Source organism: Lissotriton helveticus, chromosome 4_1 (assembly GCF_964261635.1).
Source record: "Lissotriton helveticus chromosome 4_1, aLisHel1.1, whole genome shotgun sequence".
Classification (NCBI taxonomy): Eukaryota; Metazoa; Chordata; class Amphibia; order Caudata; family Salamandridae; genus Lissotriton; species Lissotriton helveticus.
In genome coordinates this window covers 623,962,004-624,034,092 of record NC_136063.1, presented here as the reverse complement: position 1 = coordinate 624,034,092, position 72,089 = coordinate 623,962,004, and the positions used below count along the sequence as shown (strand labels likewise).

The window sequence follows — 72,089 nt, the reverse complement described above, 5'->3', positions numbered from 1 at the left end:
TTTACAATACTTTTTTTTGCCCTGGGGATCACAGGCCAGGGGGTTTCTACCCTAGCCCCTCTTCTTCTTTTAACCTTTTGCTTGTGACTCGGTTCAACCGAGTCAGAAGATGGCATCCTGGTTTGAAGTGTTAGCATCCAATCAGATCTCAGGCACGAGAGCGGGAGAGTTCGCGGAACCACCACGTGAACTGTTGTATATCTGAGAAATCTTTACATTTCTCAGAAACTACTGAACGGATTTACACCATTTAACAAAAGGAGTGTTTTTTGGACCACAACATTTTTCCCAAATTTGATGCAATTCTGACTAGCAGTCCTGGCTCTAGCAGTGTCTAAAGTTTCCTAAGGAAGTTAACATGGAGAAAAAGTGTCCCCCCCCCCCCCCCCTTTTCTCGGCCCCGCTTGATTGATCACCCCAAAACTTTCAACGCAACAGCTGAAGTGAGCGGCCCATTAGTTTAGAAAATTTCACAAAGATTCGTCAACCTGCGCCAAAGTTATTGGCAAATCAAAAAACGCTTTTCCTATGGAAACTAGGTCCTAACTATAATTACCTACTGGCGGCAGCCAATAGGTAATACATACATATATATATATATATCAAGCATGGATAAAGTCTGTAGGTCTCGTCTTGAAGACCTACTCACTATGCCAATGCTTTTAGTCAGTGATGTACAGCATGTGCAAAAAAAATAATAAATGAGGCGCAACTATATGGCCGCAGAGGTGGACTGCTTTATTCTGTAGGCACATGCAAGCAATATGGCTTATGTGCATGCAGGCCTTACAACACATGCACTTGCATACAGAATGATGATGGCAACATTTTCTTTTTATTGACCAATCCAAGGAAGCAGGCACCACTTAGATCGGTAAATAAAATAATTATATTTTATGGGTGTAAAAGCGATGGTCTTGTAGCAGAATGTCCAACAGCAAGTGGCAGCTGCTCGGCTGGCCCAAAAAAATTTAAACTAAACAAAAATGCAATTGCCCACGAGGACAATCTTCAACTTATGTCCTAGAACTTTCGCATGAACAGACATGTATGAGAGATTATTGGGCCCCTTTTACCAATGCCAGTGATATAAGTAGGCTGGTGTGTGGAACAGGAGATTGAGCCCATATCTGACTCAACTATGGAGGAGGTGATTTTTTTAGTATTCCTTTTTGTTTCTGGTTAGGCTGACAGAACAGTGAACGCATACAAAATAGCAATTTCAGCGGGCCACGTTCTGGTCAAAGGAAAACAATGGGGGAAAACTTCTTAGTCTGCACAGCCTTATAGTCAATCTGGTTAAAAGTTTCACCCAAAACAAGGTTTTCAGCTTTGTAGGATTTTTTTTTGTATTTGTTTGTATTGACAGCAAAACTCCAAAAATAACAACGGTGACAATGTAATGTACATTCAGCATAGGTACAGAAAAGTGAATGACCATCAATAATAAGCCATGTATACCCAACACCACCCAATAATGGGTGGGTGCAACTAATTCCACCGATTGGGAACAATGAGGGGGGGAGACATGGCGGGAAAGAGAACAGCCCCAAGAGGGTGAGAGAGAGGGAATAGGGAGGAAGAAAAGAAACGAAACGCAAAAAGTGCACGAGCAATAAAGAAAGGAAGTTGGGGGACAAGTTACGGGTGAGCCATGGAAGCACGAAGCATATGCAGTGGGCCAGGTGACGTGAGAGGACCAGGAAGGGAGAAGAGGAAACGCAGACCAATCCAGGGAAGAACAGGTATACGGTCAGTCCTCCCGCAGGAATGGTGACCATATTAGGAGAAACAGGTCAGCTTTCTCCATCAAATTGTAGATTATTTTCTCAAAGGAGGCAGTTTTACACATGGCCCAGGATTGGTATCTCAAATGCCACCAAAACACTGGCGAGCATGATGTGCCATTGGGGGGGGGTATGCCATATCATGAAGATGGCCCAGGAGGAGCGAGGGCACTTCCATGGTTTCCTGCAGTATGACACCCACTGCAGACCATAAGGGACAGATGGCAGGGCATTCCAATAAAATGTGTACTATTTTACGGGGTGCAAGGTGACACAAAGTGGGGTAATAATCTCGCAGAATGGAGCTGTGCCGGTGTCCAGTGCCAGCCCTGGAGGATCTTAGATGCTAAACAGCATCCGGGCTTCCTGTACCCCATGACCCCAATTCTCCCGGAGCTTCGCCCATTACTCCTCTTCATACTCCACTTGAAGACAGGTCTGCCGGTCGTCCAGAGGCTCACAGTAGCGGCAGGGAGTAGAGACGGCGAACCAGAAGGCTGTAGAGTTCAGACATCACACCCTTGAACTAACCCCAAGTATTGAAGTACACGAGCACCGGAGAGTGGGAGGACCAGTGCTAACGGCCAAGTTTACTTTTCAGGCTGTTGCGTGAAGCGCACAACGCAAAAGTTTCACGTTTGCTACAGGACAGCAGGTGAGCAAGGGTGTGGATACACACCGCCCACCAGGTGCCCCAGTTGAGTATGCCCCCCCTGATGCAATGGCATGATTGTTCCAGATGGGCACCTTGTCATACAGGCATGCATCCATCAAGAGAAGCTTCTGGGCCCGCTTACAAGTTTTGTACATGGCCTACAACATGGGATTCAGAGTTCTGGAGCTGGGCAGTGAGGGTATAGATGGTAAGGAGTCCCGGTAGGCCACCCACAAGCCGGCTCTCAATTGCCATGCACAATGAGGCATCTTGGATCCAGGGGGACATGTATGCCAGTTGCACTAGATGGTGGGCCATGCAATAATGTTCACCAATGGCAGGCTTAGGCCCCCCCAACAGGCCTATGGGCATGAAGCTTCCTGACAGCCAGACGAGGTCTCATTGTCCCCCATATGAAGTTTGTGACAGCCCTATCCACTTGATTGAGTGCAGAGAGAGGTGTCAGCAAAGGGAGCAGGGTCACCATCTTTACCGCCCAAGTCCGAACCCACATGGATAGGTCCAAGTGGGACCACTTCGCAAAGTTCAGTCGCATGCACTCAATGAGTGTGTCCAGATTGTCTGCCACCATGCGCTCAAGACCCCTGTTACCAAGAATGCCCAAGAATTTAAGCCACTACGGTTTCCACTGAAATGGATACCCCTCAATGGCATGCACATGGTAACCCTTAGCAGTGGGAGTGGCTCGCTCTGACCCCAATTGACTTTGTGGCAAGATAGGGCCGGGAAAGGCGCTGATTACCCTCAGTACCGCTGGAAGAGGGCAAGGCTGAGAGAGTGGGCACAATATTGTCCGCGTACAGGTACAACATTGAGGGGCCCCTCCCCCACTTTGAGGAATGTTAAAGTAATATTGTATTTGCTTCTATGTTGACCAAACAATGTGTTTCTCTCCTTAAAACAGTAGTCTGGAAAACGAATCATTTTTTTACATTTAATATCATTGAAAAAAGGATCAGACATAAAAGCTTTAGAATTAGATAATATATGTTTTTCTCAACAGTGTTACCTGCTATATACTGGACCACGGTACTCATAGTACAGCCCGCGGGATGCCAGCGGCCCGGCAAGCCTTCCTGGGCGGCCCGCGGACCTTGCAGACAATTTACCCGTGTTTAAAAATAAATAAAAATTAAGGAGTGTCTGCAAACACTGGGCGCCGAGACTCTGCTGCTCTGTGGGGGCCGGGGCATTCCAGTGATAGTCAGAGTGGATCTGTAGGGGCACTAAGAGGTGAAATACAAAAGCCTCATGAAAAGAAGAGCACTGATCCAGAAAGTAAGTCAGGAGCTCGTTTATTCCGATCCAATCTGAGGAACTCCCCGGCAGCAACTGCCGAGCAAAGAATCTCCATGTACGTTCCACGCAGGGAACACTCACATAGAGAACACGGAGAACGTGCACAAAGGAGAACAACAAGCATATGCAAATCCGAACACACCTCCCCTCCTTCGAACAGAAACAAAAGAAGACAGGAATAAAAGGAGAAAAATGAAGACAAGAACAAGAAGAAAGGGAAGAGATGAAAACTAGGAACGTAGAGGAAAACAAAAAACAAGAAAAAGAAAAAAAAACATCCTGAAATTTCAAAGGAACAGATCTAACTCTGGTGGAGGCACTGCATTACCCCATCATATAATCCTGAAATTTCACAGGAACAGATCTAACTCTGGTGGAGGCTTCCCTCTGATGATTGGAAACAAAAACACCAGAATGAACAAGAGGGTTGGGAAACAGAAGCACTCGAATGCCTAACACCCACTTCCCGATCACCTGGACAAGCGGAAGAACTGTCGACCCCAAACCGCTTACTGACACTCTCAGACATGGAATCAGGCACAACTGAAACCATACTCTTACTCCAAACCTTACCATCATCTAAAACCACAACACAATCCTTCACCACAGACACCCTCTGGGGAGGAGAAAACCGCGACTCACCCTTGCGGAGAAAACCAGTTTTTTATATCCTCACCCAGTCACCAACTTTCACCTTAGAAGCAGACGAAACATCCAAAAGTGTGTCATATTTTTCTTGAACTGAAGCTCTAACAGCAGCTACAACAGCTAAACGTGCAGCATCCACGACCTTCCTAGCCATCCATTCTTTATTCAATTTGGTACCAGCAACCCTTCCCCGTAACAATGTAAAAGGAGCAACACCCGTAGAAACGTGTGGAGTGGTCCTAACAGCCCATAACATATCACTGACTGCCTGCCGCCAATGCAGACCATTCACCAAGGCTAACTGAAGATGTTCCTTGACCATACGGTTGAAACGCTCAACCAAACCATTGCTACGAGGATGATAGAGAGACGTAGAAATATGTTTGATCCCAACTTCCTTGAAAAATGAAGACATCTCAGCTGAAACCAACTGCGTACCGTTATCAGACACTATCTCCTCAGGAAATCCCTCCCTGGAAAAAATATCCTGTAAAAATGTTATCACCACAGAAGAACTAATTGAGTCCACAAACCTGACCTCAGGCCACTTGGTCATATAGTCAATCAGCACCAGGACATACTTGGGAGTGGACCCAATGACACCAAATGGTCCAGCAATGTCCAAAGCCAACTTGGACCAGGGAATATTCCTCACCACAACGGGCTCAACAGGCAAAGGATGAGTGACTTGTGATTTGTCGCTAACTACACACTCAAAGCAATTGCGAACAAAATGTTTGACATCTTTGTCTACTGACGGCCACCAAAAATCCTGCCTCACCCTACGCTTCATGGAACGAATCCCAGGATGACCTTCATGGGCCTAACTTAAAATTTTACAACGAATAGAAACAGGAACAACCAACAAACTCCCCCTTCTCAATATTCCATCCACAAGGGATAATTCATCCTTAACTCTCGTATAAGGAACAATTGCAGGAGAACAATCCTTTTTGCAGGGCCAAACCGTGGACAGAAGGTCGATGACTACCTACATATCAGCATCCGAGGCAATCCCTACCAACCATTCCTGCTTAGAAAGGGCATACCCGACAGGGTCACACAAAGACCCAACAGCACAAACCACCTCCACGTCATCGCACTCAAAATTGTCATCACTATCAGGAAGGGGAAGTCTCGAACAAGCAATCGGCCACCAGGTTCTTTGCACCGGCTACGTATTCCAGATGATACTGGAACTCCTGCAACCTGAACTGCCATTTAGAGATGCGCGGGGTTGCCCTCCCACCCCCTTTAGTCGTGAACAAGTCAACCAAAGGCTTATGGTCAGTTCTCAAGACAAATCTGTTGCCCCAGAGAAAATTCTTGAAATGTAAAACGCCCCACCACAATGCCAAAGCCTCCTTCTCTATGGTAGAGTAGGTCCCCTCAGCACCCCTCAACGTTCTGGACGCAAAAGCAATGGTTTCTTCACGTGCATCACACCTTCTCTGCATGAGAACAGCCCCCAAACCCACATTGCTGGCATCAGTGGAGAGAACACATAAATCATTGATGTTAAACAGTTTCAGTGGGCGAGCTCCAACAATTTCTTGCTTAATAACATTAAAATTTCTATTGCAATCATCATCCCAAACGAACTTGACATTCTTTTTGAGTAAACCATGCATAGCAGCAGTCTTGGATGAGAAGTTCTTAACAAATTTGGAGTAATACTCCACCAACCCAAGGTATGAGCGCAGCTGATCTTTGTTGACAGGAACAGGAGCATTTTGAATAGCATCAATGATCTTGACCTTTGGATCAACACCGTTGTGAGAAATGTGGTGACCAAGATAGTCTACCCCATCCTGAAGGAATTTGCACTTGTCCTCCCTCAAAGTTAGCCCACTGGACCTTAGAATACTCAGAATTAGCTTAACACGTCCGTCATGTTCAAGTTCGGTTTTTCCGTGGACCAATATGTCGTCCTGGAAAAAGACAACACCAGGAATGTCTTTAAACAGGTTATTCATCAATCTCTGAAAAACAGCAGAGGCTGAGGCTAAACCAAATGGCATGCGGATGTAACGATACGCACCCTCTGGGGTTACGAAAGAAGTACGGTGCCTAGAATTGGGACACAGCTCGATCTGATGGTATGCAGAAGAGATGTCGAGAGAAGTGAAAAATTCAGCACCTTCAAGGGTAGCTAACATCTCGTTGATATTTGGAAGTGGTTGACGGTCGATCCAGATGTTTGCATTAACATCGCGCAAATCAACACACATCCTCAAACACTTATCCGATCTGCGTGCCAAAACTATGGGGGCGAGCCACTCAGACCCCTCAATTGGCTCGATCACCCCTGCAGCACACAAGTGTTCCAATTCTTTCTGCAACTCTAAACGTAAACTTAGGGGCACCTTGCGCACCTTGTGGGCAACGGGCTTGGCATTTTCCTTTAAAATTATGCGATGCTGAAAACCCTTGAGTTTGCCTAACTCCCCGCTAAATACTTCAGGAAACATTAGCATCCACTTGGTGTTTGATACTTATGACACAGTTTGTGCACTTGGAATGGCAGAAGAAGAATAAAACTCCCCAAGTGCACTGCGGGAAAGCACCATGTCAGGGTGGTTGGGATCTAAAATGATGTTCAGATCGCCCTGCTCGTCCCACCCCAACAAATTGGCACCATCCTTAACTACAAATACCCCAGCAGTGGTATGGTCAGCATGAAAACTTAGATTTGCAGAACACTTTCCCAAAACGTCCACCCTTTTTCCACCATAGGCAAAAATCTTAATGTTGGAGGGTTCTAACAGCACACTTGAAAGTTTACTAAAAACAGCAAAATTCAACAAAGTGAATGGAGAACCCGAATCTGCTAAAAACTTGCAGACTACCCCATTCACTGTTATCAAACACGAAGGGGATTTCCTTTTCCGGAGACCAGACAAGGAAAACAGTTCAACCACCCCGGGTTCCTGGGAAGAAGACAGCATCAATAATTCGTAACACTCTTCATCAGAATCCCCAGAAATGTTTTTTACAGAGTGAATGGGCCTTTTGGAAGAAGTAGCTTTGCACATTCGGGAATAATGACCTTTGTTCCCACACTTGTAGCAGGTCTGGTTGAGGGCAAAACAAAACTTTGCAGAACCCAGATGCGATTTACTACCACAACGAAAACATATCAACTTATTTTGCACAGGTTTAGATCTATAAGAAACATTAACTGGAACAGGACGTGTAACACTAGCCATGGGTACACTATTTTTGGGCTTGGGAAGAGGTTTAGAGTTTAAGAGTTTAACCTCCACCATGGCAGAAGACGTGGATGAAGAGGATGAACTCATTTCTTTAACACAGAACGGAGAATGCTCAATACTTTTGGCCAGAGTAAGAGCAGTCTCCAAGTCAGGATCACCAGAAGCAAGTAGTTTTTCTGAATTTCCTTATTGGAAGTTCTTTCAATGAGTTGATCCCTTATGATTTCGTCCCTAAATTCTCTGTAATTACAATTAATGGCAAGTATGCGAAGAGCTGCTACAAAATCATCAATGGATTCACCAAGAATTTGCTCATCACGTTGAAGAAACTTATGACGTTCAAGCACAACGTTCCTCTTGGGAGAAAATCTTTTGTCAAGAGTTTTTATCAACGAGGCATATTCATCAATCAGGAGTGAATCACCAGCATCGCCACCACTGACAGTAGTGCTGACTACTTCAAGAGTCAACGTTTTCAATATGTTTCTACCCTCTGCGCCAAGAGTGTAAGTCAATAAAGCTTTTTTCTTTTTGGAGGTAAAAGTGTCACCATCAATTGCCTCTAGATACGCTTCAAAAGAGTATTTCCACTGTTCCCACTGCATGGGTGGAGTACCTGCAATTTGCAAAAAGGGAGGAGGGGCCAAAATGCGATCCATTGCGTGGGTGAGTTGCTGCCACACACTACGAAAATGGAAATAAAATTGACCAAAGAAAAAACAAGATGCCTACACAATAGACATGGTTTGAACAAAATATGTGTCCAGGAATCAACTAAACCAAAATGCAATATTGAAGAAAGATTTAAATAACTGATCAAGCTGTGTGCATCAGCGAAGAAATAGACACAGAGCACAAATCCAGCTGTGCGCATCAGCGAAGAGATTGACACTGAGCACAAATCCAGCTGTGCGCATCAGCGAAGGAATTGACATTAAAACTCACAATCAGAACTGCTGTGCTGCTGTGCACATCCATTGCCAACACGTTAAAATGGAGCTGTGCGCATCAGCGCGTTGATTCAGTGTGTAGCGTAACCATGGCAACGAGAACAGTTGAACACGATGGCCGCATGTCCTCACGTTGCGTGTAAAAGGACAGGCAGAGATAGGCCAATTGACGTGACGCTGTGACGTCACAGGAGACAGCTGTCCAACAAGAATAGAAGGCGTCACTGGAGGTGCGCGCACCTTCGCCACACAACACGATGTCGCCAACAGCGCGTGGCGCGCGCACCTTCGCCACACAACAGGGTGTCCCCAACAGCTTGTGGCGCAGCACCCCCAAGAGTACCTTGAAGAGCCAAGACAGCTCTAGCAGCGTAGCGGAAAGCTGGGCGAAGACACCACAACGCAGCACATCGAGGAACCGTGGACAGCCAGCAGATCTAACGGCGGCTGGGGAACCTCGGACACCGAGTTACTTCACAGCAGGAAACCAAGCAGGAAACACGGGAACAACAACGATGGGGAGACCGAGACTGGAGCAATCATCGCCACTGAAAAGAGCACTGATCCAGAAGGTAAGTTAGGAGCTCGTTTAATCCGATCCAATCTCAGGAACTCCCCGGCAGCAACTGCCGAGCAAAGAATCTCCATGTACATTCCACGCAGGGAACACTCACATAGAGAACACGGAGAACGTGCACAAAGGAGAACAACAAGCATATGCAAATCCCAACACCTCATTAACATACAATTGGTCTTTTAAAGACCTGTGAAGTGCTTGGTGCGGCTGTATGTGTGTGTCCAGAAGCTGTCTCAGCTCGGGCACACACAGGCAGGGTGAGATGAAGAGGGTAACAGAAGGAGGTAGACAGAGGGAGGGAGGGAGGGAGGGAGACGGAGGGAGGGAGGGAGTGAAAGGGAGAGCGAGGGAGGGAGGAAAAGGGAGGGAGAACGAGGGAGGGAGGGAAAGGGAGGCAGACAGAGGGAAAGGGAGGGAGGGAAAGGGGGGCAGACAGGGCGAGGGAGGGAAGGAAAGGGAGGCAGACAGAGGGAGAGCGAGGGAGGGAGGGAAAAGAAGGCAGACCGAAGGAGGGCGAGGGAGAAAAAAGGAGGCAGACACAGACAGAGGAAGAGGGAAGGAGGGAAAGGGATGGAGAGCGAGGAAAGGGAGGCAGACAGAGGGAGAGCAAGGGAGGGAAAGGGAGGGAGAGGGAGTGAAAGCGAGGGAGAGCGAAGGAGGGAGGGAAAGGGAGGCAGCCAGAGGGAGAGCGAGGGAGGGAAAGGGAGGCAGACAGAGGGCAAGGGAGGGAGGGAAAGGGAGGGAGAGGGAGGGAGGGAAAGGGAGGGAGGAAGAGGGAGGGAAAGGGAGGCAGACAGAGGGAGGGAGAGCGATGGAGGGAAAGGGAGGCAGAGAGAGGGAGAGCGAGGGAGGGAAAGGGAGGCAGAGAGAGGGAGAGCGAGGGAGGGAAAGGGAGGCAGGGAGGGAAAGGGAGGAGGAAAAGGGAGGCAGACAGAGGGAGAGCGAGGTAGGGAGTGTAAGGGAGGCAGACAGAGAGCGAGGGAGGGAGTGTAAGGGAGACAGAGGGAGAGCGAGGGAGGGAGGGAAAGGGAGAGAGAGGGAGAGCGAGGTGGAGGGAGACAGGGAGGGAGGGAAAGGGAGGGAGAGCGAGGTAGGGAAAGGGAGGCAGACAGAGGGGGAGGGGGGGAAAGGGAGAGCGAGGGGGGGAAAGGGAGAGCGAGGGAGGGAAAGGGAGGGGGAGGGAGAGGGAGAGCGAGGGAGGGAAAGTGAGGCAGACAGAGGGAGAGGGGGAGGGAAAGTGAGGCGGACAGAGGGAGAGGGGGAGGGAAAGGGAGGTAGACAGAGGGAGGGGGAGGGAGGGAAGGAAAGGAGGGAATAGGAGGCAGACAGAGGGAGAGCGAGAGGGAGGGAGGGTAGGGGAGGGAGAGCGAGGGAGGGAAAGGGAGGCAGACAGAGGGAGAGCGAGGGAGGGAAGGAAAGGAGGGAAGGAAAGGAGGGGGGAAAGGGAGGCAGACAGAGGGAGAACGAGGGAGGAAGGGAAAGGGAGGCAGACAGAGGGAGGGAAAGGGAGGCAGACAGAGGGAGAGCGAGGGAGGGGAGGGAGTGGAGGGAGGGAAAGGGAGGCAGACAGAGGGAGAGGGAGGGAAAGGGATAGGGAGATGAGACAGAGAAAGGGAGAGGGAGAGGGAGGGAGGGAGACAGACAGAGGGAGGGAGGGAGACAGACGGAGACAGAGAGGGAGGGAGACAGAGAGGGAAGGAGACAGGCAGAGGGAGGGAGACAGGCGGAGGGAGGGAGCGAGAAGGAGGGAAAGGGTGACAGGGCGGGAGACAGACAGAGGGAGACAAACAGAGGGAGGGAGACAGGCAGATGGAGACAGAGGGCGACAGAGGGAGTAGGGAGACAGACAGAGAGAGCGAGGGAGGGAAAGGGAGGCAGACAGAGGGAGAGGGAGGGAGGGAAAGGGGGGGAGAGGAGACAGAGAAAGGGAGAGGGAGGGAGACAGACGGAGACAGAGAGGGAGGGAGACAGACGGAGACAGGCAGAGGGGAGACAGGCAGAGGGAGGGAGACAGGCAGAGGGAGGGAGTGAGAAGGAGGGAGAGGGTGACAGGGAGGGAGACAGACAGAGGGAGACAAACAGAGTGAGGGAGACAGATGGAGACAGAGAGAGGGCGACAGAGGGAGTAGGGAGACAGAGGAAGGGAGACAAAGAGAGAGAGAGAGGGACAGAGAGGCAGCGGGAGAGACAGAGAAAGGGAGAGGGAGGGAGAAAGAGAAAGGAGAGAGACAGAAAGGGAGAGGGAGAGAGACAGGGTGACAGAGGGAGGGTGGAGGGTGACAGAGGGAGGGTGGAGGGTGACAGATAGAGGGAGGAGGGTGACAGAGGTAGGGAGGGAGGGTGACAGAGGGAGGGAGGGAGACAGAGGGAGGGAGGAAGGTGACAGAGGGAGGGAGGGGGAGGGCAACAGAGTGAGGAGGGCGATAGAGTGAGGGAGAGGAAGAGGGAAGGAGAGAGAGGGAGACAGAGAGAGAGAGAGAGAGAGAGAGGAAGTGAGCCAGTCAGAGTGAGTGAGACAGGAGTCAGAGAGAGAGGGAGTGAGACAGTCTGAATGAGACAGAGGGAGAAATAGGGAGAGATGGAGGGAGGTTGAGAGAGAGGGAGATAGAGGGAGGGAGAGATAGAGATGTGTGTATGCTGGGTCTGGTGGCTCAGTGGACGAAGGCGTCCGCTGCAGGGACTTGTGTTCAACCTCATGGTCAGTTTTTTTTGTTGCTCTAGCCCCCCCCCCCTCCACAACTGATCCCGCCCCACCGGTGCGGCCCTCGGACACAAACCACACTGTAAATTTGGCCCGCGAGAGAAAGTTTGAGTACCCATGTACTAGACATACTAAGACTATGTCTATTTTACTACTTTTCAAGCTGATTTTTTTAAACTGTGATGAGCTGTATGTGGATTAGTGTATTTGGAACTACATGTCCCAAAATTCTGAGTTTCATCCTCCTGCCAGTTCCTAACTTTTGATTTCTTTCAAAAAGTCATTAATTTCCTCAACCCTGACCACATTGTTCATGGTTGAAGTTAGCATTGAAATGTCCCTTTTTTGACTGTATTGATTTAGATCTCTTACGAGATCAACAATTATGCTAAATACATAATCCATCTCTTTAGATAAAAATCTTCTACACAGATTTTAAAAACTCATTTTAACACATGAATAAAAAGGATTTCATAACTGTAAATACTTTTTAAGAAACTAATTTATTTGGGGGGCTTTTAAGTGATCAAGTCGTGGTGGAGGAGAGGTTATATCTAAAAACAATAGGTTTTATAAAAATTATTTCTAGCCTCTACTACCTCCTTATTAAATAAAACAAGAACTTTTTTTTTTTAAACAAACTTTTTGGGAAACCACAATTTGTATTCTATATATCATAGAAATAAAACAATAACTTAAAACATGTATTAAATCCTGGGTTCCATGGTTGTATTTGTCGCAGACCTCACTATCTTTGTCTGGATTACTCAATCTACTTGTATAAGCTTTTAGAGGGAGTATTCCCAGTCTCAGCATAATGATACATCTCCTGATTCTATTCTCCAGAGTAAATTTGACATATTGTTGGGAGAATCTTAAACTCAATAGTAGAGGTGAAAGATTTATAGTGAGCTATATGAAGGCAGTGTGCCTTATCGAGCTTCTGGCTTAATCGGGGAGTCACATTTTTCAAGAAACACTTCAAATGCGCTGGGGACCAGGATTGGAGGATGGTTTCTGTACACTGAAAGTATTCTAAAACGGTTTTAAGATTTATTTGAAAAGTATCATGTTTATTCCCTGGATTAAAGGTCTCGTATTTCAATATGGCCCTTAAGGAGCCTCTTTAAGCGTGTAATAGTTTAAAGGCCCATCTAATTGAATTGAATGTATTGAATTGGTGCCCATTCTGCGTGTGGAGCTACGGTGTCTCTTCAGAACACCTGAGGAACATTCTTAATTCAGATTTTCCTAGAAAATATACTTTCAAAACATTTTATTACAAACCATCTGAACATATATCTTGAAATGTTATTGTATAGTTTTAAATGTGTAGAGAAACAAGGGTTGTCCCATAAGCAAGCAAATTAGCTATTCTATCCGTTAGAACAATTGTTCAAACACACCACTGTACATGAGATAGTCACACTAAAACAAACTAATGTTGAGTTACTATTATTGAGAGAGGCAAAGTAGAGGTAGATGTAGTTAACAAACATGTTAATAGGCTTAGTATGTTAGCTTCAAAACAAACAAACGGGCTGTTGTCAACAGAGTAAAAGTTTGTCAATATTTATTACAGCTGTTTGGAGACAGTTTGGAATTTATAATGTGTTTAAAAACATATTTATGAACATAGATATATACAAATCACACAATTTAATAATCAATAGCATCATACATGTTACACATTTTACAACAAAATTTAAAATTGATAAAAAAACAAGAATCAGGAACAAACAAATGTCGACGCGGCGTTTCGGTTATTTTTGAGAATACGGACACCTTCTTCAGGACAGATTCTTTATGTTAAAACTCTATCCGACTCAGTTATATGCTGAAGTCGTTGCGCTACTTCCAGATCTCTGTCTAGATAGATCAGTCTGTAAGCATATGTATCCTTATTATTAAGGAACTTTAAAGGGGGTTATTCCCAGAGAGGCCGACTGTCCGGAGGAGCCACCGATAAACTAGAAGTTATTCACAGTTTTGGCTTTCATTGGTGCTATGTAGAAAATCACTGCAGCAGAGAGCCTTCTTATATTATGGCACTGCGGACTTGGGGGTTGACCTCCCTGTTTGCCGTCTTTGATCTTTTTTGATAAATACGACCTCCCTGCTCTTCTCCGGACAGCAATCTCTTCCTCCTACTTCAAAAAGCGTGGCATTATTGACCCTCTCCTACTAACATCACACAAGAGCTAGGTTCAACTAAAGACAAAGAGGCAAGGATTATCCATCACTGCTCTCTCTTCCTTTATTGTCTTTTGGTTTATCCCTCAGTTTAAGAGGGAAGTCTATGTCTTCAATGGAGAAGAACACCTCCCTCCACACTTCATGGAATTGCTGAGTTTCTCTTTTGGATCCAATACTAACTCTACAGAGGTTCCGAAGTCTTGCAGAGACATCTGGCCATCATACAGTTTAAACGTATGTTATGTTGGATATTGGTTCTTGCTGCAAAGAAGATATGTTTGCTGCTCTGCAGGAGGGGGTGGAAGTGGGTTGAGCTAGAGTTAGTATTTATTTATTTCGTGTTTTTTATAGCGCGAACATGACCCTGTAGGGGGTATCAGAGCGCTTTACAGAGATGTCTCAATAATAGAACCATTAATAACCATAGATTGCAGAAAACAAACAAACTCTTTACAATAGTACATTTCGGGAAAGCGTATAACAGATATATCCGAAGCGCAATTAAATCACCCCACCATGTATGTTACGAATGTGCCCTCTCCAATGAGTGAAAAGAGAAGCTGGCGTGTGAATGGAACAAATATGGAGAGATTATATCCAGAGTTACTGATGTCAGGACTCATTGTAGAAATTTTCCCATATAGAACAATTTCGCTTCTTTTTTTAATGCTGCGGTGGATGGAATTCTTCTAATGCTAGGGGGTAGAGCGTTCCAAATTTGTGGTGCTGCCCCAGAGAACGCTCGGTCATAAGTTTTTTCTTACAAAAACGAGCTGGTTGCAGAAGATTGTCTTTGCTCCTGGTGCCTCTGTTTCCTCCTGACAGCGTGAGTTTTTATGCAAGGTAGACCGGAGTTTTATGGTGCAATGCATTATGGGTGATGCACGCTAACTTGAAGTGAATTCTTGCCTCGAAGGGTAGCCAGTTTAGTACTTTCAGATGGGGGGAGATGTGGTCGTACTTTTTTGATCCTGATATCAGTCTTGCGGCTGCATTAAGACATGCTTTCAAAGGGGCTGTTATCTTAGGAAGCCCTGCCAGGGTAGTGCACCCGTATTCTATCCTTGAGATGACCAGTGACTGGACTGCTGTTTTCAGATCTGTTATATTTAGGAATGGTTTTAGTTTCCGCAGGTAGCTTAGGTGGAAACGGGCGTTCTTTGCCATTGTGTTAATGTGTGCAGTCATGTTCAGATTTTTGTCAAGAGTAATTCCCAAGGATTTAGTTGAGTCGACAATCTTCGGGGTGCATTTTAGAGCTGTGATAAAGTTGGACCACTCTGCTGACTTAAGTTACTTTTCTGAGGTGTAATCAGTAAGAATTCAAGTCACAGCACTAGTAGAGTGCAAACTTTTATAATGTTGCACTGCTTTTCTTTTCTTCCAAATCGAATTTTAATGTATTTTAATTACACTTTGCACCTAGAGGCCTCAGTTTAGTCATCATAATCTTCACCTCCATGTCTTTAAAAGAATTGAAACCTCCTGTCACTTTAGTGGGGGAGACTGAAGTGACTGCTAACTAAACAGGGAAAAGTTCCCCTTCAATAGTGTTTTCTGTGTCCTTTGTGAACATAATCTGTCTCAACCATCATGACCCACAGAATCAGTTTGCTGGTAACTGCCAGAAATGGTTTCTCTATGGAATACCATCCTAAATTAAAGTAAGTAATCCAGTAGTCAAACTGCATAAAAAATTTAAAATAAAGAGTATAGGAACTGTAATCCTCAGGACAACGCGGGCGTAATCAGAGACATAGCTACATAAAGAAAATACTCTGTAAATATTTTCTTAGCCTTTGATATCTAGGTAACTGCATTTAAAATCTAAGACATCCACGTCACCAACCTGTGGGACATGCATTTTTCTGGTAACACAGTTTGATTAGTCAATACTATCACTTCAGATACCTGTGTATCTCTCTGCAGACGCAGAGGGTAGGTGAATTACTGTGGCCCCGCGATGGACATGACACCATCCTACGAGGTGTCTTTCTGACTCGCCGCACTGGCTGAGGAGATACTCCAACTATAGGGAGGTCCTCAAACAACACTACTGGAGATTCTCGAGGTAGTGTTCTTCCATAGTGGTAGTTAGCAATTAGCAGCACAAAGTGCAGATAGATTTCCACTTTCTAGGACCTGATGAATTGCCACAGTATTTTATAACCACGAGCAAGAAACATGTTGACCATAGAGAGATGAGCATAGCTTCAACTGAACCCTCACGTCAGGGGAGCTGGCACTCTTCACACATTTTTAATAAGGCGGATAACCAACCTGAATAAAATTATCCTTTGGAATATCCAACATTTTTTAACAACGCATTCACTACACTTCACTGTACCTACACTTTCACGGGCCACACACCCCCACTTCACCAAACGGCAAAGGAACAAAGCTCTCTAACAAAGAGTCCCTTCGCGGGTGCCCGTTGGGTATTTCAGCACCGACCCAAAGAGGAGCAGGTCCAGATGATGAAACATGACACCTAGCTTGCTGGGTGTGTGAGGACCCTAGTTCCGCTAAAGCGGGATCCCCTGCGATTCCCGACCACTCCTAGTATCACTCCATTACCACCATCTTTCTTTGATGGATGGTGCAAACCTACTGCTCAGGCTCCACCAATAGAGGAACATCACCCACTTTTGATATTATTGATCTACTAGGGCTTGGTTGTTGGACCTCTTTAAACAGCCCTCTAGTCTCCCCTCTTTGAGAGATGTACTTGGACGTTCACGGATTTGAGGCCTGATCAGTGCCCTGGGGAAACAGTGACATGCATTTGTAGTGCTAAAAGTCACCGCCTGTGGCAGGAAGCACAGTAAACCAAGTATTTTACAACATATATATCACACAGTATAAGATAGGTTGCACACAGACTGTCGCAAAACGTGCAGATATTTTGCTTAAATGCTTACAGTGCTTTCAAAAGTAGTTTTTAGCAATGCGCCAATTGTAGCTACTGCAACCCTTTTTTATAGGTTTCCTTTAAAAGGACAAATTCCAGACTCTATCAATCAATTAAAACCTGTCCAGGCTTCTAAGCAGCTTTCAGATTTGGCCATTAACCATTGCACACATTTATGTCTCTTTAAGGTAGTAGGCATCCTAGTAAGAAGGTTTGTTTCTTAACTTTCTCTCACTTCACAGTAAAGGAGGCTCTTCTTCCTGTTCAGGCTGCGGCAATTCAACTGTTCAATCAGTGTTTTTTTTAAATACTATGGGAAGGTTTTATCAAATTGATATAGCTTCGGAACATTGTTCCCCCACCCACTTTGACCTCTGCATTAATCAATATGTTCGAATGGGAAATGATTTTGTAAATGTGTTTTTGTTGATTGCTGGTTAGGATATTACACATCATAAAATCTTCTAGGCAGGGCTTCCAGGGGGCCGGGTCCTGCTATCATGCTCTCAGTTTGCCCTCACACTCACGATGAAAAAAATATATACTTATCTCTGCAGCAGTACCACCCTTCACTGTCTTTAACTTAGAAGAGGCTTGTTATAGTTCTTTCACAGTCTCATTTCAGAATTGAAGCATTTTCAATTTCTATATAACGAAGCCATAGTTGTTGTTTAATTATCTTATGCAACTAACAACAATCGGGAAAGCCAATACACCTGGCTTGTGGTAGGTGTAATGTTACTTGTTGTATTATATATATCGATGCAATGACGAAAACAGCAAATTACCAGTCAGGTGGCACACTATGCCAAGCACAGATTTTTAGCATACATGTTTTATGCCACGCCCTAAGTGAATCGACCACGCTCCTCGAAGGACCCCCCTAGTTTTCTCATTCCACTTAACCGCATGCGTGCGGCATGATTCCCCCCCGTACGCTGGATTTTGCGGATTCCCATGTTTCATGACGAGCTGGGCGTGCCAGGAGGCTACCTCATGACGAGCCCAGCTCATCATGAGCGTCGAAGGGGTTAAAGCACTGCTCCTAGGTTTTTTTCACGGAAACAACCTGCTTTCCCTAAAACCCATCTCAAGCTCACATCTTACTTGAGAAACGACATCCCCTATAGAATTTCAGGTTGTATCTCCTTTCTTCTCTATTCTCTTTCTTTCCCTCTCAGCTGCCCCTAGCAAGACATTTGAAGGGGGTGCAGCCAAACATGTATACCACCTACCAGTGTAACCATGGCAAAAACAGCCAAGTTGGGCTGATACCCAGGAACGGTGAAGCGTTCTTACCTGTCTGTAAAATTCAATAAAATGCTTCAAAATAAAAAAAATAAATAAAAGAATTTCAGGTTTCCAAAACGGATGCTCTTTTAATAAAATAAACTGCAGAAAAAAACGAGAGCTGCCTAGAAAAGAACTGACAATGCGCTGTACCAAGCGTCGAATTTGAGGACTATCTGGCAGCCTTTCTTACAATTTGTCATTTAAACTGTGAAAATAGAGCGGTACGTCATGAGCGCTCAGGCCATTTGTTCAGAAGCACACACTCACCAGGCTGATGGGAGTTGGCAGTTTCCGGGGGCAAGGAAGGTTAAGAAAGAGGGGCAGGTATTTACCAACATTTCAAAACTTTCAGGGAGATTTCAAATGAACTTGCGAGTGACATAGTAATCTCTCGCTTACCTAGAAAAATTAAGAGTTCTTAAGAACAGCAGGCTAAAATAGTAGGACGTGAAATGCTGGAATCCAGATAAACTAAGGAGAGTAATCAGTATGGCCGATCTAGTTGTCCTTCGTATAATGTATGCACAGCAGAATGGATGGAGAACCACGAAGGTGAAAGGCAGTCTCGCGAACACAACTCCACGAAACAAGCGTTTTCGGTTGTTTTTTTTTTAAATAAAAGCACTTTCTGAGAAACAGTTGTAGGCGCGATTAATTCCTATTACTTCGGTCGACTTATAGCTTTGTTTATATTTGCTTCAGCATTTTCAAGATTTCTTACGCTTTCAGACTTTTCTCCGATTCTTAACACCATTTGGTAAACGAAATGCGCGTTTTCGGTTCTAACGCTGCATGTTTCTCGTCCCCAAGGAAGGCGCAGTAAGCGTGGGTGCAACGTTGTCACTGCTGATTTTATTCTCTCTACACAGGCGAAGGGGTTGAATGAGTTAACTAGAGAGAAAACTCGACGACTGAGCTACTGTCTCTTTAAGAGGCTTCAACTCTCACGGCTGACAGGAGAAACAGGTCACCAGCCGTAGTGAAAAGCCGGGGGGAGGTGGGTGGTGAGTCACATCCGGGCAACCCAGAGTCGGCACCATGGCACCAGAGGGAGGAGGGGCAGCTTCCTGCTGCTACTGATAGCCAGCGGTCACAACAATAATAAGCCTGTGTGAGTGTCCCCTTCTCTTCATCAAGGAAACAACCGTACACTTCCATTGGTCAAGGCCGAGAGTGGACGGGCGGGGCGAAGCAAAGGAGGCCCATACCTTCCCCTTCTGCGAGTCCTTGGGCCCGCCTTCCTAACCGTCCTGTCCGTGTCAAGAGCGGCCTCTCCTGGGAACTCTGCAACTGAGGCGCGCACTGGCCGCATGTAGTCCGGGGGCGTGGAGAAGGCGCAGGGCCGCGCATTGCACACAGTCGCATGCGTACCGGCAGCCATGTTAGGGGCAGTCCACGCGTCACGGGGTTATTTTTCGTCAGATAAGGTAATTTGAAACGACTGACGTTCTGCCTGACCCTCACGGGCAGCGCGAGCCCCGCCCGTACCGATATGTCATGCGCACTCGTAGTACTAGCTTTGTGATGGGGGATAGACGCGCGTGCACTCGCGCTGTTTTTGTTCGCTTTCGCACCACCAGCTAGTTAGTACGTGTCCCGCGAGCGTAGTGTTTACGTTAGCCACCGAAAGCGCATGTCCGCTGTTTATTCACCGTTCTCGTTTTCAAACATGTCGATCCCTCTCTTGTGCACGCTGGGAGCTTGGAAAATGAAACAGGTGTACCAGAAATGCACGTCGAGCGAGAACGAGCAGTTCACTTGAACTCGGCAGCGGCCAAAGTCAGCAGTCCCAGACTTAATACACAGTAGTAAGTGCAGATTCTGCCCACTTCGCGGGCGGTCGTCTCACGCGAGGAAAATGGTGACCGTGTCGAAATAAAATTATGCACATTTTATGTAAAAGTCTCGCCAGCCTGGGGGGTCTTACGACTGGTATGTTATTTATTGGCATTTGACATGTTTTTTAATGTTATTCTGTAGTATTTAGCGGTACTGCAACGTAGTTTAAGTGGCACCTTACAAATTATGTATAAAACAGTTTTTCTAATTTTTCATATTGTATCCCTAGATTGAAGAATTTAGATTTAATTTTTGATGTAGTTGCATAAACACAGCCCAGACTAAGAGACACGAAGGCAGCTCCTGAGCGACCAGCATCTGACCATCTCAGAATGTTGATACACTTCAGAACCAACCCAATTTTCCAGACCTAGAGAAAGTAGATAATTAACGTTTTGCTGTAACAACCCAAACATATTAATCTGCTCCGATGTGCAGTCAGCAAATGTATATTAAGACAATTAGTCTTTAAAACAACATAAAACGCACAACATTAAAATTCCTAAAATATATTCATACAGCATAGATCTCCTAAAACATTTATAAAAACGATCATAAAATATGTATAGGGTAAGATCATATCCAAACGTATAATCAAGCAATAGTATTACAGTACAAAATTTAATGGCAGCTTAAAGCAGACATCCTTCTCGTATTCCCATAAAAAAATCTCGTACAGCGATCGTATATCTCCCTATATCGCAAGCAACATCCAAATAGTTGATTTCTATTAAAAATACCACTGCTTGCGCACGGCTAAAAGTACCATATTTTACAAACACCGGTCTTAAAATGTCTTTCCAAAATGACAAAACTTTTAAGCTATTCATTAGGACGTGCAGAGTATCACATTTAACACTCAGGCCACTCAAGCATTTACCTGCCACACCCATTATCGCTGTTTTTATCTTGTTGCTACTATAGCATGGATTAATACCTGACCATAATCACAACAATTCATATCTTAGCCAGCGGTTGGGTAGTAAATCCATATAAAGGCACCAAACTTCAGGAATTGCATGGAGGCTGTCTCTCAGTGGATGGTTGAGAACTTCCTGAAGTTAAATGGAGAGAAGACAGAGGTCCTGATCTTTGGGAAGGATCAGGAAATCTGGTCCAGCGAATGGTGGCTCTCCGTGCTTGGGCATTGCCCTTGTCCAGCCACCCATGGTAAAAACCTGGGTGTGCTAGTGGACACTGCCCTCTCTTTAGAGCTTCAGGTAAACAGGACGGTCTCTACCTGCTTCGGCGGCATTAGAACCCTTAAGAAGATCTCCCACTATTTATCCCCCGATGCACGTAAACAGGCCACAATGGTATTGGTGTCCTCTAGACTGGACTATTGTAATGCCCTTTATATGGGCATTAACAAGGGCCTTATCCACCGGCTCCAGTTGGCACAGAACGCGGCAGCAAGATTAGAACTGAATCTTCCGAGCTACAGTTCTGCTAAGGCCGCGCTTAGGAGCCTCCTTTGGCTTCCCATGGATCGCAGGATCACTTTTAGAATCCTATGTTTGACCCATGAATCCTTCTAAGATGCCGGTGCAGAAAACATCAAGTTGCTTGTCCAGCATTATGCCCCTAGTAGACCCCTTAGATCCGCCCACAAAAATCTACTCGTGGTCCCTAGGTGGCAGAGGGCCAGATGGGGGTAGAGCCTTTTCCACGGCTGCGCCCAAACTGTGGAACTCTCTCCCTCTAGAGATCTCTGGCCAGGCCTCTCTTTTATTTCGCAAGGCCTTAAAAACATGGCTCTTTCCATGATTTTCCATCCTTTAGCTTTTTTTTTTTCCCTGTGTTTTCCGTCCCTTTCTCCGCACCAGCGCCTTGATGCCCTTGAGCTAAGTCTGCGCTTAACAAGACTATATTCATTCATTCATTACTCCAAGAATGAAGAATAAACTGGACTGAAGGCTTCCTCTTCAAATACTGCCTATGTGGTCACTAGATGTTTCCTTTCTCATTGTTCGAAGTTCACTCGAAGTTTCTATAAGCCACGTCTGAGTACATAACCTAACGTTCAATTCTTTGCATATAACCTCACATGGCCTAACTTAATTTGCTATGCGTTGGCTCCTTTTTTTTTTTTTTGGTAACCAATTTGATTTTAAGAGTTAGAGAACGAAGTAACAGCACCAGTTATGGTTACAGTTTACAAGGCAAAGACAAAAACTCATCGCGTCTGTATATAAGAAGACAATCATGAAGAGGATATTGACGTTCCAATTCCAGTTCTTAGTTGCGCTATTAAAAACCTTTAGTCCTCCACCACCCCAACCCATTTGCCCCACTTTCGGTGAATTTTTTTCGGCATCCTTTGGTGGTTGTTGTTGTGCGGCACACCAGTCCTTGCTGAGACTATGATTGTTTTGGGAGTCATCAATGCGTCTACCCAGTCAGCGTCCTCTAGGGACCCAAGCCAACCCTCCCACCTGTCCCGGAGTTGAGATAGTGAGTTGGGGGTGTTGTTTGTGAGGGAGCGATACATACAGGATATCCCTCCCTTCCCCAAATTGCCGGTCATCACCTGAGCTTGAGGTGGGCTAGACTCGGGTAAGGAGGTGCCCTCTGAGATGTGGGAGTGAAGGGTGTGACGTAGCTGCAGGTATCGGAAAAACTGGGTAGAGTGAAGAGAGTATCGGGCCTGCAAATCTTGAAAGGAGCGCATGTGGTTCCCACTCCAAACATCCCCCAATAAGGAAATTCCAATGAGATCCTATGATCTGAATCCTCAGAGGTTAGCAACCTCTCGGAGTCTGGCACCACACCACAAGGGAGTATACTGGGTCAGTTTATCTGACCAGTGTATGTGCTGCAAGGAGGCCCGCCAGACTAGGAGTACACCACATGTGACCTCAGGGAGAGTTTGAGGAACGGTGTTGCCGTACAGCATCCCTTGAATGTAGGACAGGCCCAGGGTGTGTAGCTCCAGACGATACGCCGGGTCAGACCAGTCACCATTAAACCAGTCATGCACGGTGAGGAGCCGGGTCGCTAAATAATAAAGCTACAGACTCGTCATCCCAAGCCCGCCGTCAAGGGGTGGGATTCGGCATTGGGCAAGGGCCAGCCTGGGCCTCTGGCCGCCCCCTAAAAACCTAGTGGCCAAGCTGTCTATCTCCCAAAACCACGGTCTGGAGAAGGAAAGGTGCGTATTTTGGAGCATGTACAGGAATCTGGGCAAAATCATCATTTTAAGTAAGGCTATTCTGCCCAGAGGGTTCAGTGGCAGCGTTTGCCATTTGTGGATGTTGGTGCGGACCCGTTTCACCAACGGGGTGACGTTGAGTGACCAGGCGAGGTCGGGGAGAAGGGCTACCCAGATCCCTAGGTACTTGAAGGACTGCCGCTGAAGAGGAATCAACGACTGCCAATCAAAGCACTCCTCTGAGAGGTGGAGGGGAACCAGGACCGATTTGGCTGAGTTTAACCGAAGGCCAGAGGTGCGCTCGAAAAGATCCAAGGTCCGGAGGCATCGGGGTCCGACCGAGCATGGTCCGCTAAGAATAGCGCAATTTTATCCCCTTCAAGGCCGGGCCATTTCCATCCCGTGAGAAACTGGTCAGAGTGGACAAGACAAGCGAAGGTCTTCATCGCCGATGCAAAAAGGAGGGGTGAGAGGGGCATCCTGATAAGAAAGGGGCGGGACAGAGATCCATTGACTAGAACCTGAGCTCGTGGCTGACAGTATAACGTCTTGACCAGGTTGCGGAAGGGGGTGCCAAAACCCATTTCCTCCAGGACCGCCTCAAGGTATCTCCAATCTACCGAATCGATAGCCTTCTCGAAGTCTACGAGAAGAAGAGATATTTAGGGGGTCAGCTGGTGTCGATTCGCTAGAGCGAGGTGGAGGCGCCTGAGGCAGTGTCTGGTTCCCCTGAAGGGCATAAAACCGCACTGGTCAGGGTGGACCAGCGTGGTAAGGTGTGGACGCATGCAGTTGGCCAAGACAGACGCAAATATTTTAATGAGGGAGATGGGTCGGAAGTCAGAGCAACAGTACGGGGAGGCTGAGATTTAAGAATTACCACAATTGTGGCCAAGTCCGTCTCCAGACGGAATGAGCCGCGGTCGATCGCTTCTTGGTACATCTCCAGGAGATGGGGGGCCAGAGTCTCCTGGTAGGACACATAAAACTCCAGGGGGAGTCCATCCGTTCTGGGTGTCTTACCCGTAGCCATGCTCGATATGGCATCATGAATCTCTCCAGGGGTGACCGGAAGATCAAGCGCCTCTGCCTCAGATTCGCTGAGGCGCGGGAGGGTAAACTGTTCACTCCGGAGGAGGTTTGGGAGCGAGAGACCAGGGGTCCGAGCCAAATGGAGAATGGCGTAATAGGCGGCAAAGCATTGGGCCACCACCGCCGGGGCACGATGAACCTCTCCACTCGAGTCGATCACCTCAGGGATGATACAATTGGCCATAGGATAGGTGGCCAGACGATGGAGTAGCTTCCTGTTTTTATCTCCCCATCCATATACTCGGGCCACGGAAGTCCTCCATAGCAGCTTAGCAACCTCCAGGGAGGTCTGTCTAATCTCATCCCTCAGGAACGCATGCCTTCTGTCCTGAGCTTCGGTTCTTTCCTCCAGGGGCAAATTCTCAAGCTGGGTGGCCTGGGTCTCCAGGATTGTGAGCCGGCAGTCCTGTGTTGCGTGGTTAAGTTTGAGTTGGCTTTTGGTAAAGCCCCAAATGGTGGCCTTTCCGGCCTCCCACAGGGTGCAAAAGGAGGACACCCATCCTTGTTTGCTGGCAAAGTAGAGGCGAAGCTCGGCTCCCACCTGCTCTCTAAATTCCTTGTCCTGGAGGAACCAGGCATTGAGCCACTAGATCGGATGCAGGGATTCGGGAAGATTGCCTATGTGCAGCGCCACCGGGGAGTGATCCGATAGGCCCCTGGGGAGGATAGAGATATCCTCAATCGCCTGGCAGTCCTGGGCCGGTAGGAAGATATAATCAAGTCACGCATGGGTGTGGTGAGAGGCTGAGGCCAGAGTCTCCAGGCATCCCGAGACCTAAGCTGGATGCCCAGGTCGACAGGATGCCCGACTGGGCAATCCTGGAGGTGGAAGGGGGTGTAGCGGTGTCGGGGTCGGGTCCATAACAGCATTGAAGTCTCCCCAATGGCTGTTGTCCTCAAGGGCAAGGAAGCAACCAGTGAGGTGAGTCACGTAAGTGTAGAGGCCAGCAGGGAGCGGAGGAGTAGACAGCAAGCAGATTGAGAGGTCACTACCAAAGGGTCCCTTCCAGGAGGACAAAACAACCCTGAGTTTTTCTACATTATGACGTTGGGCATATCACAGGACCGCTGCACGTTTGACCTTATCCAGCAGGCTGTTAACATTCCAGGACAATATATGGAGCGGCATCATCCCGGGTGATGATCAGGCATGGGGAACGTGAGTGAGGGGCCGGACAGCCAGTAAGGGTGGCAGATGCGGTCGGTATGCGGCTATGACATGAGGTAGTGAATGCAATAACAGTGTTGGGCGATGCGCGCTTGCCTTGTTGCTGAGAAGGAATACAGGTGCAAAACACAATGAAAACAAACCGTACAAACCGGGGCATCCACCCCTCCCCCTGTTCCTCCCTCTCTATACTTCAGGAACAGAAGCATCTGTCGCCCAAACAGTAGAAAACTAAGAAAGAACCAAACTAAAACGCTTGGGAACAGGGAATCGTGGAGCACCCCTCCTCATAGTAGGATATTCATATCTGTGTCCAACGGGAGATCAAATTAATAACCAGGCAGAGTGCAGCCCCAGGAATTGAACCAGTGATAATCAGAAGAGACAGGTGGACTCAAGCGGGGCCTGTAAGAAGTGTTGGGCTGCGGGAGAGGTCCATGTCTGGTAGATCCAGCAGCGATGGGCGGGGCCGAAGCAGTCCCAGGATCGGCGCGGCCCAAAGAGCCAGACCGCCGGCCAGCAGCTTGGGAGTCAGCTGCCATGAGGGGCCTAAAGGAGAGTTGGAGCGGGAGCACCTCTGCCCCCTGCGCCTATTGGAGCGATGGCGCTGCGGTCGGGGGCCAGGCATGTCCTGCCGGGCACCCCCAGCACTGTTTGCAGGAGGCGGATTTGGGGCACTGAGCCTGAAGGGGCGTTCCTCTGTCGCCCATGTCCATGCCTCTTCAGGGGTGTCGAAGAAAAGGGTTTTGCCCTTGCAGACGGGCCGGGAAGAAGAGCCGGTATTGGATGTTGATGGAGCGCAGCTTCTGGTTGACTTCCCCAAACAAGCGGCGCTGGCCCTAGACCTCACAGGTGTAGTCAGGAAAGATCATAATCGTCTGACCCTCGTGTTTAAGGTGTTGCTGTTTACGGGCCTCTGCCAATATAGATTCTCGGTCATTGAAGTTAAGGATCCGCATTATGATCGGCCTGGGGTGGGCGCTCCCGGTGGTGGTTTAGGAGCAAGTGAGCATGGGCCTGTTCAATCGTGAACCATGGAGAGAGGGAGCCCTCTGGTATTCATGAGCGTAGCCAGTGCTCCACAGAGTCAACCGCTCGACCCTGCTCCACGCCCTCCGAAAATCCAACCAGACTAAGGTTGTTGCGACGGGACCTGTTTTCGGCGTCCTCAGCCCGCCGATGCAGCTACTGGGTATGAGATTGGAGGCGAGCCACCTGGGTCTTAAGCGGCTTAACGTTGACCTCTACGGTGGAGATGCAAGACTCTGTTTCTTTAATCCGGGCTATGGCATTGCGAAGATCCTTCTGGATAAGAGTCACGTCAACCTGGACTTATGCAATCTTACTCTCCACGGAAGATTGCGAGGCTTGGATACCCTGGAGGATGGTGGACAGGTCCGCAGCAGCAGGGCCCTCCTTGTCTGCGGTCCCTCCAGTTGCTCCGGAGTCCGTAGTAGTGAAGCAGTCCAGTTTGGTTTGAGTGGCGGGAGATTTTGATGCTCTGTCCCTACCCATGACAGCTGCCCAGCAGGCAGAAAGAGTAAGTCCAGTCCCTGAGCGCTCAGGTGGGAAGAAGGAGGGAAGGAAGAAGGTGGTTGCGGAGGAGGGGAAGGACCCAGACGCTCCACACCTCGCCACCCGATCGGCCGATGTCCTCCTTCAGCAGACCCACTCGCGTCTGTGGATGAGAGCCTCAATCGTGCAGGGGTGCGATGGAGGGCTAAGGCTGGCTTTAGGACTAGGACTCCAGGGCCGAAGAGCACGAGGGACCAGAATGCAACTCCAGGGTGTGGAGGCGGTGGGCGAGCTGGTGATCAAGGGAGGGTGTAGGGAAGAGAGCAGGAGGACCACACGCACCCCGTCGTCCGATACTGTGGCCGAGATCGCACAGAGGGTTGTAGTGTAGTTCCTATTATCCCAATAGGCTCTGCGCATTGGAATAATATCTTCAATAGTATAGACGTAGGACAGAGGTTAACTAGGTCTTCTACTGACGATATTAGACTTAAAGTTTAGTGTTTGCCAGCTAGCTCAGAGTTCACTAGAAACTTTCTCGAATAGACAAGGAGGAGTTTAACCTCCCTGGACAGACAAGAAGGGATTTCGTTTCTGACAACCATAGAACATGACAACTTTGCTCTCCCCTAATCAAGAGTGTATCTCTAGAGTCGTGTGAAAACAAAAGACAACTTATTTTACTCAGTCAGTTCAGTGCATTCTTAGTTTCACCAGATTGTAGAGAAAAGGAAGAGACGGGCGTGTTCAATAAAAGATGTTATTTATTGATCAGTCTCTTTTCTCATACAAGAGAAATGAATCGCTATTATTGCAATACTTATTGTTAAGTAGAGTGCATACAGTAAAAACAGAATTATAAAATAATACTGTAAAAGCATTGATATGGTTTCTTAGCCATATGATACTTAAAATTGATAAAATAGATACATACATATATACATTGACTAATCGTACTCAACTGGTGCTTCTAACTACGCCTACCCCAATGTACCTGACCTAAGCCTAATACGTGGGCGGGAGTAGATAAGTAGCAGTTTAAGTTAAGTTTGCTTTGCCAAGGGTCTGCTTCAAGAATTCTCTGCAAGGGGTTATTCAGTTCAGTACCTGGGATTTAGAAGGCTGGAGGGCTGGTATCTCTATCTCAGGGCTTGATATCCCAGCTGCCTGCAAGGGCGGCTGGAAGCGCCAGAGCTGGATTTCTTGGCAGGAGAAAAGGCAGCGTCTCTTTCTCAGCGTGTCAGAAAGGAGGGGCAGCGTCTGTGGGCTTCGCTGTCAGCTGGGCTCCTCGGCAAGTCTCGCTGCTCCAATCTTGTCACCACCTTGTGTGTTTGCCTAAGGCAATGTCGGTATTATTTATACCTGAAAGGTGCCGAGATTGACGTAAGGATGGACATAAATACGTCAATAAGGATGTCATTAGAACTGGTCGTTCGCACATTCTTTACTGAAGTTCTCGGCTAAATCAAAACAATGGCTGCGGGGATTTCCCAGGTCGCTGTAGGTTTGATTTGTTTTGAGAACTCCGTATGCCTATTAGGGGGCTGGAGAAATAGTGCTTGCCTAATGAGATGGCATGCGCTATGACCTAATCAGATAACGGGCTTCTGTGCCGTTGTATGGCTAATCAGATAACGGGTTTTTGTGCAGTTGAATGGCTGCTAGTTAATTATTAACCAGACAAGGGTCAGAAATAGGGGGATCGATACAGTACCCATAGTAAATACATCACACCCACTCCACGTAATCTATGTCCATATTTACAAATCTAGGCATAGTAAACAAAACTAGTAGTGCATGTGTATACCGAACCACCCCAAAATACAATCAAATGCATTTTGAAAATTGGAAATGCGAAATACACGAAAAGGTGAGTATAGTTACTATATGCACTTCAAGCAGTATCATAATGCAAAATCTAATACGCATATTTTGAAATCAGCAGGAACGAAATGCGGAAATTACACATGAAATGGCTCTTAATACAGAAGAAAATTCGAGACCATCTCATCACAAAATCATAAATACTTGTGAACATGCTAGAGGGTAGCTAATGTCTCTAGAGTAGCTAAAAATAGAAATTTTGTTCTCTAAGAATAGTTTTACTTTAAGCAGAAGATAAGTGTCCCAAAAAATCGTAAATATTTTTGGAAATGGAAGGAAAAAAAAAATGTCCCGCTCTCCGTAAAAACTGGTGAGAAAATTTCTTATTGCTTTATTTTCAAAGTTGAAGGCCAAATTCGGGGTGTCGGGAACGCCGTGTGCTAGTTTGCTCAAAGTCATTCTTTCTGCTCTGGTGAAAACATATTGTTGAGACTTTCGAAAAAACTGTCAACTGCTTCTTGCGAAAGTTCCACTAACTCGGAAAAATTAATTAACATGCATTCATGAGCATGATTGCCTTCATTGATGTTTCGATCAGCATAGCTGACAGAAGGTCGTACCTGATCGATGCTGCTTTCATCTTGTACTTCACTACTCTTCAATCGTAGTGGTGAAGTCTCCACGAATGCCGTCATCAGGATTGGTAGCCGCTGGGGACAGTACAATGCATGAGCCGTTACCGGACCCAACAAAGTCTCTGCGTCCATTGGCACATCCGATTGTAGTGTCAGACAGGTGTCCAACACGCATTCTTCGCCGCATAGCAAGCACCTTAATACAGGCATAACACAACGTTGCCACATCGGTCCAAGGACTTTAGTTATGCGGTCCCTGTAGCGTATGGCTAGGATCGTTTCTTCCATTGTCGCTGGTGTCTTGTCTGTGACGTGGTTTGCCATAGCGAAGTAACAGGATCAAAAATAGGATGCCTGCCACTAGTCCCAAAAGGAGAGGAAGTCCGCCAAAGATGGAATGGACAAAATCAGGAAAAATACCCAGATGGCTTTGAATGGGGTTAAAGCTCCCGAAAACACTGTCTTAAATACACTCGAGATTCCACTTGTATCAGAAATATTTAAGATTTCGCTCAGTATTTCTGCGAAATGTATGGGGTAATTGGTTGATAACAGTGAATTAATCTCTGCAGTTGTCCTTGCAACTTGGAGATCATACGTTTCTTTTGATGACGTTAACCGGGTTGGCGTCTGTAGGAGCACAGTCTTCATTCTGCTTAAAGTATCAATTCGAATAGAAGAAATTTTCAAACTGGGCCATAACCTTGCCTCCCTGTCTCGAGCATCGTTTGGGAACAATACTCGTTCACAGCACATGACCTTCGTAGTCACGGTTATGAGATAAGGTTTTCCGGGCAGCAGACTGCAACATCTGCGATCTACAATTAGAATGTAACTCCCGTTCGAGAGTCTCCTAAAGAATGCTTCTATTTGTGTTGCAGGTGTGCCTAGCTGGTGACATGAAAGGTTATTTGTAGTCCCTTCACAGGCTCCATGCAAACTAATACCCTGACACAGAAGTGTACCGCTTAGTGACCTTGCACAATTATTGCCACTAAGAAACACATTCTGGCCTTTATTACTAACACATGTGTGTGTATAGGGCAAGTTCCATGTTGACTTAATGTACCCTTTACCCAACCTTTCATACTGGCCTGCCTGTATATATTTTTGGCAGTATTGAAACTGGAAAGTTGTTAACGGGATATTAATTATCCCATGTATTATCCATTCAATGACAGGTCGTTCTGACATTGTCAATGGTAATCTCTCAAGTTTTTCAATGCTCAGAATTGTATAGTCAGCACCCTTCTGTGCCAAACTGATTTGTTTATCAGTAAGGTTAAAGATATTAAATAGTGACGTTGTGTTGATTAAACGCCAAGGCACATAGCCTGAACGCAGATTTTGTAACGTCCAGCCAAGTTGTACAATATAACGCAATTGGGACTGACCGTGTTGTAACATCAGTAAGTCTTGCGATATTATATCGATTGCTGAAGACACAATACTGTCCAGTGAATATATTCTGGAGGACAGAGTCATTAACCCATTGTCCACAACAGAAAGTGATTTTTCCAAATTAATACAGTCAATTTCCCGTAGTTTTTCTGCTGTCTCAATTTGAGTTTCTTTCCAAGCTTCATTGTAAGCTGCATATATAGAGGCCGCTATGAAACGTTTTTGACGCTGTTTGCGTGGTCCCATAATGAAATCACGCAAGTCAGCACCCTCTTGAAGTAAAGTTAGATGTTGCTTAATTTCTGCCAGTGTGGATGTTTGTAGCCATTGAAGGCAGAGCTTGCCCACACTGTAAGTAGTTACTATCCCTGGATGTTGTCTTTGGGAATATCTAGGGTCTGGCCTGGTCAATTTGAACCCCTGTATTTTGTTCAGGAATCTGTCTTGACAGTTATTTGTGTCTGTGGGCCAGATCAACCATTGTTTCCAATCAGGATGTGTTCTGTTTTGGTTTAAAATATGGTTCACGTCTATCTCAACATCTATAGAGCTATTACTGTTCGTTGTTGGCTTTGGAATAGACGGTTTGTTTAAGTCTTTGATTTTGGCTAAGCCAAGACAGGTAGTTTGTTGAATAGTCTCATTCAAAAATATAATTTGTTCTGCGATCATGCAGGCTCTGAACAATGATTCTATACCTTGTACTTGCCAATCTTTTGTACCCCAAACAGTTTTTGCTTCAATGTTATTGTTCCAGAAATCAAAACCAAATGTATTCATTTGCTCAAAAAATGAATCTGAATATATCAATTTCGTGTTTGTAAGCATGGTCTTCATACCTGTCTTATTCGACAATTTGAAATAAAATGTTTCTGCATTACTTGTGTTAAACCCTGAAAAATATGAATATTTATCATAAAATGTTTTAGAACTACCCTTTGGAGGAGTAGCACAATGTTCCCATTGGTTATAATTTAAAACATTTCTAGGTTGTGCAGATTTATGGAGATAATGGTTACCATAGTGGTTGTAGCAGAACATTTGATCATAATTAGACGAACCCTGCAAATAATCATGTTCTGTAAATTTAGCAGACATTACTAGGTCAGACATATCATTAATACTTTCAAAGTCCCAATCATCAGCAAATGTGCTTGGTTTTACAAAGTCACTTAACGAGATCTTAAATTGATGTGGATACTTCAGGATTTCAACCGGGCCATAGATTTCATAATCAGTATTGTCCCATGCTACACCGCCTGGTATAGGATTGGCTGTGAAGTTCACTGAAGAAAGTTCTCTTTTCTCGACATGTGACGATGTGTGTGGTTTAAGGACCAAGTTGATTTTCTGGCTTGCTGTGTCCATTTTAGCATATTTTCCCTCAATGAAATGTCCCAAGCATAGTACCATGATGAGCCAAAGTATGAGGACAAATGCACCTAATGTCACCCAAATTTCAATCCATGGAGAAGTCAGATAGGTTCCCTTTAGTTGATGAAAAAGTTCCTTTGCTTTGTCTTTAAAAGTTTTTGTTGATGGCTGTACTTCTGGTTCACTTGGATCTTCAGAAAAATCATCGAAGTTGATGAAGTAGCCGGATGCCGTTCTGTCAATTGTTCCAATTGCTTCTGGATTACTTTTTGCTTTTGAATTTTGCTTTGTTTCATTAGAAAAGTCTGTAGTTACATCATCGTAGGTTGGTGTTTCTTGATGAAAAGCTTTGATTTGGGGTTTAAGAGGTTTAAGTTCCATTGCTTTATTGCATAGTCCTTGTTGTTTCACTGTAGATTTTTCAAATGTGATCAGTCTTTCAGTTTGAACCTCTGTGGATGTAGCAAACTTTGGTGTTCTGCTACTTCTTGGGAGTCCACTTGGCCTACTATTTGTTATCGGCCACATGATTGTGGTTTAACCAGGTCGATGGATATGACTCGGTTCTCCTTTTTACCAGCAAGGGGCAGTAGTACTACTGATCTTGTCCCGTTGATAGACAAGACAGGAACTGCTTTTCTGTAAGAAGGCCCAAATTCCTTCTTTACCGCGATCTTCTCTCTGACCAGATCCCCGACTTTTGGAATCCAGACAGGCCTTGCTGGGACAGGTGGTTTTTCTTCAGTGGTTGTTGGCTGCTGTTTCAACTTTATGTTGCTCAGGTCTTTTCTTGTTTCATTTAAGTCCTGTAAAATAGCCAAACGATCTTTGATATCAAACCATTTATCTTTAACCACTGAAGTCTGACTATCAAGGTCCTGGATCAACATTCTAGTCCCGAACAATAGTTCGTATGGACTGAGTCCTTTCAGAGAATTTCTTGGCCGGTTATTAAGACTACGTTGGACACTTATTAAATGTTTGACCCACCCAGCTCCTGAACCTAATACCTTTGCTGTTATAGATTGCTTTATGCCTTGGTTTTTTCTTTACACCATCCCGTTTCCCTCAGGAAGGAAGTGAGAAGAGTCCCGCAATGCAATGTTTTTTCTGGCCAGGCACCCCCCATAAGCTGTTTTAGAGCTAAAGGAAAGATTTTGGTCAGAACGTAACATGCTTCTAGCGTATATGCCATTATAGACTCGCAAATCTTTGTATAACAGTTCCGACGTCAGCCGAAAGTTGGGGTCTACATTATAAGTGAAAATAGTCTCTACATGTTAATATGACGCATTATTCATACTGGGTGTGTTTATGTTGGTAGCCTATTCCTTATTGAGCGAAAAGCCGTGGGAATATACCGTTTCGTTCACCACTGCGATCTCTGTTGCAGTTTGGACAGTTCCTCGCGAATAGGTGTTGGTCCAGACTCATTCCTGGCCACCAGTATGTTGTTTGTAATTCTGCTAGAGAATTTTTAATTGTGCGATGTCTTAGACCCTCGCCAATATGTGCGTCTACTATTAACAAGACTCTCTTGTCCGTGTTTGGAATTACTCTATCCCCCACTCCAGGGATTCGTGCAAAAGGGACTGAGTTTGCATCGATTATGTATGTATAAATGAGTGGGTAATTGATCGGTAGCGCTGAGCAGTCGCCTTTTGATGACGTTTTTACTGCCAGCACAGTTTCACCGTCAATGTATTTTACTGCACGCTTCTTTGTAGCTACGGAAGCCGATTTAGTTGCTACCGCTGTGGATGTCTCAGCCAATGAATTCCCTGCAACGTGAACGCCATCACGCCGATGACTCAGTGAATGTATCACGTGAGTTTTTGGTAGTTCTTTCTGTAAAAGAACTACTTGTTCCCAAAGCACTTTTTGCTTTATTGTTGCACCTGTGTCATCTTTGTAACCATTTTGAATCCATTTCTGTAAATCGTTATTGTATGATTTGACGCAGTAATACGAATCGCACACTATAAGTGTCGGGAATTCGCGATCTGCATTATCTAGCGCCATTTTTAACGCTATTATTTCAGTTTGTTGTTCTGAATTATTTTCCACTGAGTGTGTTTTTGTAAATAGAGGTCTCAATTTACCTCCGCGCCACACGTCTTTTACAATTTCGCATGTGGCGTTGTAAGCCAGCTCTCCCCAAACTGAGGGTTGAGCATGACCGTCTGTATATATTACACAGGCGTACTGTCGTAAAGGCAGAATGTCGATTGGCAGAGGGTATTCTCTCTCATATTCTAGATATTTTAATTCTTTCATTTCCGGGTCAAAATAGTATTTTACTTTGTCTGTAGCAACAGAATTTACCCATCGTATCCATTCTGGATTCAGTGCCGTTGTCGGTAAATTACATGGTGTTGTTAATGCCTCAAAAGCTGATTCTGCTGTTCTGACTGTAACCTGTCTATCGTCGGCTTGGTATTTTTCTTTTGCTACAGCTGTTTGAACCGCATGAACAATGTTTTCCTTAATGCTGAACCTTTTTTCAGCTTCTGTGTACAAATGTGATTTGTATGCAATTGGTACCTTCTCTCCCTCATTAGAGGTTAGGTACGTGAATCCGCATCTTCCTGGGATGACTCGAATCACAAGGTTGCGTGTGTTATCACGTGTTTGTAATTTTGTTTTAACTAACAATTCTGTTTGTAAAGATCTCAAAATTTCTGTGTGTTTTTGAGTCCAATTGATTCTTTTAAAATCTGGTTTTATAAGATCATAGAGAGGTTTAACTCTCTCTGCATAATTTATAATGTAAGTTCTTCCGAAATTTAGGAAACCTAGAATTGATTGTAAGTTTTTTAGTGTTCTAGGTGCTTGGATTACAGCACATTTCTCTAGGAAATTGTCAGCCAGGCTTTTGCCTTCACTTGATAGTTCATATCCTAAAAACAGGACAGTTAGATGGGCAATTCTTGACTTTTTAAAGTTGAATTTGTAACCCTCTGCTGCGAACCCAAGTATTATGGTGTTCACTCTCTTCAAGTGAGTATCCAAGTCATCATCTGTTAGATAGATGTCATCGACATAAGATAATGCCTCATCATCATATATTTGTAGTAACTCTGTTACTCTTGCTGAGAATAATCCTGGGCTGTTCTTGAACCCCTGGGGCAAACGGCAGAATTGTTTTTGCGCGCCATTTATTGAGAACGCGGTCAAATATCTGCTCTCTGGTGCTATATTTTGACAGAAGAATCCATTAGAGATGTCTAATGTTGTTTTGTATTTTTTGCGCACTATGTTATTCATTAGTGCAGCACTATGCGAGTTTTGTACTGCAAAGGTTTTGCAACATGAGTTAAGGTGTCTGTAGTCCAAAACAAGACGATATGAATTATCTGGTTTGGAGACAGGAAACAAAGGATTATTCATTTGTGAGGTGCAAGTTTCAATCACCCCCTGGTATTCAAGTTGATCTAGGATCTCTTTTACCCGTTTTTTAGCTTCTTGCTTAATTGGGTACTGCCTTTGTGCAGTAGGTTGTGATTTTAACTGTATTTTGTGAGGAGGAGAGTCCTCATCCCATCCCACATGGTTTTTATATAATGCAGGAGCTTGGGCTACTGCCCACTTTCTTGCAAGTGTATATTTTTTATGAATTGGAATATGATTTGAGAAGGCAGGCATAATTATTTCTTCGCCATGAGGGCACTCCCTGACAAACTCTGGTGGCCAGTCTCTTTCAGCTAGAAGGATGTCATAGCCCTTGGAGAGATTATCCCAAAAAGACCCCTTATTTTCCTAGTCTTATCCCCCTCTATACGCAATGTTATTTCATATATTTTATGAGGTTTGCTAACTCCGGTATCTGCAGTTTCCACCTGAATGTATTCATTCGTGTCCACTGTCTCCAGATGAGTCATAAGGATCTTGCGAGCTATGCTCACTTCTGCTGCGCTGTCTAGCATTGTCTGAGCCCATTCTCCGTTTCTCAGCTGTGTCCTCAGTATTCTCGGCATGGTTGATTACTTTAATACTGGCTACCTTCTTTTTTGGAAACTGTAATTTTATATTTTGATGAGCAGGTTCCTTGTCTTTGGACTTGACGTGCTCTTCCCTGTGTTCTGATCGTCCTCTTCTTTCCGATTTCTGCGAGGAAGTCTGAAAAGATTGAGAGGGACGTGTATCAATATCTTGATATCTATCAGGTTTTTTTATATTATCCCTATTTCTAAGGTTGTATTTTTTCACAAAGGGCTCCCTTTGGGGAGACTTGCGTCCTTGGTCCGGAGATCTTTCTCTCCGCTGAGGAGACCTTCCTCTGGACTGGAATCTTTTTTCTTTGGGAGTGGATTGTTTTTTTCCATCCCAGCTCTTCTTTTGATCGTTTAGATTATTTTTAATAAACACCTTTTCAGGACTTTCAATAAGTTTTAAAGGTATTCCACCCAAACTATCTCTTCCTAGTTCTTCATAGGATTTTTCTATGATTCTGGCAATTTCAAATGGTTGATCTGCTATATTTGTCTCTTTCAACCTCTGGCGGATCGCCACATTTGCTGCTTCTCCCTTTATATTGGCTAATAATATTGCCGAGACCTGCTTGAAGTCTTTTAGTAGTTTCATACCAAGAGTTAAAGCAGGTTCTGGACTGTATTCATCTTGAATTTGTTTTAGCACATCTGGTATTACTGACATGGATGGGACACCATGTGTTTTTGTGTAAATGGAAGCAAAGACTGTACCCCAAGTGTCACAGTCCTCCACATGTGGTGCGATTCCCATTGGAAGACAGATAGTCAGAATTCTGTGTTTCTCAACAGAGGTGGTATCAGGGAACACTGCCTTTATTTGAGTGATTTTTTGTGCTAACCAGAATGGAATTTGTTCCCGTTTTGCGGGTACTTTACCTAGACAGGACTGTATGTTCTGTGGTGTAATTTTATTTGTGTTCCCCTGATGAGGGATCAGCTGTGGAATTTTAATCGATGGTTGGACTGTTGAAGTCCGCATTACATATTGGACTAATTGTCTATGTATTTTAATTAATTGTTTTAGCTGTGCTAAAAGATCTGGTGCAGGCATTTCTTCAGAGTCTGGATGTGGTGTGTATCCGGCTAGGACCGGCCACGTTGCTCCTGGTCTACCTAGTGGACCGAGCCTGGTGATGTGATTATTATGTTTTAGGGCGCCATTAAACCAGAGCAGGTGCTCTTGGTATTTGAGTGGTATTTCCACCTCCTCGAAAGGAGTGTACTCATTAGGAGGTTCCTCTATTTTATAATAGTGGAAGTCCTTTGTTACAGCGTTTGCTGCTGGAAAGTTTATCCATGAATAGAATACCTCTGTCTGCCGATATTCGTGTGCCTCAATTACGAATATGACTGTACCACCTCTCGGTGTCAGCCCATTTTCTATAAGTTTTAAAGTTATAGATTTTCTTATGTTGACCGGGATGAGTATTGCATCCGGGTCTTGGTGTACGACACTATTGTCATCCACTAGGAGTTGAGCTGCTATTCTAGCTGTCTCCCTTTCTTCTTCAGTTTCTGACATTCTACTGTCAGGAAGGTTATTTTGTTTATTTGCAGATCAGGTTTCTATGGAAACAAAGATTAGATGCACAATATTTTGGAACAGTGTATCCTTCAACGTTGAATAAACCAAGAACCATACTTAGGAGTCTCCTCCTACGAAGTTTGGCGGATATAACCTTTCACCCACCTCAGACGTCTTTGGAGTATTATGGGGAAAAAGGGGTCTGTGTGAAAAAGCACGACTGAGTTACTCTAATGTCTTACGTTAGATTTATCGCCTATCCAAACCGTTGGGCGCCATGTAGTGTAGTTCCTATTATCCCAATAGGCTCTGCGCATTGGAATAATATCTTCAATAGTATAGACGTAGGACAGAGGTTAACTAGGTCTTCTACTGACGATATTAGACTTAAAGTTTAGTGTATGCCAGCTAGCTCAGAGTTCACTAGAAACTTTCTCGAATAGACAAGGAGGAGTTTAACCTCCCTGGACAGACAAGAAGGGATTTAGTTTCTGACAACCATAGAACATGACCACTTTGCTCTCCCCTAATCAAGAGTGTATCTCTAGAGTCGTGTGAAAACAAAAGACAACTTATTTTACTCAGTCAGTTCAGTGAATTCTTAGTTTCACCAGATTGTAGAGAAAAGGAAGAGACGGGCGTGTTCAATAAAAGATGTTATTTATTGATCAGTCTCTTTTCTCATACAAGAGAAATGAATCGCTATTATTGCAATACTTATTGTTAAGTAGAGTGCATACAGTAAAAACAGAATTATAAAATAATACTGTAAAAGCATTGATATGGTTTCTTAGCCATATGATACTTAAAATTGATAAAATAGATACATACATATATACATTGACTAATCGTACTCAACTGGTGCTTCTAACTACGCCTACCCCAATGTACCTGACCTAAGCCTAATACGTGGGCGGGAGTAGATAAGTAGCAGTTTAAGTTACGTTTGCTTTGCCAAGGGTCTGCTTCAAGAATTCTCTGCAAGGGGTTATTCACTTCAGTACCTGGGATTTAGAAGGCTGGAGGGCTGGTATCTCTATCTCAGGGCTTGATATCCCAGCTGCCTGCAAGGGCGGCTGGAAGCGCCAGAGCTGGATTTCTCGGCAGGAGAAAAGGCAGCGTCTCTTTCTCAGCGCGTCAGAAAGGAGGGGCAGCGTCTGTGGGCTTCGCTGTCAGCTGGGCTCCTCGGCAAGTCTCGCTGCTCCAATCTTGTCACCACCTTGTGTGTTTGCCTAAGGCAATGTCGGTATTATTTATACCTGAAAGGTGCCGAGATTGACGTAAGGATGGACATAAATACGTCAATAAGGATGTCATTAGAACTGGTCGTTCGCACATTCTTTACTGAAGTTCTCGGCTAAATCAAAACAATGACTGCGGGGATTTCCCAGGTCGCTGTAGGTTTGATTTGTTTTGAGAACTCCGTATGCCTATTAGGGGGCTGGAGAAATAGTGCTTGCCTAATGAGATGGCATGCGCTATGACCTAATCAGATAACGGGCTTCTGTGCCGTTGTATGGCTAATCAGATAACGGGTTTTTGTGCAGTTGAATGGCTGCTAGTTAATTATTAACCAGACAAGGGTCAGAAATAGGGGGATCGATACAGTACCCATAGTAAATACATCACAGGGTTCCTAGTCGATTTCGCTCGTTGGCCCGTAGCTGTCCTCAAGAGGGGATCCAACCGCAGAGGGGGGCCACCGCTGCCCGAAATGGCAGCTGAGGCATCTTCTGCTCCTCACCGATGTGCCAGGGGGCTCCCCCCACTCCGTGGCCCTCAGACCAGGGCCCCCTCAGCCAGCCAAGCAGGGAGTGGGGCGGTTCTCAGACCTCAGATCGCGCATGGGGTGGGTGGGGCCCGCACAGGAGATTGATCCCCTCTGTCGCCTGAGCGACAGCCGAATCCCCTACCTCCCAGGGCCAAGGAGAGGCACAGCAGCAGCCCAGCTCCAGCAGACACCCCTACTCCTCACCTCTGCAGCAGTCTTCAGCCAGGTCCCAGGCGCCCAGGCCCTGCCGCCAATCTCCGCGTGCAGGCCCTTCGCGGGATGGGGGCCTAGAACCAGTGTGGGCTTCTGTGACACTGTCCCGGGCTCTCTCAGGTTGGGCCGGGGAAGGTTTAGGGAACACACGCCTCCCACCGTCGCTGTCCAGACAGCTCTTCAGGACACCACCAGTGTCGCAGCACCCAGCTGGTGCTTGAAAGCGACCCCCCCGGAACGCAGCCACAGAGCTGGCGGTCGGTCGTGTGTCCAGGTGCACCCACGGCTCAGACGCAACTCCGGAGCGTGCGGCAGGCCGGCCCTACCAGGCCGCTCAGAGCGCTCCAGGCCAGGCAGAAATAGGCCATCACTAGAGAGAGCCGGCTCGAAGGATCAAGCCAGTGCAGCGCCAGCCGCCTCTCTGGATCTGCAGGCTGCTGTAGGAGGCAGAGGCGGGAGTCGTGGAGGGGGCCCTCTCCAAGGCCCCACACGCCGCTCGATGCCTGCGGCTAGTCCACTCCCTTCTCAGGTGACCTCATGCGCCGGAGGCGCTCCCGAGAACCCCAAGCTCCACGGCAGAAATGCAAGCCGCGGGATTCAGCAGGGCCTGTGCAACACCGCTGGCCAGCACAAAGAGAGGGGGGTGGTGGAGGGGGCCCAGGCCCAACGCTGTGTGACTGAGCAGCCGATTTTCCCTCCCCATCAGCAGGCAGTCCAGGCCTCCGCACGGTTGATCCGGGGGCAACTCTCAGGAGGTGGAAGAGCATCCTCCTCGCCGCTGCCTGAAACGGCTGCCGAAATGCCCAAAATGGCGGCTGACGTCTCTGCCCTCTACACGGAGCCACAAGCACCGCAAGCACCCAGAACCAGGCACCAGGGAGACCGACTCCCACTCCAGAAGTAAGGCCGCGAGGAGCCGGCAACAGGCTGCCGCGGTGGAAGCAGGGCCAACCGGAAGAGGGATCCCCAGGCGGGCCTCCAGCGACGGCCAATCTGCAGTTGGGTGAAGGGATCCACGCCGCACCTGGGGCAGGTACTGCGTCTGGGTGCGGCAGGTCTCTTAATCATCCCGGTCACGACAGGGAGGTTCTGGTCCAAACTGCTGGTGATGCAGGTGCCACGAGTCAAGGGACGGAGGCCGCCATCTTGCTGGGAGAGCACCGCGCCAGTGTGTATAACGATTTTGCAGCATCACGGGGCGCTCTGCGGCTGGAATTTCAGTGCCCGCCGGTGCAGCAAGTAGATGGCAGCGGGATGAGGGTAAGGACAGGCGGATCTTGGGCGGATAACGGAGGGGTCCAGGAGCACTCTTGAAGTGCGACCGCCATCTTGACGTGCCAAGCCACTCCCCCGCATTAGCTCCTTTTTTGTACCACAGTGATACCTTTTGTCCTTTTCCAGCCTTCAGCCATTGCCACAATATAACTACTGCTGCCTGTGCCAGGTAACTCCATGATGTCAAACCTGTTTCTAATCTTACTGCCTAGATCTTTACGGACCTTGGCAGGGGCAGTAAGCGTTTCAAATATTTCCCCTCCTCAGGTTCCCAGCAAATTTTGCCACTTAGGCTTAACAGCTCAGGGTCGAGAGTCAGCTGCGTGATCTGACCAATTTCCTTGAAGACTGCAGCCCAAAAGGCGGCTATACCTGGACAAGTCAAGGCTAAGTGGAGGAAGTCCGCCAAGTACGTACTGCATCTATCACAACGCGCACTGTCCCGCAACCCATATCTTTGTAGCCTCTCCGGTGTATAATACACCCTGTTGAGGTATTTGAAATGTATCAGGCATTCCATTAAGTGAGATACGCTTCATGCAATAGGACCACATATTGTCGTGTATACTCAGATCCTGCTGCCATGCTAAGTGTGCTTTAGTGTAGTGGTTCGCCCTATATGACATGGATGCATTATAAATGGTCGCAACAATGCGCTTTGGGGATTTCGCGCGTATAACTAGCGTTAAGGCCAACAATTCCGGCGGTTCAAGATATTCTTCCCCTTATAGCTCTCTAAGTGTGTGTCTCATTCTATGAATTTGGTATCTTGTCAATATAGTAGGTGTCGGTTCCGCAGTACTGAAGTCCTCCCAAACTCTAGCAACCCCATCATCAAACAGCTCCCCAACCGTGCGTATACCTAGAGCATGTAGCGCCTGCGTGACACCTCTCTCCCTACATGGATGCAGCCACATGCACCAGTCTAGCTTCGCTGCTGGGTAATAAAGAATCGCACCAGCCTGTAATTTCAGTAGGTATTGCCAAGCATGTGTCGTGGAATTAATAGAGTCCAATATACATGTCCTGTGGTCAGCTGCTTGAAACAGCAACGCAGGGAGCGGGAGCGGAGCTGCCACTTCCGATTCTATGCGTAAGTGTGGTATATCTGGGGAGCCATGCATCCAATAGTACGCATGTGCACACTTTGCAGCTCTATAATATAAATCAAAATCCGGTGCGGCCAAACCACCGATAGAGTAAGGAAGCACCAATACCGTCCACCTCACCCTCGGCTGCTTACCAGCCCATGCCAGTCTGACCATCAGTGAAGTGAGTCGGTCAAAAAAGGTTTGTGGGAGCACCATCGGTATATTAGTGAATAAAAATAGAAGTCGCGGTAGGACTATCATTTTCATGATAGATATTCTACCAAGAAGAGACAGCGGCAGCTTTATCCACTTTTCCACTTCATCTTCCAGTTTGCTAAAGGCTGTCCCGTAATTTTCCCTAAATACGATGTCAGAGTCTGTGTGTATTTTAATACCCAAGTATCTAACAGCTTCTGTAGACCACTGTAGGGGATAGTCTAGTTTAAATTGAGGGGTGGTAGGTTTAAGAGGAAAAATAATGGACTTCTGCCAATTAACATGTAGCCCAGAGAGTCCTCCAAACCTCACCACCTCCTGTAAAATTGCCGAAAGGTTAGATTCAGGGTGTCTGATGTACAGGAGTGACTCATCAGCATATGTGGATACTATAATTTTGTATCGTGGAAAACATATACCTCGGTTCCCATGATACTCCAGCAGTGCACATGCAAGTGGTTCCGCCACTATAGCCTAGGGTAGTGGAGATAATGGGCAGCCCTGCCTTGTACCCCGTGATATGGTGATGGAGTCCGTAACTATATTACCTATTTTTATACGGCCAGTGGGCTTGCTGTAAAGTGTGCCCACTAGTTAAAGGAAGACTGGACTGACTCCCATCCTGGTCAATACATGTGTCATGAATGGCCATTCCACCAAATCAAACGCCTTCTCTACGTCCAAGAAGACCGCCACTGCTGGTGTATCAGGCTTGATATGTTGTAGGGTACCAAAGACCATACGTATATTGTAGGTTAAATTGCGGCCGGGAACAAAGCCCGCTTGCTCCGGCGTAACCAAGAATGGGACTAAGGAGACAAGGCGATTAGCTAGGATTTTCGCGAATATCTTCGTGTCTACATTAAGGAGGGACAAGGGACGGTACGATGCACAATCCTCCGATGTTTTACCAGGTTTGAGAAGAGCTACAATCACTGCCTCACACATGGAGGGTGGCATATGCCCTGTAACACACGTCGTCAAACAACGTAGACAAATGTGGAAGCAGCAAATCTATAAACGCCCTGTAGAAGGTAACAGTGAAGCCATCAGACCCCGGAGCGATTCCTGCCCTCATACTAGTTAAAGCTAGAGTGATTATGTCTCTCTCTATGGTGTCTCATGAGAAATTCCCTATGTATATTGGATAACCAAAGGAGTTTTATGTGTGCCAAGTAATCTATTATATCTTCCTTAGTTGCGGTGTTCTTAGATGCATATGGCTCAGTATAATATTGATTGAATGTCTCTGCTACTTCTGAAACCTCAGTTAGAAGCTCGCCCTCAACTGACCTGACTCCGACGGTTTACTGCGTAACTCTACGATTCTTAAGTAGTTGTGCTAAAACTGACCCCGGTCTCTCACCCTTACCATATATTCGCGCCATAGCATATTTACCCAGGTGTTTAATTTCATCGTCAGCAGCAGTATGGTATTCTCCGAGCAGCTCAGCGAGCTTCCCCCTAGTCAAGTTGTCTGAGTTGATCAGTAAACATCGCTCTAAAGCTTTGATTTGTGCCTCTAAGTCTGTTAGGCGTTTACGGATAGAGTGGAGCACCCCTGAGTGTTTGGATATGGTGAGCCCTCTAATATAAACTTTAAAACCATCCCAGACTACCTGGAAATCATCCACCGAGCCCACATTCTTCTTAAAAAAGGTCTCTATAGCTTCTGCTAGTTCTTCCTTGAAAGCTGCGTCCAGCAATGAATATGGGGGAAATCGGCAGGTAAATAGGGATATAAGCCTGGTAGGTATGTCCAGAACCAGTAGGATTGGTGAGTGATCAGAAAGCGTACGTGGAAGTACCTGACAGGCGGATTCTGTCACAAAGAGGCCATGCCGCAAGCCAATAGTCTATGCGTGTATGTAAGTTATGATATGCTGAGTAGTGTGTATAACCTCCCGCTTGCGAATGTTGCATGCGCCAAGTCAAACCTAATTAACGCACATTCAACCTCGCTAGCAGCAGCAGTAATATGTCTCACAGGACCCCTCGATCTGTCTAAATTGGGATTCGGAACCATATTGAAGTCTCACCCCCCCCCCCATAGCTGGCACCCTTCAGAATAACTACCCATTCTATTTACCAGTGTTTTAAAAAAACTCAGGGTTATCATAATTAGGGCCGTATATGTTAACAATGCGTAAATCCATGCCCTTCCCCCGACACTAGTAATTACATATCTACCTTCGGTGTCAGTGAACAATGGATCGATTGTAAGTGTAGCCTTAGGGTTGACCCATGTTAGCAAGCCCCGCGCGTGAGTGGTGAAGTCTGCGGCATGTATACTTCCATGCAAGCCCCTGCAGCGTAACAGGGGGGAATTAGGTGTGAGGTGAGTTTCTTGCCTTAGGGCGACATCTATATTATGCCTCGTCAGGTAAGAGAGGACCCTACGTACTTTTCTGTGGCCGTTCAGTCCTCTCACATTCCATGTGAGTGCTCTGAGTGTGTCCAGTTTAAATTTTTTACCGTCTCCATCTGTTTGCAATTTGGGGTCAGTCAGTGTCACCATGTCTCAACCGTGTGTGGCATTGCGGTGCTGTCTATCAAGTACGATCGTCCAATAGCATGTGCAATACAACATCTGAGTCCTAACAACCCCCGAACCCCCTCCCACATCAAGGCCCCCCCAACCAGGACCTAACGAATATAGATCCATGAATCCTCCTGTAACAAAACAAACATTGCGCAACTTCGTGTCAGAAAACAACAGTCCCTCCCACCAAGAAGCGACAACAACAATACCCCTAGTGTGGATAACACTCGTAGGCGGAGGTTGCCAGCTATGTCTCCTCGCCCTACTGGACCATGAGTGACAACCCTCTGCACTCCCACTATCAGATTTTAAACATTAACAAAAGGCATACGTACCACCGCCCCTATTGTATCAGTGAAATAAAGAAAGCAGCCAAGCCCGCAACATCACCAGGCTTTAAGGAATAAAGCCTCTGGGGAGGCAGGATCAAAATTGAGTATTAGCAAACAACATTCCCTTCTAACTAAAAAAAGCAACCAAATCTGCAACACCACCAGTCTTTAAAGAAGTAAGCCTCTGGGGCAGGAATGAGCAGAATATAATATCAGCAAACTACATTCCCCTCCCAAAATCATGCATCTTATCTGTGCGGCGATCAGTCTAATATCAGTCTTGCTCCTCCATGGAACCCCCACCTGCTCCAGCCAGGGCCTCATTACCCGGGTTATGCCGCTGCCCCTTGGTCCACTCTTTAAGAGCCTTTTGCAGCGCCTTACGATCTGTAAAAAAGAGCTATCTGCCCTGGTGATTGATGCGTAGATGAGCCGGATAGAGCATTGCATAATCAATGTTGCTGTCTCATAACTGCTTCTTGAGTGGAACAAACTGGCGCAGCGCCTCCTGAACCTTCATAGTAAAGTCCGGGAATAAGGCGAGTGTAGACCCCTTGTAATGCAAAGTTCTTTTCTCCCGTGCAACTTGTAACGCCGCATCCCTGTCGTGATATTTTAACAACTTTACTATTATTGGCCTTGGAGGGGCGCCGGGCACGGGCCAAATGAGCGATGAGCACGTTCTACCACAAACATGGGCGAGAAAGTGTCAGAGCCCAGAAGCGTGACCAATAATTTTTCAATGAACTGCTCCATGTTGCCGGTAGGCGTCGTTTCCGGTAGACCAATAATTCGCAGGTTACATTGTCTAGACCTCGCTTCAAGGTCTTCGGACTTATCCTGCAACACTTGAAACATCCTGTCCAAGCGTTTGTGGTTGGTGTCTGTTTCCGTCTGAGCCTCCTCCACTTCTGAAATATGCCTTTCTGTCATATCAATGCGTTCAGCATGTATGTCGAGCCTTTCGGATATCTGGTCCATACGATAAGAAAGTGAATCAATCTTTGTTCATAATACGGTTAGCGTGCTTTGCAGGCCCTTTTCCATAGAGGTTAACATAGCCTTGATGTTGCCATCTGGCGTGTCACTCCCCCGCTCACCTTCCTGCCCTCTGTCATCTGCTGACTGCGCGCGTTCTCTGGGCTTGCGCTGGTCAAAGGACAGCTTCTGTTGTGTTTTGTCTGTGCGACCCATTGCCTGCCGCCACCACCAAACACGCCAATTCCAGATATGACAACTCACCAGCAACCAGTGGATACGTACGCTGCAGCTGTTATATACCAATCGAAGGGGGACAATGGGCTATCACAGGTCCCTGCTCGCCTGTGAACACGTAGCCAGAGCACCAGCAGAACTCTCCTCTCGCCTGCCAATGTGAGCTCCCCGCCTCTAAGCGCTATGGACTCGGATACGGCAAAATATCAGGAAGCAGATCGCACAGGTGCAATGCAGTAGTTATGTCCACAGCAGCAGAAGTGCTCAGCAGTGACAAGCGCAGCAGGCACCCAGCAAAACAATCAAGGTGCTAATGCCTTAGTAATGCCCCCAGCAGCCGAAGTGCACAGCAGCGTTAATCTTTGCAGCCATCAATCATCACAATCAAGGGTCCAAATTGGGAGTTGTTCTAGGACCACCAATGCGCATGTGACTTTATTGGATGCCAGTACTAACACTAATGGCGGCCCGTTCTACCCTCCAGCGTCACTCCTGGAGGGGCCGACAGCAGGAGTCAGCACTCCAAGGCACCCTGCCAAGCACAGGGGGACTGCAGGGCGCACCTTAGCATAGAGATGATGTCGCTCCGGCCTCACCTTCCTGCCGATCTTGCTCACGTGTCACGGCCTCCAGAAACCACTTCAATTAGGCCACCACGTTGTCGCTCTTCCACCCCTCGCTCTGCCACAGCACAGGACAACGCACTCCCCTCTATGTACGCCGATGCCAGTGCCCGCCACAGGGATACCTTTGGTTGTTGTGTTAGGCCCGACCAGTGCGGTATGCCGTTGTAGCCCAGCGCTGATGCGCCTCCGGCCAGCAGACAACAAAATCCGGTCAGGGGGATATGCGGCGCGGGCCGCCCGTCTCAGCGCATCACGCCGCTTTCCTCACTCACCGCGACTTGGATGGCCAAACTACCACAATAGGCAGCAGAACATCTTGGCTGCAAAATGCCACAATGCACGGGGTCCTCTGCCTCAAGCCCATGCAGGATTGTTTAAGGATATTATTGTGTAAGTGCGGAGTTCCCTCTTCAAGCGGCCACTCTCGGCGCCAGCAAGCTCCGCACCCCTGTGTCCCTAATTACCTGTGCCCAATTATGTGAGTGTAGTTCTTGAATCAAAACCAAGAGGTCCTTTTGAATGCTCTGTTTTCCCAATGTTCCCTCACAGACAATTCTGATGCACCTCAGGGCTTGAAAAAATCCCCAAAATGGTACTAGTCCTGCAGGACTAGTACCTTAAAAAATGTCCTCGACCTAACTGCAACCTGCTTGACTTCCGTCTCTGGAAGCGGAGCAAATGTGACAAGATAACAAGATTTAAAGGCATCTTTATTGCTCAATAACTTTGTGAGCAATAAAAATGTCTTTAAATCTTGTTATCTTGTCACATTTGCTCCGTTTTCACAGACAGGCCAAGTTGGTTTGTTTTCCTACTCGCCAGAAATGGTGAGTGGGACCTAAAAACAGTTCGACCTGGTTAAATTTAGCTCGACTATGCGAGCGGTCGAGTGGAATTTTCGAGCCCTGCACCTGATCGAAGGCTGCACGGAAGTCAATGTATCAGCAGTATAAACTGCCTCCTTGCTTCAATGACTTCTGTGCTAGGGACCATAAACAGAAACTGGTCTAATGTGGAGTCGCATGCTCTAAAACCCCTTTGTTCTGGGGGTGCAATATGATTTAACTCTGCCCATTCCTTCAAACTACATTGTATAATGTTCGCAAAATGTTTTTCACCCACATCCAGCAGGTTGATTAGCCTGTAATTCTTCGGAACCTTTGTACTCCTCTTATGTATACGTTTAATGATAGCCCCTTTCCAGTTAGTCTGGGAACTGGCCTGTGGCTAGCATTCCTTGAAACACCTGATGGGAAAATTCGGCCCACCAATTGGGTCTGGTCTTGACTATAACAGTCAGAAGATCACCTGGTCTAGTCAAGACCAGCGCCAATATGATGTTTTTAATAGTGGCCATAGGATCCTCATCCACCCCCTCCATTGTAGTAAATTCATATGCTTGGGCTTCAGCCTTCCTCCATAGATTTAAGATATTCAGCTCAAGCATGTTCTGCCACCCCGCAGTTCATTGCACCTATGTCTTTTGCTGTACCCAGCTGCACAAATTTCCAGAACTTTCTGACATTCTTTTTTTGTACATTTTTTTTAAAGGTTTTTATTGAAGAAAAACAAGAGAATATACATAAATCGGGTGCCATACTCTTAGAACGATACATCAATAGGTGAGCAAGGAGACAATGCGTAGACAACCATTTTACCGACGGATGCAATCGTGGCAACGATATGTACTTCGAGGGAAAAATAGCAGCAATCCGACAAAACAGTACTCCACAGAGCCAGCCCACCCATGATACAGGATATTAAAAACCAAGTTAGACACTCAACAAATAGGAAAATGGACACAGGATAATCGACCCGTCTCTTGTGAAAGAAGAAAGAAAGAAGAAAAAAAGGCCATAGAACTAAACTAATATAAAATAATAAACCCCTCCCCGTTCCCCCCACCCTACACCTCTGCAATGGCTACGGCCCATCCCCACTAGCAGCGTGCCTGTCGCCCCAGAACTTGTACCTAAAAGAAGGAGAGAAGAAAGTGGAGGAGGGAATATCGAGCATGCCCTCCCGGTCCCCTTTGCCCCCCGCCAGCCGCAACTCACCCCATAAGTCTCCAGGATAAGAAAACGCAACAAGTAAAATCCAACAGGGGGGAAGCGCGTAAAAAGCCCCACCCCCCTCCCGTGCAATCATGAGGTACAGTCCCGTGTCAAATGAAGTCTTTTTCCAAACCCATACGGTAAAAGTCAACCCTGGCCGCTACGAATCTTCATGCGAGCCCTGTCCATTCGAACCGCCATCACAGCAAGGATATCCAGAAATAGAAAAGTTTCAAAGTCAACATGAAAGGAGTGATTCCAGGATAGACGTTTACAAAGTCCAAAAGTCAAACAAAGTTCACTGCCCACCAGCAATAAGTCAGCAAAGCGTTTTTGATCACTCGGAGAGAAAAGGGGCGAGGGATTAATCCGACAGTCATCAGAGAACTCACAGTGAAGTACAGGAATAGTCCCATCTATCTCGGGCGATATCGACATAGGGCAAAACACACATCTGATAGTTTCGGGCTCACTCGCTGCCATCTGGGGGTCGCAAACAATTTCGATGTCCGACGTCCGCACAGGGTCCTCGGTAGCAATCGGAGCTTGCTCCGCGGGTAAGGCATCTTGGCTCACAACCAACAAAGGGTCGGGGTCCGGTCTCAGGCAGATGTTATCAACCGTTACAACCATCCTCTGGACGGTGGCGGTGACTCGTATGTGGAGCTCCCCAATGGCGGCCATTATAGCGTGCAGCGACGGTGTACTATCAGCCCGCTCCATCGCCCCTCAGTGAGCGACCGGGCGGGTATCTGAACCCCGGAGGTCGACTTCTCCGGGGCACCAGGCAAAGGCAACGCAGATGACAACTGTGAACACTTCAAATGCACGATCTCAGCACCGTCGCCGCCAGCGAGGAGCCAAGCCCATCGACCCCGGGAGCTCAGCGGGGCCTCCGGGCAGCGGATCCCCGACCAAAGCAGTCGATACGTCAAGCCGCCGCAGTTGCGGGATAAAGCTGACACCAAATCACCATCCAAAACGGAAAGGAAGACGCCACTTCGGGAGACCGGAACCACCCACGTCCCGCGGCCGATGTTGTTCAACTCCAACCCGGCTGGGTTAGAACTCAAGGCCCCGGCTTCAACTCTGGGTTAGGCCGAGAATGGCGCGCACGGCGTATCGTCATCATCTGGGCAGCTAGAAATTCCGGGATTGCACCTTTAGAGTCAGGCGCACTTCAGCTGCACGGGAGTCCGGTGGGAAATCCGGATGGAAGTCAGGATTTATGAGCAACCGGCGGAGGTCGGCGGAGCCGGGAGCTTATGCGGCCATCTTGGTTGCTAGCGTCACCCAACCCTCTTTCTGACATTCTTTATTTCAATTGCGTCTAACAGGGTTTCCCAGCATCTCTCCTTGTATATTCTCTTCCAATTTCTTATCAGTTTTTTTTATACATTTTCTTAGTATTCTGGAGGCTGTCATTATTCCCATGATCAAACTTCTTAAGCTTTTTTACCCCATTCCCGATCTGAGCCTTTAGTTTTCTACAGTAATCATCATACCATTCATTAGCATTCTTTGCATTAACCTGAGGGTTCTTCTTCGGCCTTCTTTTGGTGTTAAGTTCTATCTTTAAGCAATGTGCCACCTGAATAATAGTGTTTTCATGCCACTTAATACAGTTTGCAGGGTCAGGAGTCCGCACGTGGCCTTGCTGAGAATTGGCTAGTTTTTTTAAGCTTTCCTCCAAGATTCTGGGGGTGTCAATCTGTGGGGATAAAGCCGTTTCCCTTGGCCTACTTTCTCCTATGATTATTTCTATCTTTAGGAGATAATAGTAACTACCCACAACTTGCATTTACCTGTTAACTTTTAATTTTGTTGAAGAGCCAGGCATGCAGAAAGATGTAATCAACAAGGCAGAGTTGCGATTGAATCTTAATTCTATGTCAGGATGTAGTGAAAGAGTCACTCTTGTGGTTTGGCGCCCTCTGATGACCTTCGACTACCACCATTTTAATTGACTTTAGTGTGTTATTTTACCCTAGCCTTAATGTAGGACAGTCCTGCATACGCCTGATTCTCTTCTCTCTTGTAATCTTGCTGTCTTTCAGTGCGAGCTGTCATGGAGTGGACAGCTTGCCAAGAGCAGAGCGTGTAGGATGTGTATTTGAAGGCGTGAGAGGGAGAAAGAGGTGTGGAATGTCAAATTGCAGTGATGTGAGCAGTGATGCACACATGTGCTCGGTGTTATACAGTTATGAGAATTATGAGTGCTTACTATTGGCTTTGACATGGCCTTGTGTCATCTTGTTTTCTGACTTTGACTTGCTGCAGTTTTCCTGCGTGCACAGTAGTGCTTGCAAGTTGTTTGGGTTAATTATGAGTTCTTACTATTGGCTTTGACATGGCCTTGTGTCATCTTGTTTTCTGACTTTGACTTGCTGCAGTTTTCCTGCGTGCACAGTAGTGCTTGCAAGTTGTTTGGGTTAATTATGAGTTCTTACTATTGGCTTTGACATGGCCTCATGTAATCTTGCTTTCTGACTTTACCTTTCTTCAAGCTTTTCTGTGTGCCCAGCAGTGCTTGCAAGTTGTTTGGGTTATGAGAATTATAGGTGCTTACTATTGGCTTTGACATGGCCTTATGTCATCTTCTTTGCTGACTTTGCCTTGCTTCTGCGTGCACAGCAGTGCTTCAAGTTGTTTTGGTTGATTATGAGTTCTTACTATTGGCTTTAACATAGCCTCATGTCATCTTGTTCTCTGGCTTTGCCTTGCTGCTCTCACTTAGCTGCGAAGTGGGGAGGGCAGGTGTCTGCTCTTCACTTGTTTTTCGCTCTTCACTGGCCAGAGTGAACTGAATATTATCTGTAGAATGTGCAACTCTGCCTCGAAGTCAATATACAGGAACTTGGCCAGCCTCCATCTTGGCCTTGACGCAGACTGGTACAACCAGCTCGGTTCTTTCTCATGAGAAGGGGGCGAGGTTTTCTAGAAGCTTCGTCCTACGTATAGTAATGATATTTAAGCTGGGAACCTTCAAGGGCCAGATGGAAGTTCACCACAGAATAGACTTATTCCTGTGACGGTACTTGAGTCCTGACTGAACTCCTTCCTAAGCTGTTGAACGGTCTTCCCCAGCTAGAGTTGGCAAGGATGTTGCAGAATCAGTCGGTGAGGTGTTCCTAACTATTTCTGTACATATTTTCTATTCTCTGCTACTTGTATATTTATATATTGCATTCTATTTCAATTGTTCATTTAAACATTCATTTGACATTTGGGAATCTGCATTTACTGATACATTCGGCCTGCCTTTTTAAAATATTGCATTAATAAACTTGTGTGTTATTTTACATGCATCTGGATTAGTTTTCTTACCTTGCCTTAAGGGAGTGTTGGGTCTTTACCTTGTCTTAAGGGAGTGTTGCTCAAAGTGTATTATTTAAAGGTGCAGTGATGTATTTGCCTTCAAAGTGGGAGTGCAGGGTTTGGGTGTGGCTTATTGGTGAGAAGTCACATTCATTACACAGTATCTGAGGCTTCAGATTCTGCTGACCCTTCACTGTTTATTATCAATTTTACACACCAGACAATCAAATTTAATATCAAAATAGAAAAACTAAATTTCCCAATAAATGCTCATGACGTCATCTTCAGGCCACCAGTCAGGCCCTGCTCCAGACGATATAATTCTAGGATGCCATATTACATCCTCTTTCTTTGCTTCTTTGCCTCGAGATAAGTGCAGTTTCACTATTCTTCTTGTTATTTCTAACGTTGTGTGAAATTTTATGTATTGGGGCCGCAAGCGCTTGCCAGCTGTATTTTGCTTTTGTACACAGCGCTGTCACCACTAATCGAGCAACCCCACGGGGGTCAGCAGGAGGCGGGAAGCAGAGCGTTCTAATTCTCGGACCGTGGTCCTATTTTTAGCTTGTTGCTTGCGGTGCGCACCTCACATGCACTGCAAGAAGCTCAAGTGTATTGGGACTAACGAGCCATGCTGACTCGCAAGTAGACAGCCGGCACTCCAACCATTTTAGCATGCACCGCAAACGCTTCCCCACAACCTTGAGATCAAGTGCAAACATTATACAGGCTTCGCCTGAGGGGCAGGTGTCATCTTGGTTTGCATCCCTACAGCCTGTTTTTCATGATTTGGGGTCCCCCCTGGTTGTCTGCCAGTATCTTCTCTATTGAGCCTTCACCTAATATCTGCCTAAGGTGGCAGGGTGCCAATTTTGTGATGATAGCTATCTTCAGGACTTGCAAGAAGATTTACCTCTAAATGAGGAAAACCTCATTGAGGCCCTTGATGCCTCAGTGACACAGTGACACATCCAGTCAATGGTGCCTTGGCATCTGTCCTTCAGCCCTTCGCTGGTCACCAGCAGCGTTATGCTTTCAACACTGCTCCTTCTACCTAGGTTCCAATAGGCCATGATTCATCGTCCTCTGAATTGCCCTATATTGGGATTGTGACATGTATTTCTCACAACTTCTCATCGGATCATGCTGACACGGTGCATGACAGGTCTCCTGATGCCTCTTTTCCTTCCCCTCCCATGCCTTATGATCAGGATTCTGACCCTATGGCTGCCCCTCCCTCTGGCTCTAACAGGGCGACTCTTCCTCCCCAGAAATGCCCAAAAGCCCATCGCGACTCCAACCACCCCTCAACTTCCTCACTCCCTCTCTCCCCTGAATCCATTGGACTTTGACCCGGACAAGAATGTCCACCCTTGTTCCTTAGCCTGGGCTCCCATCCCGCCTGTCGCAGAGTATCCCCAAAAGCACGTCAGAAAGGGTTTTGAGAAAGAGGTGCGCAATAGATTGTGTTACGAGTGCCCCCGGACTGACACTGCAGATGGGGTAACTGACACACCAGAAATAGACCCAAACCCAGCTACTTTACCCTAATGCTCTTCTAAAGATCCCAAAAAAGGAATCGACAGGTCTTGGAAGGCCTGTGAGGATAAAGTCCTTGACCAGACCACTGTGCAAGATTCCAGAGATGGCGGTCTCCGCAAAGGTTTCCAGTGCCCCCATTGACCCTCACACCATAGCTGGTTGGGCTCAAAGAGCCATATGTATGGTGGGAAACGCCAATTGTGCCTTATCAGCTGAACACCATAGGTCTGTTTTAATCCACATAGATCCTAAGCTAGCGCAACTAGTGAATGCAGAATCCGGTCCTAAAGCGAACAGTCTCCTGTATGGAGATTGCTTTGTGAATGACATTGGGAAGTTTGTACAAACCTTCACATCGCTTGATGAAGCACAATCATTGCTCAATAAGGTTTTTCTCAACTAGCGCCTTTTTGGGCGGGCCGGGCGATACAGAGGGCAATTGACCTGCCGTCCGTCCGGTCCAAGCCTTTCCAGAAGCTTCCGAGGCAGAAACCGCAACTATGAATCTGAGGCACGCCCCAACTTCTATTCCCCCAGAGTGTGTGGAGGACGCTACCACAAAGTCCCTTCCCGAGGGCAGGGGAATCTCACCGCCTCTTCAGGATCCTCGGATGAGCCTAATTTCCCTTTCCTCCGTTCAACTGGGAGCAGACCACACCACTTTCTCAACAACTGCGAAGCCATCACACAAGATCCATGGGTACTGGAAACAGTCTCCTGATACAAGATAGAGTTCTTTGGAACTCCTCAGCGACCCACTCTTCCTCGCCCTCTCCCTTTTCCCATACAAAATCAAACTTTCATTCAACTTGAATTGTCTCAGCTTTTTCAGAAAGAAGTGGTTGCTCCTAGCCACCCTGACTCGGTGTAGTTTTGCAGCAATATTTTCATGGTTCTCAAAAAAGGGAAAGGGACCCGCCTGGTTATCAACCTGAAAGAGTTAAATTCTTGGACCATATACTGTCACTTCAAAATGGAGGGGAATCATATCCTCCGGGACCTCCTGCAGGAAGGGGATTGGATGGTTTGTCTGAATCTGAATGACGAATTTCTCTCAATTACCATTTACCATCATCACCGCAAGTTTCTACAATTCTGGAGGAACGGTCAGTGGTTTTGATTCAGAGTACTGCCTTTCGGCCTGTCCTCAGCACTATGGTGTTTCACCAAAGTGATGCGCCCAGTAGTAGAACAGCTCCGTGCCAGAGGTATTAGTCTGCTCATTTACCTCGACAATCTTCTAATGGCGCAGAACAAAGATGTACTCCTAACTCATCTTTCATAGGCTATTCTCCTACTTCAAGACCTGGGCTTTCTGATCAATCAAAAGAAATCCAGCATGTCTCCCTCCCAGTGCACGGCATACTTTTATTTAGGAGAGTTACTTAAAACCATTGCCACAAACCAGTCATTACAAGTTCAAAAGTTAAAATCGATTAAAAAACATTATGATATTACAGTCCGTTAATAAACATGATTATTCTAGCAACATCAGTCTCTTTCCTTGTCCACTGCAGTGCCAATCTGATTTAACATTTTCTTCTCCACTTTTCCTAAACATTTCACAAGCCTGCAGTTAAGCTGCGTATCCCCAGGAGAAAAGCACGCTAACACGGCTTGCCTCCGTGTACGGATGCCTCTCTGATTGAAAAGTGGTTTTAAAAGCTGTCTCCTTTCCTCTGTTAGGTCTTTGCTGCTAAATATTTAGCTGCTGGAGATGACTGTTTCTGTTGTAACTCAGTCCATAAGTGCCAGTTTAAGGTGCCTGGTTTAGATTTCCTGACTCTGTCCCAGAAAATAACTGTTGCACCTTTCCTTGCAACAGTCTGTTTTTGCACGCCAAACTCAGCCTGATTTGTGCTGGAGAGACTCGTGTAGGGAGACCTAAGACCATTCTGTATACTTTAGCAACCACGGTGTCCAAGAGCTTGGAATCCCTTCCTCTCTGTGCCTCGCTCCCGTAAGTTATTGTCGGAAGAAGTTGTGCTCGTATAACTTCGACCAAAGGGGCGAGTGAGGGCCCAGTTAATCTGGAGTTTTAGGTTTCTCATTGAGACGGCTATGGCTATGCCTTTCTTTTTTGATTACATCTCTTTGGGTTGCAAAATGCCCACCTTTATCAATAGACACCCCTAGGTATTTGTACTCTGAGACTGAATCTATTTGGATCTTATCCCAAAACCAGACAGGTATTTTCTTCAGGTTCTTTTTGATTGTCATGGTTTTGGTTTTCTCCAGATTGATGGTTGTCATTAGCCTCAGAGTATTGGGACGTGATGTCTAGCAGACGCTGCAGACCCACCTTCGTTTGACCAATCAGTACTAGGTCATCAGCGTAAAGAAGACATGGTAGTATTAGATTCCCAATCTCTGGGGAGTGTGAGTTGCAGGCATTTAATAACTGAATAAGATCTGCAAGAAACAGGTTGAATAGCGTTGGGGCCAGTAAACAGCCTTGCTTAAGGCCTTTTGTTGTTGGAATTTTCCTAGATAGCGTTGACCCATCACCGAGCTTTAATTGCACCCAAGTTTCAGTGTGCAAGTTGATTAACAGGTTCAATAAAACCTGGGGAATGCCCCAGCCTGCCAGTTTCAACCAGAGTTTCTGTCGGTTGACATGGTCAAAGGCTGCCCGGTAATCGATAAAGCATAGATGTAGTGGTGTTCTTGTAGCCTCAGCCTTATCAATTAACAAAGCCATTGTTGTTATGTTTGTCGAGGTCCCCACGAATTTAGAGAAACCTGTTTGATTTAGGGGAATGATTGAGTTATTTTCCGCCCAACGTTGCAGCTCATCCAGCAGTGTCCCAGCAAAGTATTTTGCATCATTGTCCAAGAGGGCGACTAACCGATAACTTTTTGGGAGGGACTTATCTCCTGATTTGTAGATTGGTGAAATTATCGAGATCCTCCAAGCCTCCCAGTGCACGGAGTTTCTTGGTTTCCAAATTCACTCGTGGAGGCTACTCTTTCCCTTCCCCGTCCAAAACGGAAGCAGATATTGAAGGAAATCCATTCAGCCAAGAACATGATTTCTCTGAGAGTCCAAGCCAGAATAGTGGGGCTATTAGTCTCCTCCAGTCAGGCGATTGTCCCGGCACCGTTACACTGTCAGGCTGTACAACATCTGAAGATTAGGCACCTCCAACGAGCCTTTCATATTATGAGATGATCAGTCAATCAATCAATAAAGTCTCTATTTCGATTTAAAAAATCACAAAAGACAATGCAAACACATAGAGGTAAAATTATACAATGTTATAGTTGATACTCCCTGTCCATTTTTTAATTGGCGGAAGATCCAGAAATGGAATAGACCACTCAGCATCCTCCTCTGTGCAGAGACTTACATCATTGACGTCCAGGGGTTCAAAAGTAAAATTAAAATCACCAGCTATTATCAAATTATTAATTCCTCTATATTCTGTTAAAAATGCATCTAAAAGATCAACAGTGGGAGATGCTTTCCCTCCTTGCACGCCCCTTGCATAGACATTAATGAGTAACAAATCAGGTATTTTTACCTGCTGGATCCTAATTATTAGAATGTCCCTGCTAGCAATGTGCAACTCTTCCACCCTAGAGTAGTTAGACTGTCTAACCCAAGTAGTGAGCCCCCCCACCTTGGTCTTCGTCTTTGGTCCCCCTCGGCTCTCTTTGGAAAGTTTAAATAGCCCTGACGATGTACATGATCCATAGCCCAGGTTTCTTGGAAAAACAGTATATCGTGGCCCTCAATGAAGAGGGACCAGCCTGCTGATGCAGTTTTTGATAAGAGTGCTATGTTCCAGGAAGCTAATTTGAGTTCTGCGGCGGGGTCTAAATTATGGCTAAAACATGGCAGGTGACATACACTAGTTACTTCAGCTGAACCAGTAGCCCTTTATACGGGGGAGTACCAGGAGATATTAAACCACCATCCCCTTCACCCAGCCTAATTACAGCCTGTACATTATCATGTGTGGAGCTGGATAAACTAGTAAGTAAGGGGCCTCCTAAAATATTAGAGCCTGTTACGCATCCCCCCTCACCCAACACATCGTGTGGGTGAAAGACTGTATTATTTAATTCAAGTCAATCTATGACCTCCAGATTAGAAAATATTTCGAATCTGTTTTGTGTGGGGACCACATAATTATAGGGGCCTTGAACCTGGTCTACATCCCTTAAACCCACCCTCCCTCTAGCACGGGCTGGGAAATTACGATAGAAGAAACCTAGTGGCAAGATGTTAATACTGTCCTTGTTTAGGTGCCCAGACCCTGCCCTATCCAAAATGGTTTGGACTAGGCAAGGCGACCCAAAAATTACAACCATGCAGTCTCCTCTGAAAGCTTTAGATTTCGCGACCCATGGAATTCTACGTATCATTTTAAATTCACTAAATAAAGCCTTGCCCATCCCAGTTCTAGCGTTCAACAGGTGAAGTGTTTTGTTCTTAAGTGATGACCAATGTTTGTCCCCCCCTAAAGGGAGCACTGGCACATTAGATAGGATAACTATATATGGTGTCGCTTCGGGAGGGAGATGGAGAGACATACTACTACTCTCAGTCCCTCCCTGTAGCAATACCGGAGCTTGGCTCCCTGATGGTTCCCCTCGCTAAGAAAGCGTCAAGAGTCCCTGCAACACCGGGCCCCCCACCCCCTTACGCTTAATCTTGCTCATACTATCAAGATAGCAGGGTACAAGAACACAGGACGCTACAAAAATAAATTTACAGTCAAAGCAATATGAAACGCTGACCAGTCTTTGATGGGCTGAAGAAAGAGGAGACGCCCACCCCAGTCTCTGACAGGCTCCCCTTTAGCGCCTCCTGGCGCGCTAGTGACGGTGCGGCGCTGCTTGGAATGCCCCAGGGGGGCGATGGGAGCAGTAGTTCCCCGGCTGTTGGCTCGCCTACGCGGCCCCCGGTCGAGCTTGTGCGGGCAGAGGTATAGCTCTCCTCGATGACCCCTGGTCAGGCTTGGCTGGCTTCACAATGCAGGCAGAGATAAGTTATGCACAAAGTGCTCATCCCAGGCACCAGGGAAGGACTACATGGTGGCTTGATCACATGGCTGCCTGGAATGGCCAAGCCATATTTGGTGTGTAGAGTGAGAAACAAGTCCTCACAAAGTGCGCACACGTTATTACATGGAGCAGTGAAGTTCCTTTACAATATATTTTTCAATCTTCCAAAATCATAATCAAAGCTTATATGAATTCAAAGTTTTTATTTTCTTCTTTCATGAGTTCATAATTTTTCACGTCTGTTATTTCAACATAAATTCATCTCTCAATCTTCTTCAAAACCCAATGCATTTCGGGTCACAAAACCATAGGACCCTTCGTCAGGGGTCTGTGGGAAAATCATACAGGACCCAGTTAATAGCAGAAATGGTTCCCACACAACATATACAATGCAAACAATCAAACAAACAATGCAATATGTGGTACGTTAAGAGAAAAAGAAAAGCGCAAAAGAAAAGCGCTCTGCTCATCCTGTGTTATCTGACATAGAGCGAGACTATCGGCCAAACAAATGTCAATATCTGCGTAACTATACATAATCACTCCAATGGTCTTAAACTCGGCAAATCCGACTTACTGTGAGATTGAGAATGGAGCGTCTCCGTGAACGCTGAAACAAACGCCGTAATCAAATTACCCAGTCCTATTAAAACGATGAGTCTGTGGCTGACGGAAGACCCTGACACGTGACCGTGGTCACATGATCGGGGAGTTTCGCCTGCAACAACCACATTATGGGTGTCGGCGTGAAACGCAGCGGCCATATTTAAAGGTGCAATTAACATCGCTGAATCTTAAAGCACTATTCTTATGCAAATTGCTACATTGAACCAAATATGGATTAATATAGTATAGTGTGTGAGACATCATCAACTTAAATATAACCAAAAATTGGAGCACATATTCACAATGTAAAAAATAAAATAAAATAAAAGGAATGAAGTAAATCATTTTTGCGAAGGTGAAAATAGTCCTGCACCCAATGTTCGTGGTGAAACTATAAAAAGCATGTGTATTCAATCCTATCGTTCATCCTGATCGGATGAAGAGCATTTCATTTTTTGATCCAGAAGAATTCAGCTTGTAATCTTTGTTTATTGGGATCCATGTCTCCGCGCTGTTTCATCACCTCAAGAATCGTGCATCTCAGTTGTGCGATCTGATGGCGAGCCTCTATCCAATGATTAGCCACTGTGGATTTGTTGTTTGCCAGTCTAATGTTGCTTTTGTGCTCTGATGCGCACCTTTAGTTTTCTTTCCGTTTGGCCCACATACACTTTCCCACACGGGCATTTAATTGCATATATAATGTTTTTAGTGTCACATGTTGAAGAATGTTGCAATTCGATTTGATAACCTTTAGTGGGATGAGTAAATTGGTTTCCCACAATCCCCCACACACATCAGGAGGGGACTACGAAACCGAAGAAGAGATCGCAAAACGCACAAGGAGTCAAATAGCGAAAACAACGTAATTATCAATATTTCTTCGACTGTCTTGACACCTGCACAAGAGAGTCTTTTGAATGAAGGAATAACTTTTGTTCCCACTTATAGATCATCATTAGGAGAAACGGAAGTAGCTCTGTTCAAATTCTTTCGATCTTTGAAACTGAAGTTTTTCTTTAAAGATACACCAGCTACAGTCAGTGAAAACAGTTGGAACAAAGATTTCAAGCCAAAAAGTACATTTTGTGCGCCCACATCACACAAAACGATTGATGCTTTTGAAAGGTCAGTGCTCGCGGATGTACAAAGAATCCCTTTCTCCAAACCGTCCAAAACTAATCTTTCAATCAGAGTGGAACACCTTGAAAAATTTGAGTCTCAATAAGAATTTGACATTCCAAAAAGCGGATAAGGGAGGTGCCCTTATCGTCATGGATACTGAGTTTTACACTAACAGTGTAAATAATCATGTAGCAGATGAAAACATTTACTTACCTTTGGATCATGATCCGACACTGGAATACCAAAGCATTTTGCAAAAAATAGTGGATCACACTAGAGAAATGAATTGGATTAACGAAAAGACTAAAAGATTTTTTGAAGTTAAATACCCAAGAAGACCGCAACTTTATATGTTGCCGAAGATTCATAAGGATCCTGTCAATCCTCCGTTTAGACCCATCGTCTCTGCCTGTGGCTCCATCTCAGAACCGATAGGAAGATTTGTAGACAAATTTCTACAGCCGACCGTCCAAAAGAGTGTGACTTACATCAAGGATACTACAGCTTTCTTGAAGATGTTAAATGGCATTCAATTTGATGAAGGTTCTACTTAGCTATTGTGCACGATAGATGTTGTATCCCTCTATACATCTATCCCACATAATGAAGGGATCGAAGCACTCGAGTGGAGTCTGTTACAAAGTGATTTGGATGAGTCTCAACAATTGTTCATTCTTGAATTAATGCAATATGCCCTGTTCTACAGTTACTTTGAGTGGAATAATTTTTTTTACAACCAATGTAATGGAACATCTATGGGCTTTGGGGGGGGCTCCCTCATATGCGAACATTTTCATGCAAAAATTTGAACATGATCACATCTTGGAAAATCCTATATGGACAGCAGGTTTGATTTTTTTCAAACGTTATATTGATGATGTATTCCTTATATGGAAAGGCACAAGGAGCGACCTCGAAAGAAACATTGAATTGTTGAACACCTACAATGAAAGGATTAAATTCACCCACACAATCAATGTGTCGTCCATTACTTTTCTGGATGTCAGAATTACATTTGTTAATCAACAATTGAGTACGAAGGTACATACAAAACCAACTGATCGCAACTCTTGTTTATTATTCCAAAGCTTCCACCCAGAGTCATTAAAAAAGCATCTCCCTACATCACAATTCATCAGATTGAAACGCATCACTACTCAAGCAAATGAGTTGTCTACATCACTTGAGACACAAACTCAAAAATATCGGGCAAGAGGATACCCTGAAACCATTCTGAAGGAATCTCTAGAAAGAGTCAAAAATAAATCAAGAGATTATTTACTTGAACTTAACATTCCGAGCTCTGAGAAGAAAACTGTATGTGTATTGAAATTTTCCACAGAAGCCACACGGATTAAACGCATTTTGAATCACCATTGGTCACTTATTGCCACAGAACCTGATTTGAAAGAACTATTCAGTGACAGAATCACGTTCGCATTTCAAAGGTCACGCAATCTGAAAGAAATTTTGAACAGCACAAGTGAACCTAAAAGAACTTACAAAGGTATGGCCAAATGCCAAAACTGCGTTCATTGCAGCAACGTGATTGTGGGAAACCAATTTACTCATCCAACTAAAGGTTATCAAATCGAATTGCAACATTCTTCAACATGTGACACTAAAAACATTATATATGCAATTAAATGCCCGTGTGGGAAAGTGTATGTGGGCCAAACGGAAAGAAAACTAAAGGTGCGCATCACAGAGCACAAAAGCAACATTAGACTGGCAAACAACAAATCCACAGTGGCTAATCATTGGATAGAGGCTCGCCATCAGATCGCACAACTGAGATGCACGATTCTTGAGGTGATGAAACAGCGCGGAGACCTGGATCCCATTAAACAAAGATTACAAGCTGAATTCTTCTGGATCAAAAAATTAAATGCTCTTCATCCGATCGGGATGAACGATAGGATTGAATACACATGCTTTTTATAGTTTCACCACGAACAATGGGTGCAGGAATGGGTGCAGGACTATTTTCACCTTCGCAAAAATGATTTACTTCATTCCTTTTATTTTATTTTTTACCTTGTGAATATGTGCTCCAATTTTTGGTTATATTTAAGTTGTTGATGTCTCACACACTATACTATATTAATCCATATTTGGTTCAATGTAGCAATTTGCATAAGAATAGTGCTTTAAGATTCAGCGATGTTAATTGCACCTTTAAATATGGCCGCTGCGTTTCACGCCGACACCCATAATGTGGTTGTTGCAGGCGAAACTCCCCGATCATGTGACCACGGTCACGTGTCAGGCTCTTCCGTCAGCCACAGACTCATCGTTTTAATAGGACTGGGTAATTTGATTACGGCGTTTGTTTCAGGGTTCACGGAGACGCTCCATTCTCAATCTCACAGTAAGTCGGATTTGCCGAGTTTAAGACCGTTGGAGTGATTATGTATAGTTACGCAGATATTGACATTTGTTTGGCCGATAGTCTCGCTCTATGTCAGATAACACAGGATGAGCAGAGCGCTTTTCTTTTGCGCTTTTCTTTTTCTCTTAACGTACCACATATTGCATTGTTTGTTTGATTGTTTGCATTGTATATGTTTATGTTGTGTGGGAACCATTTCTGCTATTAACTGGGTCCTGTATGATTTTCCCACAGACCCCTGACGAAGGGTCCTATGGTTTTGTGACCCGAAATGCATGGGGTTTTGAAGAAGATTGAGAGATGAATTTATGTTGAAATAACAGACGTGAAAAATTATGAGCTCATGAAAGAAGAAAATAAAAACTTTGAATTCATATAAGCTTTGATTATGATTTTGGAAGATTGAAAAATAAATTGTGAAGGAACTTCATTGCTCCATGTAATAACGTGTGCGCACTTTGTGAGAACTTGTTTCTCACTCTACACACTGATTGTTACAAGGCACGGAGTGACGACGTGCATCAAGTGCAGCGCAATAACTGAACGTTAGAACTTTTGAATCTGTCTTTTTAAGTTTGAGTGCACAGGGGTAACACAGTTTTCATCAAGCTATATTTGGCTCATGTCCGGATGTGCTGATCGAATCCGACGCCAGTCGGGGCTGGGGAGCCTGATGCGGCAGTATCTGCACAGGAAAGAAATGGTCTCCCAACGAATCTCAACCCCATAACAATTGTCTGGAGCTTATGGTGGGTTCTTTCACCATCAAGACACTAGCACCCCACGTTTCCAGCTGTTGTATTTTTTTTAATTAAAGATAGAAAATGTCTCTGCGGTTCAGTATATCAACAAGCTGGACCGGACCAATTCACAGGTCTTAGTGGAAATTGCCTAATAATTTTGGCCCTACTGTCTTCAGCATCATATCTCTGTAATCGCAGAATACCTCCCAAACCAAGACAATATTGTAGCGGACTGGAACTCTTGTTACCTCTGTGACACCTGCGAATGGAAACGACACCCGTCAGTTTTCCAACTACTTTAGACGCAATGGGGTCCATGTGGCACAGACCTTTTTGCCTTCCGATTATCCAGTCAGCTCCCAAAGTTCTTTTCCTGGCGTCCGGATCCGATGGCTTTGGCCACGGATGCTCTCCTCCAGGAGTGGCACAGCCCCCTCCATTATGCCTTTCCTCCCTTTCTCCTGATTCCGAGGGAATCCTCAAACCAGCAGAGAGCATGCAGAACTCATTCTGGTTACTCCACTATGGCAATCTCTATGGTGGTTCCCATTTCTCATGGAAATGTCTTGCGCTTACCAATCTCTGATTGTTGTGGTCCCAGATCTCCTTCTGGATCCCTCAAGAGCCTGACACCCCTTGCTAATGCACAGCCATTTACATATGAAGGGTGGTGCATTTCAGGGACTATTGGTTCCTGCCTGGCCTTTTGGGACACACTGAAAAATTCCTTCTCCTCTCCTGGTCCGAGGCCACATACAATTGTTTTATCTCTGCTTGGCGACAATGGTTGGGTTGGTGTGACTAACAGGCTTTTGATCCCCAAGGAGCCCCCATTGTGTTTGTGATCAAATTTCTAGCAGGGTTTGCGTCTGCCGGTATGTCTTACTCATCAGTCAACAATTATTGATCGCTTGTTTCAGCCAGCCATGCACTGTTCAACGGGAAACCGGTGGGGGTTCATCCCTTGGTATGCCGAGGTATGCAAGGCATTCACCGAAGCAACCCCCCAAGGTCCAAATCTGACTACTTTTGGGACGTAAATATCATCCTTTCCTTCTTTCGGAGATGGCCGACCAACTCTGAACTTACACAGAAACAGCTATCAGCTAAGTTGACCATGTTGCGTTGTTTGGTTTCTTGCATAAGGGTGTCAGACATGAAAGCTCTGGATTTAGCAGGTAGAGATTTACTCCAAATGGAGTTAATTTCACCTTGTCTAGAAGAACAAAAACAGATTCTAAGCAGATTACATAACCACATTTTCATAATAATCCAAAAGTAAGCATTGTACATTGTTTAAAAGAATATGAGCACCAGACATGAATGTTCCAGCATTCTGGTAGAGGTCAATTGCTAATTACCCTACAAAAGCATTTTAATGCGGTCTCTTCTGCCACTTTTGCCAGATGGGTGGAGTGGCTCCTGGGAAAAGCGAGAGTAGACACCAGTAAATTTGGAGGTCACTCCGTCAGAGGAGCTATGACCTCCAAAACCTTTTCCCTAGTTTCCCTACTTCAAGACATTAGGAAGGCCGCTGATTGGTCATCAGACTCTACTTTTAAAACATTTTATTGTAAGCCTATTTTAGATGTAGCTTCATGGGTATTGAATCCGCTTTGAACAAGCATAATCCGAAGCCTCCAGTCCTGACATAGAATAAACAATGTTCTAGCTATCACGTCTAGAATTTTCAATTCTATTAAAAACTCGGCGGCAAAGATTACCCCGCCCATAGCATCTTCCAAGTTTTATCAAGGGTTTGGTTGATGTGATTGTCCTTCCTAATAATGAATTATATGATATTATGTGTTTATAACCAGGTCTTTTATACTGACAACTTTCAGGTATTGTTTTATTGAATGTGGATGCTGTTCCAATATTCTTTGATATTACATGTTCTTCCATATTTTTTCCAGGTTCTGCTCAGAAGACAGAATAAACAGATTTCAGCTGGGTAATCCCGGTTTCCTGTTATGCTTGTAAAGGTCCACAACCTGGTTCTATGATTCAGTGACCAGTTAGATTTGTCCACTTCAATCTGTTACAGGTGTTTAAAGCTTCAAGACTGTTAGCCATTGTTGGCAAAGAAAAAAGATGTAATATGGTGTACTAGGATTATATCGCCAGTAGTAAGGCCTGATTGGAGGTCTGAAGAAGACGTCATGAGCAGTTATTTAGAAATGTAGTTTTTCTATTTTGATGTTAAATTTGTTTGGCGGCTGTGTAAAATTGATAATAAACAGTGAAGAAAGAGTCAGCAAAATTGTCGCCTCCGAGTCATTAATAAAATTGAAAATTCTAATCATGACAGCTAGAAAATCTTTTAATGTCTGATGAGCCGGCCTGCCTGGGTCCCCTCGCCCATTTATATAAAATAAGCCTTTAGAGCCAAAACAGTTCACAAGTTTATTATTATGCGTTGCAAGAGTGGCAGCTGGAAAACTGGCAGCATTTATGTTCAATGCGGTCAATATCTCCTTGAAAAGGGGCTCAGATTTCCTTTGATCTAGCTTATGGTTAAAATTTCTCAGCACAATAATCAAATCTTTATCATGGTTAGTACACAGGGAGTCCATCTCCTTAAATCTCCTCAGTTCAGATGTATACTCTCCCGTTATCCCCACCTGTATGTACACATTGATTATTATTTAAACAAAATCTTTTTATTAAGCAGTTGTACAGATCACCAAGGTACAGATCAAATGAAGTACAAACAGTAGGCCAATCGCCGAGGGACAAATATTGCCCTTACTGGCAATGTCTGATAACAAATACATCACATATACCGATTTTTGGATACAATGTTTACCACGGACAGGGCTAGCAAAAGGGGCATCCCTGAACCCTCCCTCCAGTGCCAACCTCAACCCCCCTCGGGAACCCCTGTGTTGAACCCAGTTGCCCCACACTTTATCAAGTTTACGGGGACATGCCCGGTCTTGGTATAGCTCGTGGTTTGCCAGCTGGCACCAGTCAAGGTCATTTTCCCAGTCCTAGAAGTTCTGTGGTCTGTCTGCGCCCAGGCCATGGCGATGTTACATTTAGCCACCTCTGCTGCCAATGATAGCCACAGAGCGGATTATTTGGGCAATTTCACCTCCCCAGAGATGTCCAAGATCCGGCATCTGGCTTCCGTAGGGACCTCCAGTCCCATTACTGTAGCCATCACCACTGTGACCTCCCTCCAATACTGTTGATTCTCAGGGCATTCGTAAATGGTGTGGTAAAAGGTGCCTATTTCGCCACAGCCTCTAGTACTCAGAGCAGATTCGCCCCTGTCAGAATCGATCGTCCCTGTCCCGGTGTTTTCAGGACATTTCGGTGTTCCAGTGTAGGTCAGAAGGTCCAGTTTAAGAGAACTCCGCTCAAATGGAGCCAATTTGTAGCCAAATGGCTCCGTTTGCATAAGCAATAAGTTATATAATTGGCAGCGGAATTCTAATATGGTGCCACCTATTAAGAAGAAAGAGGTTAGCGCTCTAGTTTATTTCTGCTTTTCCCGCTTAAGGATTATCGTGCGCTCGCACCTATGGTGCAGCGCACTTTAACCGTAATTTCTGTGGGAGAAGTTGCATATTGAGAGGCGGTCCTGCCTGGAGATTCTTTCAGCAAGGATTTGTATTGCTTGCTACCAGTTAGAGTTCCAGTTTATCTAGCTTCAGTAAGATCTGTAGATTTTTGAGATTTTCCTTTGGGATGCTTTGCTGGAAATTCAGGTACAGCTGTTATTGGAACCGATAGCTCCGAAGACGCAGTCCATCTTGTGCTCTACTGTGAACTTTGTAATTAGAGACTATTTAGTTACCATTGTAGTGAGTCCACAATATCTGAGAGAGCTGTAAGGTGAAACAAAAAGACTAACCGAAAATTTGGTTGCGCTTGCCATAGCGTAATCTTTTGGATTAATCAACAGAGACTAATTACTTACTAATAGCGTGCAGAAGATTCTTCATATCTACGCACAAATACCAGTCTTGAACTAACTGAGTTCCAACAGAACAGCTTAATCTACAGGTAGATATAAATATATATATTTATTTACTTACCACCTTTAACTTCTTTGTTCCTCGAATGAAGCAGCGTCTTAAAAAAGAGCGACTAGAAGGTACTACGGGAACCGTAAAAATTCAAGACAAATATATTGCAAGACTATAATACCAATTTTGGTGAGAGAGAGGCAAATTCCACTGAGTATGCAGGTATAATTATAGTACTTTGAATTGTTTGAAGTCCTAGGTTGTTGGGAGGTAGGGGTCAGAGTCATTTTGTGCTTTATGATTTTAGGTGCAGGAGGTCCAGTGTTGGGATTTTCCAGAAGACAAGCACTGCTGTGGCAGTCTCTCTTTTCTTCCAATTCCCCTTTCCCCCTCAGTACTGTGGCAGACTTACCTCTGTGCGCAGTGGTGTTTGGGAATTGAGAAATATATATCTGAGTAGAGAAGTTCAGCCTTCGGCCCCTGTGGAAGATCAAGTCTGGTACGTGCTTCTGACAGCACCAGCCCATGTGGTGTAGCCTGGATCAAGAGTAGTAAGATCTATGGAATATGCACAGTTGTATTAGGCAAAATTGGGCCCTTGTGGCTATTTCTCTGGGACACTGTAAAGCCTCCCCCGATTACAGTCCTCTGTGGGACTGACATCACCCACCCAAGCCTCCCGCAGTGACCAGAGAAGGTGCAAAGAATTATTTATTATCTTCCTGTAGACCAGGGAAACCGCTTTAGTTGGCAACAACAATCGGTCTTCCATGGGTGAATAGTCAGTTGTTCCCTATCAGGTAAGTGACACCTTAATGCTTGCCTCATGTACTCTCGCCCTGGTCCACCACGTCTTGTGCCGTTTGGGCGGAGGGCGCTGCAACGTACCCTCGGTACATTTCCGAATCCCCCACTTCCGTCGCTGAGTGTGGCACTGCTGGAGCGGTCTAGTGCTCCCAGCCATACACTAATGCGCATGCTCAAGGGGATGCGCTATGGGTGCGCCGAAGGCGCATGGGCCAGGACCCCTGGTTCATCTGGCAAGCTCAAAAATACGTATTCCTTTGAGGAACTTTTGGACCTGAGAAGCCCAGGTAATACTGTCTGTCTACACTCGACGCTTTACCTGAAGGCTATGCTATCCTCAGGGTGGATAGGCTTGGTCAGAAGGGAGGCGGCCTTGCTGTGTTTTTTAGGAAAGAATTGTAGCTTAAAATGACTGAACTGCCGATGTCTAGCTGCGAAGCAGCCTTTTTTAATCTTGCTATTACTAGCACAAAATCGATTGCAGACCTTCTCATCTATAGACCCCCTGGTCCGTCGAGAGCCTCTATTGATGAATTCTTGGAAATACTATCCCACTATGCTATTCGGTACCCACATTTTATCCTCTTGGGTAATCTGAATCTTCATTTAGAAGATAAAGAAAGCAAAGAATCTGTGGAGCTGACCCTGGGACTCCCGGCTATGGGTCTTAATCAATTGGTCAATACTCCCACACACAAAAGGGGCCATACATTGGACAATATTTATACTAATAGTACACAGGTAGAGGTTTTGTTACTGGTACTTGTAGTGTGGTCCGACCACTATATTCTCCCTTTCAGGATTATGGCCCCTGAAAAGGCCCCCTGCCAGCAGGGATTTCAATCCGAGCCTATTATGGTGTGGAAAGGGGCTGCGTTGACCCACGCTTCCTTTGAGGAGACATTTGCCTGTAACACCCCTGACTTAGGGGTTGAAACCCAGTTAGCTGATCACCTAGTATCTTGTTGGATCAAGGAGACTGTGTATTCCTTGATACCGATGAAACCATGCAAAAGCGCTCGTCTGACTGCCTCGGCGAAGTGGTTCTCTGAAGAACTGGCACAACTGAAAAGGGGTTGTAAGCGCCTTGAGCGCCAGTGGAGGAAGAGCTACCTGGATAAAAACAGGCTGATTTACTTAGGTGCTTTGAAGTTGTATCATCTTCAAATTAGGAGAGTACGGAGGGAATATGCAGAGCAAATTGAGCTAGCAAAAAATTCCACAAAAGAACATATTCCAGGTCGTGAAACAATTGTCCTCTTTGGAACGTGTAACTCTACACTTCCTGCTTCTACAGATCACTGCAATAAGGTTGCAGATTATTTTATGGGCAAGATAGATCAAATATATGCTACTTTCCGAGAAAGAAGCAGGAATTTTGTCCCCACTCTTGTGGAGGCACCCTGGACTGCGGATAAGTTTGTGTTTCATCCTCCTATAGAAAGTGAGGTTATTAAACTGAGGCTGTTAAATCAGAATCACCATTGGATCCGGTTCCACCAAAATGTTTGCATCTGGGAAAGAGAGTTATTGCCCCGGTCCTTACTACGCTTCTGAGCATGTCCTTCAGTACAGGGCAGGTTCCCAGCAATTGGAAACACGCGATGATGGTTCCATTGCTGAAGCAACTGTCTTTAGATCCCTCTCTCCCTGAAAACCTGAGACCTATCTCTTTGCTGCCCTATGTTGCAAAAATTGCGGAGAAACATCTAAATGGCCAACTGTCTACGTTTCTGGAAGAGAGACAGGTTCTTCATGGTACCCAGTCTGGCTTCAGGCCCTGTCATAGTACGGAGTCAGCCCTTCTCCTGGCAACAGAAGCGTTGAGAATTGCTGCCGATGATGGAAGGACAACTGCTATGATCCTACTTGACTCAAGTACTGCGTTCGACGCGGTCTCCCACGGCCTTCGACTGCAGAGGCTGCGGGAGGCCGGGGTCGATGGTGGCACTTGGGAATGGATGAAAAACTTTTTGTAGAACAGATCCTTTCAGGTTCTGCAACATCCATTTACTTCCAGAGTCGGTCCTCTGTCACAGGGGGTGCAACAGGGTTCGGCTCTCAGACCAACCCTGTTTAATATCTATATGCGCCCTCTGGCAGATATTGTATTCAGGCATGAAATAAAGCTGGTGTCATATGCCGATGACACCCAGCTGATTTGTTATGCTGGAGCAAAAGTAGTCCGGCATGGCATCTGATTTTAAAATCTGCATGGGAGAGCTTGTGGACTGGATGAAATACAGCAGCCTCCAGCTGAACACAGGGAAGACAGAGGTGATGGTTGTTGGTAAAAAGTCCTCCCTTTGGTCATCACGATGGTGGCCTGAGGTACTGCGACCTACGCCGGCACCAAATGCAAAGGTGAAGAATCTGGGAGTTTGGTTCGATGAAAAGCTGTCTTTCTCTGAGCCGGAGCTTGCTTTGGCATTCTTAAAATGCTCTGTAAAATGGCTGTTGGCTGCCTGCCAGGCCAGCACCACTGCCTGATCGTGATGCGGGAGTGTGCTCACCCTTCTTTGTCCATACACGATAGAAGGGTGTCCCCGGTCTCCCTTAACCTCACGGTTCACCCTATAGGCGTGCTCTTACCTATCTCCAAACACCCACTCATTCACAACCATCAGCTAGGCCGCCCAATAATAGGCAAGGAGGTCCAGGACCGCCAAGCCTCCTCATATAAGCCACGTTGGAGTTTTGCAAGGGAGATGCACAAACTGCTCCCTCTCCAAAGCAGCATACTCTGCTCGCTGTTTACCTTATTAAAACATTTAGCCCGGGACCCTTAAGGGTGTTTTGCAGGATGTACAGCATACGGGGAAGGGTCATCAACTTGAAGAGCATTGCTCTGCCCATCAAGGAGATGTGCAGCGCTCTCCAGTGGGTCACGTGTGCTCGAAGGTGCTCTGATTGGGTAAATACATTCTGTTGCAGGAAGTCCATACATTCTGTTGCAGGAAGTCCTCTACATGCCTAGTGATGTAGACTCCCAAATAGTGGAATCCTTGTAATGCCATCTGTGCTGGACAATTCGACGGGACAGTGGGAGGCCTTCCAGAGAGCAGGAAGATCAGAGACTTGTCCTAGTTAATTTGGCGCCCCGAATAACTCCAGAAGAGGTAAAAAAGACATAAGGCCACTCTATACTGTCAAAGGCCACCCTCCCGTCTAGAGACTGTACTACCGCTTCCTCCATTTCTGGTCCCTCTGTCATATGTAGCACCCCGTACAGTCGCCGTAAGTTTAGGCGAGTTCACCGATGCAGCATTAATCTGGACTGGTCTGGGTGGATCATCTAGGTTATGACCCCAATTTGAGATGCTTCTGCCCCAAAAAGACATTGACCGTATCAGCGATTGGCTGCCCCACCAGTATTTTTCGCAAACCCAAGGCGCTCATAGACCCTTATTCAGTGAATAGGACACCAGCAATATTCATGTGGGCTAGTTGGTTCAAATTAAT

The 72,089-nt window shown here is 45.9% G+C and overlaps 1 long non-coding RNA gene across 1 annotated transcript; it reads left to right on the top strand.

Moving 5' to 3' along the window:
- The first annotated feature begins 19,785 nt into the window (after positions 1–19,785).
- Positions 19,786–66,106, top strand: LOC144827266 (uncharacterized). The gene is made up of 2 exons (XR_013610107.1): positions 19,786–20,061; positions 65,760–66,106. It is a non-coding gene; the product is annotated as an uncharacterized LOC144827266 (long non-coding RNA).
- The last annotated feature ends 5,983 nt before the right edge of the window (positions 66,107–72,089 follow it).